At 43.2% G+C, this 71,587-nt stretch overlaps 3 protein-coding genes, 2 long non-coding RNA genes and 2 pseudogenes across 8 annotated transcripts; 6 read left to right on the forward strand and 1 right to left on the reverse strand.

Moving 5' to 3' along the window:
* Window positions 1–10,210: 10,210 nt before the first annotated feature.
* Window positions 10,211–13,879, reverse strand: LOC129649936 (uncharacterized). Its single transcript, XR_008713438.1, has 3 exons — window positions 13,804–13,879; window positions 13,249–13,320; window positions 10,211–10,401 (listed from the first exon to the last, which is right to left on the reverse strand). It is a non-coding gene; the product is annotated as an uncharacterized LOC129649936 (long non-coding RNA).
* An 851-nt stretch (window positions 13,880–14,730) lies between these two features.
* LOC129651505 (uncharacterized) lies at window positions 14,731–16,846 on the forward strand. Of its 4 annotated transcripts, none has more exons than XR_008714183.1 (3): window positions 14,731–14,745; window positions 15,206–15,930; window positions 16,613–16,846. It is a non-coding gene; the product is annotated as an uncharacterized LOC129651505 (long non-coding RNA). The 4 variants fall into 4 exon arrangements; XR_008714181.1 differs by lacking the exon at window positions 14,731–14,745 and adding an exon at window positions 16,162–16,361 and having other exon boundaries at window positions 15,651–15,930; XR_008714182.1 differs by lacking the exon at window positions 14,731–14,745 and adding an exon at window positions 16,188–16,361 and having other exon boundaries at window positions 15,654–15,930.
* Window positions 16,847–19,864: 3,018 nt separating this feature from the next.
* LOC129651506 (interferon alpha-B-like) lies at window positions 19,865–20,434 on the forward strand (annotated as a pseudogene).
* A 9,703-nt stretch (window positions 20,435–30,137) lies between these two features.
* Window positions 30,138–30,725, forward strand: LOC129651507 (interferon omega-1). Its single transcript, XM_055580200.1, has one exon. It carries the CDS (start codon window positions 30,138–30,140, stop codon window positions 30,723–30,725), a length of 588 nt encoding a protein of 195 aa, XP_055436175.1.
* A 10,873-nt stretch (window positions 30,726–41,598) lies between these two features.
* On the forward strand, window positions 41,599–42,219 carry LOC129651508 (interferon omega-1-like; annotated as a pseudogene).
* A 9,040-nt stretch (window positions 42,220–51,259) lies between these two features.
* On the forward strand, window positions 51,260–51,847 carry LOC129651509 (interferon omega-1-like). Its single transcript, XM_055580201.1, has one exon. It carries the CDS (start codon window positions 51,260–51,262, stop codon window positions 51,845–51,847), a length of 588 nt encoding a protein of 195 aa, XP_055436176.1.
* A 13,905-nt stretch (window positions 51,848–65,752) lies between these two features.
* On the forward strand, window positions 65,753–66,322 carry LOC129651510 (interferon alpha-H). The gene has a single exon (XM_055580202.1). It carries the CDS (start codon window positions 65,753–65,755, stop codon window positions 66,320–66,322), a length of 570 nt encoding a protein of 189 aa, XP_055436177.1.
* Window positions 66,323–71,587: the final 5,265 nt, after the last annotated feature.

A 71,587-nucleotide genomic window follows, 5' to 3' on the forward strand; every position in this document is an offset into this window, starting at 1 on the left:
TTTATACATTTAGGTCTTTAATCCACTTTGAGTTTATTTTTGTATATGATGTTAGAGAATGTTCTAATTTTGTTTTTTTATGCATAGCTGTCCAGTTTTTCCCACTCCGCTTATTGAAAAGACTGTCTTTTGCTAATGTATATTCTTGCCTCTTTTATCAGATTAATTGACTGTAAGTACTTCAGTTTATTTCTGGGCTCTCAATACTTTTCCATTGATCCATGTGTCTTGTTTTTGTGCCAGTACTATTCTATTTTGATTACCGGAGGTTTATAATACACTGTGAAGTCAGGGAACATAATTCCTCTAACTCCATTCTTCTTTCTCAAGATTGTTTTGGCTGTTTGGGGTCTTTTGTTTCCATACAAGTTTTAAAATTATTTGTTGTAGGTCTGAAAAATGCCCTTGGTATTTTGATAGCGATCACACTGAATTGTAGATTCCCTTGGATAGTTTGGTCATTCCAACAGTATGAAATCATCCAGTCCAAGAACACGGTACCATCTTTCCATCTGTGGGTCTTCAGTTTCTTTCACCAGTGTCTTACTAATAAGTTTCTGAGTACAAATCTTTTACCTCCTTAGATAGGTTTCAGTTCAGTTCAGTCGCTCAGTTGTGTCCGACTCTTTGCAACCCCATGAATCGCAGCACGCCAGGCCTCCCTGTCCATCACCAACTCCTGGAGTTCACTCAGACTCACGTCCATCGAGGCAGTGATGCCATCCAGCCATCTCATCCTCTGTCGTCCCCTTCTCCTCCTGCCCCCAATCCCTCCCAGCATCAGAGTCTTTTCCAATGAGTCAACTCTTCGCATGAGGTGGCCAAAGTACTGGAGTTTCAGCTTTAGCATCATTCCTTCCAAAGAACAGCCAGGGCTGATCTCCTTCAGAATGGACTGGTTGGATCTCCTTGCAGTCCAAGGGACTCTCAAGAGTCTTCTCCAACACCACAGCTCAAAAGCATCAATTCTTCGGCACTCAGCTTTCTTCACAGTCCAACTCTCACATCCATACATGACCACTGGAAAAACCATAGCCTTGACTACACGGACCTTTGTTGGCAAAGTAATGTCTCTGCTTTTCAATATGCTATCTAGGTTGGTCATAACTTTTCTTCCAAGGAGTAAGCGTCTTTTAATTTCATGGCTGCAGTCACCACCTGCACTATTTTGGAGCCCCCCCCAAAAAAAGTCTGACACTGTTTCCACCGTTTCCCCATCTATTTCCCATGAAGTGATGGGACCAGATGCCATGATCTTAGTTTTCTGAATGTTGAGTTTTAAGCCAACTTTTTCACTCTTCTCTTTCAGCTTCATCAAGAGGCGTTTTAGTTCCTCTTCACTTTCTGCCATAAGAGTGGTGTCATCTGCATATCTGAGGTTATTGATATTTCTCCCGGCAATCTTGATTCCAGCTTGTGCTTCTTCCAGCCCAGCGTTTCTCATGATGTACTCTGCATAGATAGGTTTATTCCTAGGTATTTTATTTGTTTTGATATGGTAAATGGGATTGTTCCCTAAGTTTCTTGTTCTGATAGTTCATTGTTAGTATACAGAAATGCAAGAGGTTTCTGTATATTAATTTTGTATCCTGCAGCTTTACCAAATTCATTGATTAGTTCTAATAGTTTTCGGTGGCATCTTTAGGATCTATGAATAGTATTGTGTCATCTGCCAACAGTGACAATTTCAATTCTTTTCCAATTCAGGTTCCTTTTATTTCTTTTTCTTTTGCTGTGGCTAGGACTTGCAAGACTGTTAAATAAAAACGGTAAAAGTGGGCATCCTTGTTTTGTTTCTTCTGATCTTAGAGGAAATTCTTTTAGCTTCTCACCATTGAGTATGATGTTAGGCGTCAGTTTGGCATATATGGCTTGTATTATCTTATGTTCCCTCTGTGCATTTTCTGGAGAGTTTTGTTTTTTTTTTCATAAATGGATGTGAATTTTGTCAAAAGATTTTACTGTCTCTACTAAGATGATCATATGGTTTTAATTCTTCAGTTTTTTTTAATGTGGTATATCACATTGATTGATTTGTGGGTATCGGAAAGTCCTTGCATCTCTGAGATAAAATCCTACTTGATCATAGTGAATGATCCTTTTACTATATTGGATTCAGTTCGTTAATATTTTTTGAATATTTTTGCAACTATGTTCATCAGTCATACTGGCCTGTAATTTTATTTTTTTGTGGTGTCTTTGTTTGGTTTTGGTATCAGGGTAATGCTGGCTCCATAGAATGAATATGGAAGTGTTCCTCTGAAGTTTTTGAGAATACTTTGAGAAGGATAGGTGTTAACTCTTCAAATTTTTGGTAGAATTCACCTGTGAAGCCACCTGGTCCTGGACTTTTGTTTGTTGTGAATTTTTAAAATTATTAGCTTAATTTCACTACTGGTAATTGGTCTGTTCATATTTTCTCTTTCTCCCTGATTTGGTGTTGGGATATGGTACTGTTATAAGAATTTGTCCATTTCTTCTAGGTTGTCCATTTTACTGGCATATAGTTTGTAGCTGTCTCTTAGGATCCTTTGTATTTCTGTGGTCTGGGTTGTAACATCTCGTTTTTCATTTCTCAGTTTATTGATTTAACTGCCGTGCACCGCCCCCCCCCTTTTTCTTAATGAGACTGGCTAAAGTTTTTCAGTCTTGTTTATTCAAAGAACCAACTCAGTTTCATTGGTCTTTCCTTTGTTTTTTAGTCTTTATTTCTACTCTGATCTTTTGCTTCTACTAACATTGGGTTTTTGTTCTTCCTCTAGTTCCTTTAGGTGTCAAGTTAGGTTGTTAAGATTTTTCTAGTTTCCTGAGGTAAGTTTGTATTGCTGTAAATTTCCCTGTTAAAACTGCTTTTACTTCATCTCATAGGTTTTGGATTATCATGTTTTCATTTTCATTTACCTTTAAATATATATATTTTTAATTTTGTCTTTGATTTCTTCAATGATCCACTGGTTGTTTAGAGTGTCCTGTTTAGCTTCCACAAGCTTTGTGTGTTTGTACCTTTTGCAGTTGACCTCTAGTCTCATTTTGTCTAATAAGTATTGCTACTCTAGCTTTCTTCTGACTTCCACTTGCATGGAATAACTTTATCCATCCCCCCCACTTTCACTGTGTGTCTGTAGATCTGAATGAAGTCTCTTATAGGCAGCATATATGTACAGGTCTTATTGTGTCCATTCAGCCACTGTATGTCTTTTGATTGGAGCGTTTAGTCCATTTGCATTTAAGATTATTATCAACATGATATCCTTATTGCCATTTTGTTAATTGTTGGGGAGTTTTGTATGTCTTTTTTTCCCTTTTGTTTTCATGATTTGATGATCTTAAATGTTGTTTGGTTTTCCTTTTTGTGTGTGCATTATGGATGTTTAATTTTGTGGTTCCCATGAGGTTTTTATATAGCAATTTATATATTATAGCAGTCCCCAAGTGACTCAGCAGTAAAGAGCCTGCCTGCCAAGGCCAGAGACACAAGAGACCCAGGTTTGATCCCTGGGTCAGAAAGACCCCCTGGAGAAGGAAATGGCAACCCCCTCCAGTATTCTTGCCTGGAGAATCCCATGGACAGAGGAGCCTGGTGGGCTACAGTTCATGGGATCCCAAAGAGTCAGACATGACTCTTTTATATAGCGATCTATTTATTATATACGTACATGATTGTTTTGAGTTGCTGGTCTCTTTATTTCAAATGCATTGTACTTTCCTCCCCTCAGTTACTGTTTTTGGTATGTTTTATATAGTTATTTTGTGTATCCCTTAACTGCTTATTTGTAGATATAGATGATTTGACTACTTTTGTCTTTTAACATTCCTACTAGCTTTGTGCTTGGATGATTTTCTACATTTACTGCATGCTTGCCTTTACTAGTGAGCTTTTTCATTGCATAATTTTGTTTCTAGTTGTGGCATTTATTGTGTTTTTTTTTGGCATAGAAAAGTTCCTTTATTGTTTGTAAAGCTGGTTTGATGGTGCTGTATTCTTTCAGCTTTTGCTCATCCATGATGCTTCACCAAATCTGAAGGAGAGCCTTGCTGTGTATTCTTGGTTGGAGGTTGTTCCCTTTCATCACTTTAAATATATTGTGCCCCTCCCTTCTGGCCTGCAGAATTTCTGCTGAAAAATTACCTGATAGTCTTAGGGGATTCCCTTGTATGTTTATTGTTTGTCTCTTGCTGCTTTTAATATTCTCTTTAATTTTTCTCATTTAAATTATCATGTCTTGGTGTTAATCCTCTCTGGGACTCTGCTTCCTGAACTTACATGACTGTTTCCATTCCCAGGTTAGGGAAGTTTTCAATTAGGATATCTTCAAATATGTTCTCAGCTCCTTTTTCCCCTCTCCTCATTCTGGGACCCCTATAATGCAAATAATTAGTGTGCTTATTGTAGTCCCAGAGGTTTCCAGCTCACTGGTTCATTTCTCTGTGTCGCTTAGTCTGCTTTTGATTCCTTCATGTATATTTTCCATTTCAGTTATTGTGTTCTTTATATTTATTCTTACTGTTAAAAAATTTCTAACTTCTCTGTGCATTCATTCTTCTCCCAAATTCTTTGATCATCTTTACCATCATTACCCTGAACTCTTCTTGGTTAAGCTGTATATCTACTTCATTCTTCCTTCGTCTGGAACATGTTTCTCATTTTGTCTGTTCCTTGCAGAAGTGGCCTTCTCTAGGAGACATCTCATGCATTCTAGCAGTGTAGTCCCCTCTCATTTCCTATGCTATATGCTCTAGGCATTCCCCTCCACCCCCCGCAAGGGTGGCGTGGGTCCTTGATTCTGGCAGGCAGGCTATGTGGGGAGTCTGGTAAGCTTAGTTAGCTCCTGTTATGGTTGGTTGCCATGCCTTGCCTGGTTCACAGGCTGCCAGCTGCTGGTTGCTGGGGCCTTGTCTCTCTTCAGGACCCCAGGGGCTGCAGGGCTAGTGCTGGCTCACTGGTAAGCAGAGCCAAGGTCCAGAAGACTGGGGCTGGTGCCTGCCCACTGGTGATGGGCTTCATGCCAGGTCCCAGGGTAGGTCCTCAAATTAGTTCCAGACTACTGGCAGGCAAAGCCAGATCCTGGAGTCAGGCTGCAGGGCCCAGAGATCCCAGAGCTGGTGTCAGTGGGGGATGGGGGTGTGGTTCCTGACACAGTTGGGTATGCGGTGTCCCTAAGCTTGTTTTGACATGCTGGTGGGCAGGGCCAGGGCCCAGCTTGTCCCAGGGCATGGTGTGGCTAGCTGTGGGTAGGCTGGGCCCACTGGCTGCAAGATTGTGGTTTTGAGTCTGAGGTCTGGTACCCCTCTCCCCCACCTCCCCTTATACAACCTGTCCACTGTAATCCTACCTAGTAAGTTGTGTGGCCTGAGGTGTCCCAGCACTGGCCCCTAACAGCTGTTGGGTGGGGCCAGGTCTTGGCACTGATGAGCTGGAGAGAGGATCCCACAACAGTGCCTGCCCATCCAGTGTCCATGTGGTAGAAGGAACTCCCAAGTATGGCTGCTGCTGATGCCCAGGGCATCAGCTGTGTCCCCAGGGTCAGCTGCAGCCACCCACTCCGCTACCTCTCTGAGAGACTCCCCAAGACCAGCAGGTAGGTCTGGCCCAAGGTCCTGTCAATTTTCTGCGTTTACCCTGGGTCTCATTGCAGAGAGATTGTGTGCCCTTTAAAAGGGGAGTCAATTTTGTGAGTCCCAAAGGACTGGGAGAAATAAGCCCTACTGACCTTCAAAGCCAAATGCTCTGGGGACTCAGCTTCTTAGTGCAGGACCCTCAGGCTGAGGAGCCCAAACTACAGCTCAAAACTTACTCCTATGAGAGAACCTCTGGAATAGAACTATACCAGTTTGTGGGTCTCCCATCCCAGGAGGGGCGGTATGGAACATGACTATATCCAAGTCTGCCCCTCCTTCCCAGTCACACTGTAGTTTCTTTTTTATGTCTTTAGTTGTAGAAGATCTCTTCTGGTTGGTTCTGGTCTTTTTCATTGACCAGGTTGTTCTGCAGGTAGCTGATTTTGGCATGCTCGTAAGACAAGGTCTGTCTACTCCACCTTCTTGGCTGTAGCACAAAAATACAGATTTAAATTGCCTTGGCTTTTATCTTATTGATAAACTCATATAATTTGAGTTTGATACAATTCTGAAACATATCATCTGGATTTTGAGTATTCACACCCATTACTATGTGGCTTTTTTTTTTAAAAATGAAGCTTCAGCTTATAAAGTATCACACTAAGAGTAAATCTTTTAATTGCAGAAAGGATTTAATGTGCAAATATCCAGGTATAAGTAAACTTGGTAAACTTATACTATCATAAGGGCTTTTTATATTGCTTTGCCCATGCAGATACTAGGATCAGGTCACTGCTCTAGCCACAAAGCTTTCATCCAGCCCAGACAGCAACATGTACATAAGTACTCATGTGTGATAGAGAGTGGCTTCTGGACCAACTGATCCAAATTCTTTTTGGTACCATCCCTGGGCTCCAAGGGAGAAGGCAATGGCACCCCACTCCAGTACTCTTGCCTGGAGAATCCCATGGATGGAGGAGCCTGGTAGGCTGGAGTCCACGGGGTCGCTAAGAGTCGGACACGACTGAGCGACTTCCCTTTCACTTTCGTGCATTGGAGAAGGAAATAGCAACCCACTCCAGTATTCTTGCCTGGAGAATCCCAGGGACGGCGGAGCCTGGTGGGTTGCTGTCTATGGGGTCGCAGAGAGTCGGACACGACTGAGCGACTTAGCAGCAGCAGCTGGGCTCCAAGAAAGCCTATTTTTTGGCTAGGGAACTACCCACTTCCCAAGTGGCACTAGTGGTAAAGAACTCACCTGCCAATGCAGGAGAGGAGTGTTTGATCTTCCTGAGTCAGGAAGATTCCCTGGAGGAGGGTGTGCCAGTCCACTCCAGAACTCTTGCCTGGGGAATCCCATGGACAGAGGAGTCTGGCGGGCTACAGTCCATAGGGTCCCAAAGAGTTGGATATGGAACAACAGACTGGTTCCAAATCAGGAAAGCAGTACATCAAGCCTGTATATTGTCACTCTGCTTATTTAAACTATGCAGAGTACATCATGTGAAATGCTGGGCTAGATGAAGCACAAGCTGGAATCAAGATTGCCAGAAGAAATATCAATAACCTCAGATAAGCAGATGACACCACCCTTATGGCAGAAAGTGAAAAGGAACCAAAGAGCCTCTTGATGAAAGAGGGGAGTGAAAAAGTTGGCTTAAAACTCAACATTCAGAAACTAAGATCATGGCATCTGGCCCCATCACTTCATGGCAAAGAGATGGGGAAACAGTGGCAGACTTTATTTGGGGGGGCTCCAAAATCACTGCAGATGGTGAATGCAGCCATGAAATTGAAAGACACTTGCTCCTTGGAAGAAAAGCTATGACCAACCTAGACAGCATATTAAAAAGCAGAGGCATTACTTTGCCAACAAAGGTCCATATGGTCAAAGCTGTGGTTTTTCCCAGTAGTCATTTATGAATGTGAGAATTGGACTATAAAGAAAGCTGAGCACCAAAGAATTGATGCTTTTGAACTGCGGTGTTGGAGAAGACTCTTGAAAGTCCCTTGGACTGCAAGGAGATCCAACCAGTCCATCCTAAAGGAAATCAGTTCTGAATATTCATTGGAGGGACTGATTCTGAAGCTGAAACTCCAATACTTTGGCCACCTGATGCAAAGAACTGACTCATTGGAAAAGACACTGGTGCAGGGAAAGATTGAAGGTGGGAGGAAAAGGGGGACAACAGAGGATGGTTGGCATGGCATCACTGACTCAATGGACATGAGTTTGAGTAGGCTCCAGGAATTGGTGATGGACAGGGAAGCCTGGCATGCTGCAGTCCATGGGGTCTCAGAGTCGGACATGACTGAATGACTGAAGTGACTTAGCACACACGCAGGGAACTACCCATTTCATTTGTCTCCAAAACATTGTCTCAGAGCAAAATGTTCTAGTACTGAGCATTTTCTCCCTCAGGTGACCTCTTAATTGTGCCTCCTGAAGGCTGTCAAGAATGCACTTAGCTCATAGATCTTTGCGGGAGATAAGCTTGTCCTGTTCTATTTAATACAGTATTAGAACAAGATGAATATAAAGCTGCTGGTGGCAGTTAAGGTCTGTTATCTGAGCTCAGTTGTTTGACTGTATATACAGGCCCTTCTCAGTTTTAAGTTCACGTAGTATTTCTAGCTCTTTACTAGTCCGTCTTCCAGAAGGCTCTGACTATAGCGGTAGAGGTTTCTCATTCTTTGCCTCATTTCACCCAACAGCCTATCAGCAGACTCTATATGTGTGAGTGAGGGACAGGTCTAATTTCTACTGACTGAACTTTTATTTGAGAAGGACAGTTTATCACTTAGAAGCCAACACATTCCAGTCAGGGATTACTGATCAATAAAACACATTTCTTCATACTAAGCAGAGTGTTTGGTTATTGAGCTCTCCATCCTTCTCCTGATAACACTGTTCACAAACCTTCCATGTATGCTGTGTACCCAGACACACTCAAAGGCATCACTTACATTCGGAGAATGGAAAAAAGGGTTTTCTGACCTTCCAGGCTGACTTTCCATTAGTGAAATAACCTATGCCCTCAACTTTTCCTACTTTACCTGTAAGGGGAGAGGGTTATGGATTCCACTTAAATTGTCCACTTGGTTTACTTCTCTGGTATTGGTATCTGCACCTCTCATTCACCCTCACCACTTACCTCGTAGTACAATCACTTACCAGCCATGTGCAACAGCTTCTTTATGTATAGACTGAGCTGAGAAGTGTCTCCTCTTGGCCCCCAAACTGAGTTCCAGAAATGTGTTTTTACATATCCTCCTGGGCACTTGCATCTGGTCAGAGCTCCCAGTAGACAACCTGCCTGTTTGGAGTATCTACTGGGACACCATAGAGAATCCCTATCAAGACCTAAGCAGCAATCAGGATTGTAACTTTTGAGAATGACATAAGTCTGCTGATGCCTTGGTCCTGTGCAGAGGTGTTAGCAGCAAGGGGACTTTGTTCAGGACAGTGACAGAGCTAGAATCATCTTACTGTTGTTTAGTCGCTAAGTCATGTCTGACTCTTGTGACCCCCATGGACTGTAGCCCAGCACGCTTCTCTGTCCATGGGATTTCCCAGGCAAGAATACTGGAGTGGCTTGCTATTTCCTTCTCCAGGGCATTACTGCACTAACCAGTCTTGAACTACAAACAAGTCACCAGCTGGATGTTTTCTTTTTAAAAGTCAGTAAAACTGACCATTCTGTCCATAATCTCACTTCCCTGGGGTAGTTAGTACTTCACAGATGTTGCTGGACCAAAACCGTTCTGTTTGGAGAGATGTGCAGATGACTGCAGAAGGTGGTGGTATCAGGCACAAGAAAAATGCACAATCTGCTACTCCTATGCACCATCCCTGCCAAAAGTGATTAGTTTTCCTCTAGTATCCTTTACTGTCAGGGCTTCCCTGGTGGCTCAGCGAGAAAGAATCTGCCTGTGAAGTAAGAGATGCAGATTCGATTCCTGGGTTGGAAAGACCCCTGGAGAAAGAAATGGCAACCCACTCCAGTATTCTTTGCCTAGGAAACCCCATAGACAGAGGAGCCTGGCAAGCTATAGACCCCAGGGTCACAAAAGAGTTGGACATAACTTAGTGACTAAACGACAGCAGCAATCTTACTGTTTCACCATCCGACTTCTGTCTTTCAGAAGAGCAGGGTCAAAAGAAAAATCTTCACACTATTCCTGTTTAACTCTTAGGAGTAGCCTTCATCCATCCCCGAGGAATGACTACACCCCAGACCTTATCTCTACTACACTGTCCACAGTTCTCTTCTACTCAAGCTGACTTATAAAAACTGCTTTTATTAATACCAAGAATATAATGCTGAGAAACATGTTCTCTCACATCATAGATTTATTATGTTTGTCCCATACATCTCTAATCATCTTGAAGGATCTGAGCCACTTTGGTACAACAGAGAAACATCCTGATTCCCAAACCAGATGCAAAGCTTCATATAGTGAGTGGGTTTTCATACACTGCCTTCCTTATCTATCCATTATATTTTCCAGCGAAAAACAGAAACAGGATTCTCTTTAATCCCCTTGCATGGGGGGACAAAATGTGATCTTCCTAACATTTCTAAAGAAATGTGGCAAACAACACAACCCTCTCAGCTTTAGAGTGATCGTAAGAAAGCAGCAAGGACTACCTAAGCTCCACTGTGTTCCTAGGACCTCCAGAAAAATAGCTCATGTGAGCTCAAACATTTTAACCCTGAACTGACACCCTCCTCCCTGACTTCCTTAGAATCATGTCATCCAAACTCAAAGCCTGGACAGATCCCCTTCCCACTTCTTCCTCTTGAGCCTCCTCACGCTTCTTCACGGAGAGGACTCTCACTGCAAAACAAACAAAAAAAAAGAAACCCTGACTTGGTTTAACTATAGAGCTGTTTCTAGGGGTCTGTAGCTGCTGGGCTTCATACCACCACCAGGAAAGGAGAGCGTGCAGAACTAGCAGTCTTCCAGCCCCATCTGTTCCCTGAGTGGTCAGAGACAAGAAAATGTGGTGCTAATTTTTTCTGGGGAGGGGGGTGGTGTGAGGGTGGAACGTGGCCTCTTCTATTTTATGCATATAAGTAACATTTTATGCGTGTTAGTAACATTTTTAACCATGCAAAAAAATATCTGAAGAATTTGAGAAAAGCTCTATTTCCTTCAACTGATAGGTTAAGAAAAAAGGACTGGAGGTTTAGATGTGTCCTTAACATTCTCATAGCCACAGTGTAGATCATTAAACGTTCAGCATTGTGAACACATCTTTACCCAAGTCCCTTGAAAGAATATCATCAAAAGCACTGGTTTTGAAACTTTCAGAAGATAAAAGATTTCATAGTCTCCACTTCAAAGAGCATAAGTCGTAAAATCACAGAGCAAAAGACTGACAGATTTAATCTTCCAAGGATACCAACAATGCTAATTGCCATCCCACAGGCGCCTTGGACACTTTGCCATTTCTCACCAAATTGAATCTACTTCAGTCTTTAAATGTGAGAATGCTTCTGTTGCATTGTACCTCCTGCTTGCTCAGTTGCTTCTATCGTGTTCAACTCTTACTGACCACCAATTCTTGTATGTGCACAAACACAGAATGATCAATGGCTAAATGGAAAGCGAATCTTAAGCAAAATACTGCAGCAACACCCAGTGGAATGCAGGCAATCTCACCTATTTGAGGGAGGAAGATACTATTATTCTGAGAATTTCCATCAGATTGGCTCATCAGTTACTAAGGAAACCAGCAGCATGGGGCCCTTCCTTTAAACCTTTTAGGAACTAGCAGATGGGGAGCCCTTTTGGCCTAAGTATCAGAACAGCCACTAGGTGGGGCAAGGGGAAACACATTCCTGTGGTTGGAGTGTAAGTCCGCAGGGACCTGTCTAGTCGGAGATGTAGGAAAAGCAAGAGAAGTCATTCTGAAGGGCCTGACCATACACCTCACCTCCCTACATACCTTCAGAGCCCTTACAATCCTGGTCTGCCCATATTCCAAGACATCCTCTGGGTCAGTTCAGTATGTAGCGGTTCAGTTCAGTTGCTCAGTCGTGTCCGACTCTGTGACCCCATGGACTGCAGCACACCAGGCTTCCCTGTCTGTCACCAACTCCCAGAGTTTATTCAAACTCATGTCCATTAAGTTGGTGATGCCATCCAACCTTCTCATCCTCTGTCATCCCCTTTTCCTCCCACCTTCAATCTTTCCCAGCATCAGGGTCTTTTCCAGTGAGTCAGCTCTTCTTATCAGGTGGCCAAAGTATTGGAGTTTCAGCTTCAGCATCAGTTCTTTCAATGACTATTCAGGACTGATTTCCTTCAGGATGGACTGGTTGGATCTCCTTGCAGTCCAAGGGACTCTCAAGAGTCTTCTCCAACACCACAGTTCAAAAGCATCAATTCTTTGGTGCTCAGCTTTCTTTATAGTCCAACTTTCACATCCATACATGACTACTGGAAAAACCACAGCCTTGACTAGATGGATCTTTGTTGACAAAGTAATGTATCTGCTTTTTAATATGCTGTCTAGGTTGGTCATAACTTTTCTTCCAAGGATCAAGCATCTTTTAACTTCATGGCTGCAGTCACCATCTGCAGTGATTTTTGGAGCCCCCCAAAATAAAAGTTTGTCACTGTTTCCACTGTTTCCCCATCTATTTGCCATGAAGTGATGAGACCAGATACCATGATCCAAGTTTTCTGAATGTTGAGTTTTAAGCCAACTTTTTTCAGTCTCAAGAGTATGTAGCAGCGTCTACAACCAAATATCATAAATGCATTAAATACAAAGGACAGCAGCTGAGAAGTGTCAAGAGTAAGCAAGGCCCTTGGCAATCAGGACAGGAAGAAGGCAAGAGTCTTCAGTGGCCCCACATGGCTGCGTTAGCCAGGTTGATTTCCCTCGGCGTCCTGCTGCACACCAGCCAGCAGATTCACTTTGCAGAGAGACCACCACTGTCACCCAGTCCTCCAGCTGATTCCCTGCCCTCAAGCTAAGGAGGAAATCTAGCAGGACAATACCGAGAGGTCCTGACCAGTAAGAAAAAGATAAGCCTTAAGAGCATTCTCAGATAATGCCACCCAGGCCTGTGTTTTCTGTCCTGGCTACAGTACACACGGTCTGTCCACCCCCAGTCCCCACAGCTGGTGCCACAACTAGCCTGCAGCAGCAGGGCTATAAGGTAAGTGGAAACACCAGATCTTGGCCAGTAAACTGGGATTCCCTGGTCACTATCAATGTCTATGGTGAGATAGGATGACAAGAGTACAACCATTGTGAAAAAAGATCAGACAGTAGTCTGAGGTCCAATCCACAAACCTGTCCTCAGTTAATATCCCTAAAACCGGTAACTTTTAATAGTTTAGGGGTGGTGGGTACAATCAATTACCCAACCAAGTCACTCCCAAAGCATTTGATAAAGGAAGAAACCAGGTCATTGCATTTTGCCTGCATGCACCAGCCATCCCTGTGCAGTCAGATCGACCAGGAGCACAGGATGTCTACTTTATAACTGGAAAGAGACTCTGAGGTTAACAGGATATCATCAATGTAAGGATCTAGAAAGACATGCCTCACAGTAGACAGCAGCCATAGGGTCTTTAGTGGAGGGCCACTTTGGAATTAGCAACCCCACCCTTTCTCCCCACCCTAGTCTGTTTCCCATTTTTATTTCCCTACACCTCAGCACTCACCAGAGCTTGTTTGCTGGCTCACCAGTGATTGAACTGCACCCGGCAGGCCTGCAAGTTTTAGAGTTGCCCAGCCTAGAGGTTGAGGAAAGAGCCCAGAGTAAGTGGCAGAGACATTAGCAGTTTATTGAACTAGGGATCTTACATGTCTGAAGCCAAAGGTCTCCCAAGAACATCCAACTGGGAACAGCAAACAAGACAGATCCGTCATCTTTGCTACTCTAGTTGGGGGTGCAGGGCTGGGCGGGGGGGCAGATACAGACTAGTATTTCACTAGGCAAAACTGACCTGAGGTTGGTTCATTGGTTACTAAAGAAACCAGCAGCTGGGGCCAGTCCCTCACAACCCCTTAGGTTAATGTCCATCACCAGGGCTGATATTTCTCCTTAATGAACTAGCTGTGGAGCCCTTTTGGCCTAAGCACGAGAACAACCATTAGGTAGGGCAGGGGCAAGCATGGTCCTTGAGTGGGGTATACCTGTAGCAGGGACAGGCCTAGCAGGGGATGGAGAAGAGCCATCTTCAGCGACCTGACCATACATTCTACTCTGTACATACCCTGCACAACTCATTATCCTGGTGTCCCTCTTCAGAGACGTCCGTGGGGTCAGTCTAGTGTGTAGAGGTGCCCTGCAACCAAATACAACAAATAATACAAAGGAGAGCAGCTAAGAAGTGTCATAGTAAACTAGGCCCAGGACAGGAAGAAGGCAAGGGTCTTCGCTGGCCTCACATGGCTGCATTAGCCAGACTGATTTCCCATCCAGTCCTGCTGCACACCCAGCCAGAACAGTCACTTTGCAGTGAGGCCACCATGGTCACCCAGTCCTCCAGCTGATTCCCCACCTTCAGTCAGGGAGAAAATCCTGAAGAACAATACAGGGAGGTTCTGACCAGTAAGAAAAAGACAACCTTGACACCATCTCAGATAATGTCACCTCTGCCCGTGTTTCCTGCCTTGGCCTGCAGTACCACACAGTCTGTTCACCCCCAGGCCCCACAACAAATGCCACATAATAAGACTTCCAATTAGCCTGCCAGCAGCAAGGTTGTAAGTCAGGTAGAAATAACCAGTGCTTACCATCCTTATCAGCTCATGAGACAGTCTCTTTTCTTAAACAGGCAACTCACTGTTCTACTCGTGGATCCTGCTTTGGTTTTCTTTTTTCTTTTTTTTTTTGCCCCTTCTCCCTTGGGCACAAGTCCTCTGTTGTAATAAAAGGCTTTGCTTGCCTAAGAGTCTTCTGGAAGTGGTATCATTTCTATGATTTTGCTGCCCAAGCATCTAGAAAGGGCTTGGGAACAACAGCAGTCCTGTTTATTGCTCACAGCTGTTCTAGATTCCCCAGAAGTGATTTTTGCCATTGCTTGATGACTGATGGAAGCCTGTGGTTATGGTTTCCACTGATTCTAAGACACTGTAGACAGCAGAGAGCTGTGGTTTCATCACACTGCGTCCTTGCTCCATCCTTTTCCAGAGCTGGGCCCAGAAGCTCCATGGTATTCTTAATATGTTGGGTTCACAACAGGTTCCAGTGAAACCCTTGAAGGGAACTGGTCACACCCAATTCACAAGCCTGTCTTCAGTTAATTATCCCCAAAGCCTGTGGCTCTGTTTAGGGGTGGTAGGTTGCTGGTACAATCGATTACCTGATCAGGTTACTCCCAAAGTATCTGACAGGACACCCTAGCCCTTGCATTTTGCCTGCGTTCACCAGCCATCCCAACACAAATTGGCCTTGAGCACAGGGCTGCTACTTTTAAACTGGAAAGAAACTGAGGTTAGCAGGGTATCACCAGTAAAAAGATTGAGAAAGACATGCCTCATGGTGGACAGCAGCCACAGGGTCCCTCATGCTAGCAGAAGGCCACCTTGAGATTAGTGCCCCTGCCCATTCCCCACCACTTTCCCTACCCCCGACCCCAGTCTGTTCCCCATTTTTATTTCCCTACATCTCAGCACTCAAAACTTCTTTGGCTTCTTGGCTGGTTCACTTGTGGTTGAGCTGTACCCGGCATACCTGCAAGCCTTAGTGTAGCCTAATCTGTAAACTGAGGAAAGAGCCCAAGGTTGGTGGCAGAGACATCAGTGGTTTATTGGACTGAGGATGCTGCATAGCCAAAGGTCCTCAAAGAACACCCAACTGTCAACAGCAAACAGCAGGTAAGAAAGGCCAGGCATCCTTGTTACTTGGTGCCCAGGGGTAGATGGAGATTAGCATTTCTATGGGAAACAGACTTCAGGTTGGCTCATCATTTACTAAGGAAACCAACAGCAGGTTCCACTCCCTCAAACACCTCAGGTTCATGACCATCATGAGGATTGGTATTTCCCTTTCAGGAACTAGCAGGTGGAGCTACTTCTCCCTAAGCATTGGAACAACCACTAGGTGGGGCAGGGGCAAGCAGGTTCCTATAAGTGGGGTGTAAGTGCAGCAGAAATGCTCTAGCAGGGGACAGAGAAAGGGCAGGAGAACAGCCATCATGAGGGCATGACCATGCACCCCGACCCCCTACATAACCTTGCACAACCCTTACAATGATGCCCCATCCTAGACATCCTTAGGCTCAGTCAGTACGTTGCTGGGTCAGCCCAGCAACCAAATACCACAAATGTAATACAAGGGAAAGCAGCTGAGAAGTGTCATTGTAAGCGAGGCTCTGCGCACCCAGGACAGGAAGAAGGTAAGACTTCATTGGCCCCATGTGGCTGCATTAGCCAGGCTGATTTCCCACAGCGTCCTGCTGCACACCAGCCAGCAGACTCACTTTGCAGAGAGGCCACCCCTGTCACCTGCGCTCCAGCTGATCCCCTGCCCTCAGGCCAGGGAGGAAATCCAGCAGGACAATACAGGGAGATCCTGACCAGTAAGCAAAAGACAAGCCTTAAGAGCATTCTCAGATAATGCCACCCAGGCCTGTGTTTTTTGTCCTGGCTGCAGAACCACACGGTCTGTCCACCCCCAGTCCCCACAGCAGGTGCCATGTGATAAGCCTTCCAATGAGCCCTGTAGCAGCATGGTTGTAAGGAAAAGTAGAAATACCAGTGCTTACCAGCCTCATCAGCCATTCCTGAAATCCATGGTCAGTAAAGTGGGATTCCTCGTTGCTCCATGGTGAGTAAAGTGGGATTCCTTGTCGCTATCAATGTCCATGGTGAGATAGGAAGACAAGAGTACATCCATTTCAAAAAAAGACCAATGTTTTGGGGTCCTGGGGTCCTGAGTCTGGGTACCTGGGTGGCAGCGGTCTCCCAGAAATAAAAGAACTTTCTCTCTGCTACACGAAAGTGTATACATAGTTTGCAAGGCAAGAAGGTCCATCCACTGTAACCTTTAACCATGCCTGTTTTTGTGCTTTCTTTCAGAAAATTCTCACACACTCCTTTCCCCACACCGAAACTCGCCATTCCTGATAGCCACCATGGGCCTCCTGCTGCTGAACCAAGAAGTGTGATGATTTCTGGACGTTATCAGTCACCAGAGACAAACCCTCCCATTTATTAGAAATGCAACTCGCCCCCCTCTACTCAGGGAGCTGGCTTTTTCTTGCCCCTTCTCCTTTGTGCACATGCTCTTTGAATAAAAAACTGCTTCCCCAAGAGTCTTGTGGAAATGATATCATTCCTATGCTGTTGCAGCCAAAGGATCTGGAAAGTGCCCGGGAACTTTGGGAATCCCATTTATCCCACACAGCTGTTCCAGATTCCCCATCAGTGGTTTTTCACATTGCTCTATGCCTCATTGAAGCCTGTAGTTATGGCTTCCACTGCTTCTAAGACATTGCAGATGGCAGAGAGCTGTTGTTCCATCACACTGAATCATTGCTCTGCCCCCTTCCAATGCCCCAAAGCTCCAGGGTATCCTTAGTATACTACCTTCTCCAGAGGCCTGGACAAAACCTTTCTGGGGAACTGGCCATGCCCAATTTACACCCTCTCCTCAGTTAAATATCCCTACAGCTTGTGGCTGTTAAATGTTTAGCGGTGTTGGATTGGGGGTCTGCTTGATTACCCAACCAGGTTAACTCCCAAAGTATCTGATAGGAAACCCAGGTCCTTGCATTTTGCCTGCATTCACCAGCCTTCCCTGTCCAGTCAAATAGACCATGAGCTCAGGGCTGCTGCTTTTTACCTGGAAACAGACACTGAGGTTAAGAGGATATCAGCAGTAGAAGGATCTAGAAAGACAAACACAGTGGACAGTGGCCTCAGGGTCCCCCTTGCTAGTGGAGGGCTACCTTGGGATTAGCACCCTTCCAGTCTGTTACCCATTTTTATTTCCCTACATCTCAGCACTCACCAGAGTTTCCTTGGTCTCTTGGCTGGCTCACCAGTGGTTGAGTGGCATCCCCCACGTCTTCAAGCCTTAGAGCTGCCCACTCCGGAGACTGAGGAAAGAGCCCAGAGTTGGTGGCAGAGACATGAGTGGTTTATTGGACTGGGGAATCTTACTGGTCTTAGCAGAAGGTCCTCAAAGAACACCCCACTGTGAACAGCAAATGGCAGGCAGGATGGGCCAGTCATCCTTGCTACTCAGTGCCTGGGGAGGACTGAGATGATCCTTTCCAGCAGGAACTGACCTCAGGTTGGCTCATCAGTTACCAAGGAAACCAGGAGCCAAGCCATCCCTCACAACCCCTCAGGTTAATGACCAACACCAGGGCTGATATTAGCCTTTAGTGAAGTAGCAGGTATAGCTGCTTTAGCCCAAGCAGTAGAACGCCCCCCAAAACTGGGTGGGGCACTCATGTTCCTGTGAGTGGGGTCTAAGTGACCGGTCTAGCAGGGGATGTAGAAAGAAGAGAACATCCAAGTTGAATTGCCTAAGCATACAGCATGTGCACTGTTTACAGAGTAATTTGTTGGAAACATATTCTATGACTTCCAATGGTAGGCTAGGGTTTATCAACCTCGGCACTGCAGACATTGAGGGCAGATCACTCTTTGCTGTGCTGTCTATCCTGTGTGGACTGTAGGGCATTGAACAGCATCCCTCACTTCTATCCATTAGATGCCAGTGTCAGCCCTCATCACCAGTTTTAGTGACTGGAAATGTCTCCAGACATCGCCAACATCCCCTCGGGGACAAAATTCCCCTCACTGAGAATCAATGGATTATGTCATAATAGCTTGCTCACTGGACCACTCACTTTTGAGCTCAAGCTCCCCATGTAAAAAGTACAACTACACTGAGTACACCATGCTCACAGGAAAACCAGGCCACAGGAGAGGTCATGGAGAGCTGTGTCACTGCCCACGACCAGTTGAGGTCCCAGCTGAGGCTTATTAGCATCAGATCTATAAGTGAAAGCGCCCACCAACTGCCAGGTCACCCCCAGTTACCCAGTGATCTGTGCATCTGAGGCCCTAAAAAATTGTGAAACAGGGGCAAGCCATTCCTTCTGTGCCCTGTGGAAATAAACCCCTGACTTACAGAATCTGTGAGCTGAGACAATTATTATTTAGGGTGATTGATCTTGGAGTAAGTTATAGTGACAAAGCTATAGTGACAGGGACATTGTTTGTATTGTGTGCAGAAAATGTTTTACGCTACTAAATTTTATGATAACTTGCAATGCAGCAATATTTACCATAAGATGCTCTATGCTCGGAGTCGACTAATACAGGGAGCACAAACAAATTATAATAATTACTTCTGCAATTTCACTTGGAGTACCGGGGCAAATTGCTTCCTTTCCTCTCCCCGCAGTCAGAAGGGGAAATGGGAGAGGCTGTGGCCTCAAAATAAAGCTGCAGGACTCCTATCTTTTTATTTTTATTATTATTGTTTATTTATTTCTGGCTGTGCTGGATCTTCTTTGCCACATTCAGGCTTTCTATAGTTACAGAAGGCAGGGCTACTCTCTAGGGGTGGTGCACGGGCTTCTCCTGTTGCAGAGTATGGGCCCTAGAGCTCAGGAGTTATGGGCCCAGGAGTTGTGGCTCTAGGGGTTAGTTGCCCTGCAGCATGTGGAATCTTCCTGGATGATGGATCGAACCTGTGTCCCTTGCATTGGCAGGTGGATTCTTAGCCACTATACCAACAGGGAAGTGCCGATGTCATTCTTTTTTTAAAAGAAAAATATTAATTTATTAGGCTGTGCCAGGTGTTAGCTGCAGCATGTGGGATCTAGTTTCCTGACTAGGGATCAAATCTGGGCCCCCTGCACTGGGAGCCTGGAGTCTTACTAGACCACCAGAGAAGTCCCCTATGTCATACTTAACCATGTATTCAATACAAAGAAAAAGTGGAGTACTTCCATTCTCTATGTATAAGGATATACATGGAGTATAAAATAGATCCACAGTACATCTGTGATATCAAAACTTCATAGTGCGGGCAAATTAGAAAAAATATCTCAAAAGACTGTGGATGGGGGGAAAAGGAGGCAATTATGAAAAAAAAATTAACAGTTGAGAAATGCTGTCAGAACCCATTTGGAGAGTGCAAAATGAAAAGCAAAAACAAAAGTAGAAAGTAAGAAGGAACTTGCAGAAAATGGAAACCATGGGCTCGTATTTAAGATACAGGCCTGAAGGAAGGTCTTAAGAGAATAAAGAGAGCAGGTTCACAGAGTCACCCACCTCCCCAGGCCACAAGCATCTGCAAGGTCCCCAATGGCCCCAGCCTGGTCCTTCCTCCTGGCCCTGCTGCTGGTCAGCTGCAATGCCATCTGCTCTCTGGGCTGCCACCTGCCTCACACCCACAGCCTGGCCAACAGGAGGGTCCTGATGCTCCTGCAACAACTGAGGAGGGTCGCCCCTTCCTCCTGCCTGCAGGACAGAAATGACTTCGCATTCCCCTAGGAGGCGCTGGGTGGCAGCCAGTTGCAGAAGGCTCAGGCCATCTCTGTGCTCCACGAGGTGACCCAGCACACCTTCCAGCTCTTCAGCACAGAGGGCTCGGCCGCCACGTGAGACCAGAGCCTCCTGGACAAGCTCCACGCGGCACTGGATCAGCAGCTCACTGACCTGCAAGCCTGTCTGAGGCAGGAGGAGGGGCTGCGAGGGGCTCCCCTGCTCAAGGAGGACTCCAGCCTGGCTGTGAGGAAATACTTCCACAGACTCACTCTCTATCTGCAAGAGAAGAGACACAGCCCTTGTGCCTGGGAGGTTGTCAGAGCACAAGTCATGAGAGCCTTCTCTTCCTCAACAGACTTGCAGGAGAGATTCAGGAGAAAGGACTGACACACACCTGGTTCAACACGGAAATGATTCTCACAGACCAACAGACCACACTTCCTCCTGCGCTGCCATGTGGAAGACTCTCATTTCTGCTGTCATCAGGCACTGAACCGAATCAATTTGTCACATGATTTCAGGAATATTAAAGGATATCATGTTCTACTCTATAGGCACTAGTCCCTCACAGATGCCCTAGCTGATGTATCCATTTATTTATCTACTTGGACATTTATTTATTTACTTATTTATAAAGATTTACATTATTCTTGTCCATATATATTTATGTATATATATATATATATGTTGTCATTAAGAGAAAAATATATATACTCTGTATGCAGTTTATTATTTTTCTTCACTCATTAAATTCTTCCTATAAAAACTTCCTTTGTTTGCAGTTTATTTAAAAAAGAAACACCAAACCTGAATGTGCAACTTGATTAAAGAATACATTTTACAATTCCTTGACCCTTTTTTACAACTTGCATGTTAGAAGTAAAAATACACTTCTTTTAGCCAGGGTATTTGTTGCCTTCAGGACATATAGGTGAACATAACTAGTCCAATCTTTTTTGTAATTCTGATTTTTTTTAAGGAAAATAACCTAGAAACAATAATCAGTTAATTCATAATAATGTGTTAATTATTTTAAAAAATAGTATTAATTAGTTGTAAAAAATATCAGTTAGGTTGAATGCAAAAACAAAAGGGAGAAAAATGGAATTCCCTCAGTAGAAGGTGGATCAAGCTATGTGAGGACATAAAAATAAAAGTTAACTACTAAACTAGTGGGCTTCCCCCACCGCTTAGCAGTAAATACTCTGCCTGCAATGCAGGAATCACAGGAGGCATGGATTCAATCCCTTGGTCCGGAAGATCCCTGGAGAAGGAAATGGCAACCCACACCAGTATTCTTGCCTGGGGAATTCCATGGACAGAGGAGCCTGGTGGGTGACAGTCCATAGAGTCTCAAACAGTCAGATGCAACTGAAGCGAGTTAGCACAGCACAGCACTAGACAAAGAGACATTTCAGTGCAAATGTCCATTAGATTTGGAGATGGCAACTGACAAGCAAATTTATGAAGTGTAAAGCATGGAACAGAAGAAGTGATCAAATAGGAGAGTACAGAATGAGAAAAGGACTTAAATTAAGTTCCATGACCTTAACCTTAAAAAGGAGGGAATGTCACAAAGGAAGCAGAGATAGAGTAGACGTAAGTTAACAGGACAAGACAGAATGGTGAGAAGACAGATGCAAAGGCTGCAACCACTTAAAAGGCAATGCATTCATGAACATGTAGATGGAAAATGCCTCCTACTTGGGAAAAGAGATGACATTGACCTTTTAGTGAGAGCTTGCTTGGTAGAATTAATCAGCAGAAACCATAGTGGACAAGATCAAAGGATGAAGAAGAGAAGGTAATGATAATATATAGAACATGGCTTTCAGATATTTGCTGTCTGAACTGGAGGAGACAATAGGGTTGGACCTAAAGTAGAAGGTGGATTTTTTTTTCTTTTCTTTTTTTTTTTTGCTCTGCAGTGTTTTCCCTTTTTGAAATACTTTGCTTATGAAGGGATTTCATGGATTTGATATATAGACAACTCATATCAGTGTTCAAGATCGGATTTACTTTAAATCATGAGATTCAGTCACATACAATGGTAATGTATCATTATTTTGATTAATTGGATGTTGAAAGTCCCTGATGCTGGGAAAGATTGAAGGCAGGAGGAGAAAGGGAAGACAGAGGATGAGATGGTTGGATGGCATCACCGACTCAATGGATATGAGTTTGAGTAGGCTCTGGGAGTTGGTGATGGACAGGGAGGCCTGGCGTCCTGTAGACCGTGGGGTCACAAAGAGCTGGACATGACTGAGCGACTGAACTGAACTGAATGTCAGGAAGCTGCTCCATGGTTGAAAGCATTCACTACATGGGAAATAGATGGAACTGACCTTACTGAGAGCTGTTGTGGTGGAATCAATCAGCAGGAACCATACTGGAGTAGGTGGAAGATTATAACAAACGAAGTCCCATGGACTTATACTCACCTGGGGATTCACTTCACTTCTTTTACTCTTGTCAAGTCAGATTTGCATTAGTTTTTCTTTGGCCTCAGTGTATCCGATACAATGATGGCTTTCCAAGAAAGCTGAATGGAGAAGAAAATCGATGTGTTGAACATTACAGAAAATTATGGTACAGACCCTTTATGTTCCCATTTTTACTTTCCTACTAGGCTACTAACCTCAAGGTGATACAGAAAGCAATTCAGAAGTAGCAAGAAAACCCCTGCCCAGAAAAATATGAAATGAAAAAGAACGTAAAATCACATCGACTCTGAAATCAGGAAAGCATGAGGCTGATTACCTAGCATCACAGACCCTACAGCTCCACTGTGAGATGAAAATGATGATCCAAGAGGCTCAACTGAAATGTACTCAGTCAGCTGATGATGCTTATTAACAACTTCTATTACAGCTCTGATGTAAGGTGAATAGAAGCCTATGATGGGAGGTATGATGGAAAAATCTAAGAATACTCATTGTGAATAATTTTTTGGATTAATTATGAACTCTCTGCTAACAATAGAATGGTGAACAAGAGATATACCTTTCTCCTTTGGTGGTTACTTGTTAAATGTGTCTAATAAATCTATTTTCAAGAAGACCAATGCAGAAGGATAAGTCAGAGGGACTGGTATTAAAAAAAAAAAAAAAAAAAACAAGGCAGAAACAGAAACAAGACTAGAAGTAAACGCAGCCAAACTCCTTGCAAGATAAATGTAACTCCTTATCCTACATTTACTTCTTTTCCTTTATCCCATCCGTCATATTCAATGCATGACAGAAACTTGCTATGCTAAAAGGGGAGAAACACAGTTTGAAGAGACAGAGAAAATATCAGAACTAGACTCAGATACAGTAGATATTTAGAAATTATCAGACCAGCAGTCAATTAACAGTGACTAAAGCACTAAGGCTCTAATGTATTCACCTACTTATCCCTACACTTTATCTCAGTCATATTATGTATGGTATTTAAAAATTTTGTTAATATAATATCATGTTCAACTTTATAATGTATTCAAATATAATAAAGGATGCTTACCTTTATCATCTCTCGAATTATTTTCTTTTTTAATTTATGAAGCTCTTCCTCAGGAGACATCTTGGAGCTGTTATTCTTACAAAAAGAAATAGCCTAAATTTGCAAAACAAACTAAAAAATGGATAATAGTTTCTACTCATTATTCACTTCTTTAGTAGGTTATATTTTAAAACCTTATATTTCTATATTACTTCTCTGGTGGCTCAGTGGTAGAGAATCCTCCTGCTAATGCAAGAGATGCAGAAGATGTGAGTCAGATCCCTAGGTTGGGAAGATCCCCTGGAGAGTGAAATGGCAACCCACTCCAGTATTCTTGCCTGGAAAGCCCCATGGACAGAGGAGCCTGGTGGGCTACAGTCCATGGGGTCACAGAGTCAGACACGAGTTAATGACTACACAACATTTCTATATCAGATATATGATAGCTCTGATAATACAGAGGTGAAAAAAGCAAACGTAAAATCTCTTCTTCTGAAGACTTCTGTTTGGAAAAGAAAGATTTAAAAACTGTAATCATGCTTAAGTATTTCATTTAAACGTCCTGTTACAATGAGAGCTAGACAAAACGAGATTCTCTCACGGGAATCTGGCTGAGAACTCTCAAGAATGAGAGAAAGCAGATGTAGTCTATAAAGTGCCCAAGAAACACCTAAAGACAGATTTCCCATTGGTAGAAGCTTATGTGGATATTGTGCCTTAGGAGAAGAGTGTAGAAGGAGAAGATGACCTAACGCTTACAAGGACCTTTCATTTTGAAGCCTGAGAAAGTTAAGGAGAGTCTACAAAGGGCCCAGAGGTGGAACAACCAGGGCACTTGGGAGCCACCCAGGAGAAATGATCTTCCCAAAGCGTCAAAGAAGAAAGCAAAGGATTGAGAATCACACAGGCTGAAAGTTAAGGAATGATTTCTATGTTATATGAGGTCCTGCACTGAGTCTAGACTCTGTAAGGACATACACGTAATCACAGGAAATCATTGAACTTCCCTGCACGTCAGTCTCCTCAAATATAGAGTAAGTGAAAATGTTTATAGAGTTGTTTTGAGTACCAGATAAACCAGAACATTCAAGAACACTTAGCAGAGTATCACCCACTGAGTGAGGGCTAAACAAGTAGTGCCTATTTTATTGTTTTTTTACATATAAATCTAAATGGCAATAATGAACTCTCCTACCATCTCTCTGTAACTGCAAACAAATATAAGAAAAAAATTGGGGGAAAGTGTTCCATCAATTATTATGTAATTATATACATAATAATATACATATACACCATATGAAAACATATTATAAAGTATACTCAGTTCAGTTCAGTCTCTCAGTCATGTCCAACTCTTTGCGGCCCCATGGATTGCAGCACGCCAGGCTTCCCTGTCCATCACCAACTCCCGGAGCTTGCTCACACTCATGTCCATCGAGTCGGTGATGCCATCCAACCATCTCATCCTCTGTCATTCCCTTCTCCTCCTGCTTTCAATCTTTCCCAGCAGCAGGGTCTTTTCCAATAAGTCAGTTCTTCACATCAGGTGGCCAATGTTTTGGAGTTTCAGCTTCAGCATCAGTCCTTCCAATGAATATTCAGGACTGATCTCCTTTAGGATGGACTGGTTGGATCTCCTTGCAGTCCAAGGGACTCTCAAGAGTCTTCTCCAACACCAGTTCAAGAGCATCAGTTCTTCAGTGCTCAGCTTTCTTTATAGTCCAACTCTCACATCCATACCTGACTACTGGAAAAACCATATCCTTGACTAGACAGACCTTTGTTGGCAAAGTAATGTCTCTGCTTTTTAATATGCTGTCTAGGTTGGTCATAGCTTTTCTTCCAAGGAGCAAGTGTCTTTTAATTTCATGGCTGCACTCAACATCTGCAGTGATTTTGGAGCCCCCCAAAATAAAGTCTCTCACTATTTCCATTGTTTCCCCATCTATTTGCCAGGAAGCAATGGGACCATATGTCATAATCTTAGTTTTCTGAGGTTTAAGCCAACTTTTTCACTCTCCTTTTTCACTTTCATCAAGAGGATCTTTAGTTCTTCTTAGCTTTCTGCCATAAGGCTAGTGTCATCTGTGTATCTGAGGTTATTGATTAAAGTATACTACGTACATAATATACCATACACCTGCTGATTCTGATACATGGTATAATTCTGCCTTCCTCTCTGCACTATCCTTGATCTCATTGTTTCAATCAAATATCACAATCATTCACTCCTCTCAGTGTAGAAATCCCCAGCGTGCTCTCCTCATTCACTCTGCATGAAGGCGTCCTTTCCATTCATATAGCTGTGTCCTTCTCCATTACGGTTTCTAGTTGTCAATTTCCCCTTATGGCTGCAAACCACCAACTAAAAGCAGAAGCTGAGTAAAAGTTCTAGGTTTGTCAGACACTCTCCTACGACTTCACCCACTCAGCCGGCCAATCACTGCAGGTCTAGACTGTCCAGCCTCTCAGAGAAACACAGAAAATAGAGGGAACCCTGCCCCACAGTGAACAATGGTGGAGACACCAGGGGCTCCTCTGAGGCTCTACATGGGCTCTTCCTGTGCTGACTGCACTAGGAGGAGCTCACCTGGTTCAGGAATCTCATTTGCTCAAAAAGCCCAAAGCGCAGGCAACATGGAGCTGAAACTTGGAAGCTTGAGAACTTGGAAGGAGAACAGAGATGTTTAAAGTGTTCATGGAGCAGCGGCAGGTCCTCAGGACATGGAACCACATAGATGAGCTGCACTGAGGCCAGCGTTTCTCCAGAACATTCCTTTTCAGAGACTGAGAAGACTGAAGTGGATGCTGAGAGCACAGAGACAGAGCACAAGGGCCTGGCCACCAGCTGTGTCCCCAGCACAGGTGACATTCATACCACAGTAGCCTGCAGAGTCCTGGAAGGGGCAATGGTCACTCCCGTCACAGCTTCAGACTTGTTTCTTCCTTAGGAATGATAGCTTACAGTGAATGATGTCAGATTCATCATCTCCGAAGAAGATTTAGCTTCAGGACCAGGGACCAGGCTTGATCACTCAAGAGCTTTTGTATAGCAAAGTTTTACTACAGTATGAAAAAGAGACAGGGAAAGCTTCTGACATAGATATCAAAAGGGGTATGGAGAGTGCCCCCCTTGCTAGTGTTAGCAAGGGAGTTATACACTTTTTAAATTGATTATTACAGTAAATCAAAAGAATGTCCCAAGGTTGTAAAGATCTTACTAGACCCACTCCCACAATATACATTTTAAGATAACAGGATTAGTTAGAAGGTTTTCAAGAAGGAGAAACATGTCCTCAAGTAGGATCCATTATTGTTGTATAATCCTTACTAAGGAACATAGAAAAAAAGTTTGTACTTTCCTCCTTGAGAATTCCAGACCCCTACCTCCTCCTTGAGAGTCCCAGACACCTTTCTCCTCCTTGGGGACCCCAGACTTCTTATCAACCTGCCTAGGAATTGACTCTCTCAGGACCCAGCAAGTTATCACAGAGCAGGACAAGGTGTTCCTGGGGATAATGCAATCCAAGGAAGTTCTTAAAATTCCATCATGATGTCTTTGCCTCTTTGAAAGACAAAAAACAATAAAAACAAGTTTGATAGAAGAGACAAGGGCTGGGCTTTTAATACATTTAGTGCAGATGGTGATTGTAACCATGAAATTAGAAAATGTTTGCTTCTTGGAAGAAAAGCTATGACCAACCTAGACAGCATATTAAAAAGTAGAGACATTACTTTGCCAACAAAGGTCCATATGGTCAAAGCTGTGGTTTTTCCAGTAGTCATGTATGGATGTGACTATAAAGAAAGCTGAGCACCAAAGAATTGATGCTTTTGAACTGTGGTGTTGGAGAAGACTCTTGAGAGTCCCTTGGAGATCCAACCAGTCCATTCTAAAGGAGATCAGTCCTGGGTGTTCATTGGAAGGAGTGATGCTGAAGCTGAAACTCCAGTACTTTGGCCACCTCATGCGAAGAGTTGACTCATTGGAAAACACTCTGATGCTGGGAGGGATTAGGGGCAGGAGGAGAAGGGGACGACAGAGTATGAGATGGCTGGATGGACATGAGTTTGAGTAGGCTCCGGGAGGTGGTGATGGACAGGGAAGCCTGGCGTGCTGCAGTTTGTGGGGTCGTGAAGAGTCAGACACGATTGAGTCACTTTCACTTTCAGACCTGAAGAGGTCCTCTGGGAAATCAGTGAGGTCATTCTCAACTGAAAACAAAACAAAACAAACAATGTGAGAGCTGAGAGTTCAGTTTTGGGGAGGACTTGCTGCAGGTTATACCTAGGAGGACAGCATCTCATCAGCTCCCAGGAACTGCTCCAAGGAGGTCAGGGGAGGTCTGTATATGTGATTGCAGTGAAGAGGTTACATGAAGACACCTCACATCTTGGTAGAAGATGGCTGAGAGTCAGGATAACAAATGTTTCTATGAATAAGTTTAGTGCTTTTCTATGTATGTGTTGCAAAAAGTTAAGCTTCATAAAACTTTCTCCAGAAATGATCTAAAGTATCTTAAGGCCTGTTTTGCTAATTTTCCCAGAGCACAGAGTGTCTCATTCCTGATTTCCAACCTGAATCTCTATCAGGGAGAATTGGAGATCAGGGACTACAGTGGCTAGTGACTTCATTCATGTAGAACAAGATGGTGAATGACATTTTAGTCGTCATCCTGAAGGAGAAATGTCGGAGCTCATGTGGCAAGAAATTGTTAGGTACTTTTTCTCTGTTCATAAGCTGATGAGAAAAGTTAAGGGTGTAAAATATATAGATTATAGGGCTCACCTCTCCTACAGTTAATAAGTTAATTTACTATATTTCACTGAAGTAATCAGTCATAAAATCTCAGACTTTGTGCCTCAAGGGTTGTGGGATCTTGGTTTCCTACCAGGAGTTGAACTCAGACCTCAGAAGTGAAAGTGCTGGATCCTGACCACTAGACCACCAGATTAGAAAACTAATGCTTTTTTTTTTCTTTCAATTGGCAGAAAAATCTATAGTCTTCTAAGTATTTATTAATCTATTTTTGATTAAAACTTAATGTCAATTCTGTTGACTCAGATCCCATTCCGAATTGCCTTAACAAAACCATAGAATGTAACCCTTTGGCATCTGAAATGGATTACAGGTCCTTCATCATCTCACTCTCCTCTGTCTACATATTTCATTGGTTCCTAAATATCATGTTCATCTACACTCTTCACTTTTTTAAACAGGCTTGTTCAGACAAATCATTGTAAAGCTCCTAAAATGTGCCTTTGTACCTTTGGTACACTGGGAATAGTTCAGTGGTTCAGATTTATATTTCTTTCCAGCTGGATAAGTGGGTATGGTCCCAGCAGGATTAATGACAGGATTGATTTAATATTTTAAAGACCTTAGAAAGTGCCTAGTCTGCTAGTAGCAAGCAATAAAATTCAGTTACTTTTTAACATCATGATTACTACTACCTGGGGATTAACATAAGTATCTTTGGAATCATTTGATTCCCTTCTTTTTAATTCTAGTTTTTGCAAAGCATCTTCTCATTGTCTAAGTGGATTTATCATCTGAGACAGATGCTCAGCAAGGCTGGTGTCCAAGATCCTGCCAGAGAGGGTTAATGTTGCAGCAACTGGGGCTCTAGTTGCCCATCTCTTGTGAGCTGGTGGGTGTGACTTCTTCCTTCTCTCCTGAAACTGATACTACATGGATTAAAAGAAAGAAAAATGATGTATCTGATCTTGAAAAGCAAAGAGCAGTCAACTGAGCCAGGACTTGACCTTCACTGAACTTCTGTCAGAAGCAGCCATGTCCCAGCCTCTCTGTTCATCATACTGACCTCATCCTTCCCCTCTGCCACAGCCTCGTCCCCAGATTTGCTGCACTGACATTTGCTAACTCAGAATATGTCATTGTGTCAGAATACTTCCTTTCTATAATATTCATGACATTGAGACTTACACTTGTTTACTTTTTGCCCACAAAAAACATCTCAAATTTTACTTTCTAGGAAAAACTGCAAAGGGAAACAAGCAATCTAAAGTCTTGAAGGTGATAGAGATACAGCCCCTCTGCCTGTCTTTACTTCCCTTTATTGTTCTTATCTCATCATGAATTAGAACTAGAGCAGGAGCAGCAGGACAAATCTAGTCCAGTAAGTCAGTAAATGAAAATGCATATATAAAGTTTAAATGAAAAATTGTACTCAAGTAAAAGAAAGAAGGCTGTTTCTCCTAATCTAGTAGCCTGATCCTCAGACCCTGCATTCTCAGAGACGAGACAGAGGGACAGAAATGCCCAGTGAAACTTAGAAACCCACATCAAATCAGACGTAAGACAAAGATCTTTCTCATTTAATTGGTAAATATCCATTTGGATGGGTACATTTGAAGCTTTTGGGAGATAGATAAACAGTTTAGATTGATGACATTTTCTTTGACCATATTCAGAATACATAAATGAAAATCAAAAAAGGAAGTAAAAGTGTAGAGAAATGACTAGAAAATGAAAATTACCGTGTTCCCTATTTAATGGCCTTGCTTAGAAAGAGTGGCATCAGAGAACCTACCTCAAGGTTCCAGCAGACACCGTCCCAGCCAGCCCAGCAGCAGCCTCATCTTCCCCATGGCCTTCGTGCTCTCTCTACTGATGGCCCTGGTTCTGGTCAGCTACAGCCCAGGAGGATCCCTGGGCTGTGACCTGTCTCAGAACCACGTGCTGGTTGGCAGGAAGAACCTCAGGCTTCTGGGCCAAATGAGGAGACTCTCCCCTCGCTTCTGCCTGCAGGACAGAAAAGACTTTGCTTTCCCCCAGGAGATGGTGGAGGGTGGCCAGCTCCAGGAGGCCCAGGCCTTCTCTGTGCTCCACGAGATGCTCCAGCAGACCTTCAACCTCTTCCACACAGAGCGCTCCTCTGCTGCCTGGGACACCACCCTTTTGGAGCAGCTCCGCACTGGACTCCATCAGCAGCTGGACGACCTGGACGCCTGCCTGGGCCTGTTGACGGGAGAGGAAGACTCTGCCCTGGGAAGGAAGGGCCCCACGCTGACCGTGAAGAGGTACTTTCAGGGCATCCATGTCTACCTACAAGAGAAGGAATACAGCGACTGCGCCTGGGAAATCGTCAGAGTGGAAATCATGAGATCCTTGTCTTCATCAACCAGCTTGCAAGAAAGGTTAAGAATGATGGATGGAGACCTGAACTCACCTTGACATGACTCTCACTGACTAAGATGCCCCATCATCTTTGCACACTCACCTCACACTGTGGTCATTTCAGAGACTCTGATTTCTGCTTTAGCCACAAAATTTATTGAATTACTTCAGCCAATACTTTGTCAGTAGTAAATGAATATATGTAAATTATTTTTTTGGCTGCTGGTGCATCAGTCCTGAAGTGTAGACTGCTCTGATGTTATTGTTTGTTTGCTTATTTATTTTGTTATATTTATTCTTTTATTTCATCATATTTATTTTTCTATATAAAATATTTTTGTTTACATTATATTAAAATTTAGCAAATACATTGTTTATTTCATTAAATTTGTAATTTGTTTTATTTATTAAATATTATCAAGGTTAACTTCTTGAGTTTTTTGTTATTTTTTGTTTAGTTGCTAAGTAAAGTGCGACCCTTTTGTGAGCCCCATAGATTATAGCCCACCAGGCTCCTCTGTCCACAGGCTTCTCCAGGCAAGATTACACTGCTGCTGCTAAGTCACTTCAGTCGTGTCCGACTCTGTGGGACCCCATAGACGGCAGCCCACCAGGCTCCCCCATCCCCGGGACTCTCCAGGCAAGAACACTGGAGTGGGTCGCCAGTATGTTGAATTTCCTTCTCCAGGGGATCTTCCCCAACCAAGGATGGAAGCTGCATTTCAGGCATATTCATTACTGTTTGAGCCACTAGGGAAGACCCTTGGTTGCAAAAATGAGAGAAAAAGGGATTTTTGTAAACTGAAATTAATTATTTACGGTAGTTACTGGGTCATAGGTTAGTCAAATATGGCATTTGTGCAATGAAGTGAGATAAACTAGGAAGCAATTTTCAAAACAGTACTGATGATTTTGCTTCCACTGAAGCCAAGAACTTAAAAAGTTTGGTTTGGTCATAAAATATCTTAACTTGATATTTAAGACTTATACATTTTCAGTTATTTATAATTACTTATAAATTATAAGAATCCACCTGCCATGTAGGAGATCCCTGTTAGATTACTGAGTCAGGAAGATCCCTTGGAGAAGGGACAGGCTACCCACTCCAGTATTCTTGGGCTTCCCTAATGGCTCATCTGACAAAGAATCTGCCTGCAATATGAGAGACCTGGGTTCGATCTCTGAGTTGGGAAGATCCCCTGGAGAAGGGAATGCCTACCCACTCTAGAATTCTGGCCTGGAGAATTCCATGAACTGTATAATCCATGAAATCTCAAAGAGTCAGACATAACTTAATGACTTTCAGTATAAATTCTGAAATATTTTTTAACCAATTAACATTGCAAGAGAAATTAACCATTTATATTAATATTAAATGAAATACTTTTCCCTTTAAGTCTCAGTCTTGTCCCCAAGTCTTCCCACTGGAGGGTATGAATATCTAATAGATTTCTGTCCAGATTTTAGGTGCCTTTCCCTTTTCCCTGAATCCCTGAAAGAATTAGTCTTTCTCCCCAGAAACAATCCTGAATTTGAAAATACTTCACAACTTGCTCTGATTTCCAGCCATCAATCGCAGCATAAACGGCCCGGTGTAAACCGCTCTGGCCAAAATCTCCTCCTAGGAAGCGGAGGGTCGACATGGGGGCAGGTGCAGAAATCTAAGGATCTGAGCAAAGTAGCATTAAAGCTCCCCTGGGCAGTGGGACCAAAAGGAAGCTTCCTCATTGCTCCCACGGCCCCTCGGGCTCCCTGGGCTGTGGAGGCGCCTCGCCGGGTCAGGGCTCTTGCCCACGGGGACTCCTCGGTTCCCCCCTGGATCCTGCGCGGGAGTTCGCTGCGCTGGACCTGGAGGCGCGTCCTGTCCATTACTGAGAGTTCAGGTGCACATCCCGGCCGCTGGGGCGCAGCGAAGGGAGCTTGGAGGACTTAGCTTAGTGCAGGACCTGAGCTGTTTCACTGAGACCCAGATGAAGTGCTGAATTTCTGAAACTCTGGTCTCCCTGCTGATGGCAACGGGGATGTTCTGCTCCATCCCTAACGTTTCACCTGTTACCATATGTCGTCTTCTATTCTTCTAGTCCTTTCCCATATTCATGTAATTTGGTAGCATTAAGTATTTTTAACCTAAATCCACAAGAGCCCTGTCAGCTTGGTGTTTTCTACAGTTGTTCTTATTGTTTAGTTGCTAAGTCTTATTCAACTCTTTGTGACCCCATGGACTGTAGCCTGCCAGGTTTCTCTGTTTGGGATTCCCCAGACAATACGGGAGTATGTTGCCATTTCCTCCTCCAGAGGACCTTCCCAATCCAGGATCTAACACCCCTCTCCTGCATGGACACGTGGATTCTTTAATCCACTGAGATTCTTTCCCACCAGGGAAGCCTGTTTCCTACAGAGACTCACTGAAATGTTTGTAATCCAATCTCTTGCAATGGTGATAATTCTCAAGGGTCTTATCTATAATGCATCTCAAGTTTATGGTGACAGTTAATTGAGCAATGTATATAAATCATCTTGGACAGTTAAATATGATTATTTTATAATTATTAGAATCATTAATTTTGTCAATCACATTTAGACTCTCAGAAAGAATTACCAATTGATAATTTTATTTTGCTTATTATATAAAATAATCAGGATACTTTGTCAATTGCTCAATTCATCTAGAAGTTTGGAGATAGATGATAAACTAATGAAATTATAAAGTACTGTAACAGCATGGTATGGAAAACAAAGGCACAACGTGTGTTAGTGAAATAGGGAAATAAGCGATGGTTCAATACGTACAATTTGCACAGTGTTTATGGTATGGATAGGGAGGTGGAGTTTGGAATTTCACATAATAGGTTTTGAAACCTGGACTTGCTATTTTCTTATTAGATTGTTTTTTCAAATAAAGTCTTAGCAGGTGGCTCCTGGAAATGAGAATATTTACACCTCAGGTTCAACTATGTTGGAAGGATTAAGTGTCCCTTTTAAGGGCTAAGGAATTTGTAGTTGCTGTTAACATCATTTTTTAAGATTGAAAGTCTGTGGAATTTGTTTGGCAAGTTCTTGGTAATCATGTAACCAGTACCATTGTAACATTTAATTATTAATCAATTCAGGATGAATGAGCCATAATAAGGGATGACAGCATAAAGGAATGTGTTCAGTTCAGTTCAGTTCAGTCGCTAAGTCGTGTCCAACTCTTTGAGACCCCATAAATAGCACACCAGGCCTCCCTGTCCATCAGCAACTCCCGGAGTTCACCCAAACTTATGTGCATTGAGTCGGTGCTGCCATCCAGCCATCTCATCCTCTGTCCTCCCCTTCTCCTCCTGCCCCCAATCCCTCCCAGCATCAGAGTCAACTCTTTGAATGAGGTGGCCAAAGTACTGGAGTTTCAGCTTTAGCATCATTCCTTCCAAAGAACACTCAGGGCTGATCTCCTTTAGAATGGACTGGTTGGATCTCCTTGCAGTCCAAGGGACTCTCAAGAGTCTTCTCCAACACCACAGTTCAAAAGCATCAATTCTTTAGCGCTCAGCTTTCTTCACAGTCCAACTCTCACATCCATACATGACCACTGGAAAAACCATAGCTTTGATTAGACAGACCTTTGTTGGCAAAGTAATGTCTCTGCTTTTAATATGCTATCTAGATTGGTCATAACTTTCCTTCCAAGGAGTAAGCGTCTTTTAATCTCATGGCTGCAATCACCATTTGCAGTGATTTTGGAGCCCAGAAAAAGTCTGACCCTGCTTCCACTGTTTCCCCATCTATTTCCCATGAAGTGATGGGACCAGATGCCATGATCTTTGTTTTCTGAATGTTGAGCTTTAAGCCAACTTTTTACTCTCCTCTTTCACTATCATCAAGAGGCTCTTTAGTTCCTCTTCACTTTCTGCCATAAGGGTGGTGTCATCTGCATATCTGAGGTTATTGATATTTTTCCCGGCAATCTTGATTCCAGCTTGTTCTTCTTCCAGCCCACCGTTTCTCATGATGTACTCTGCATAGAAGTTAAATAAGCAGGGTGACAGTATACAGGCTTGATGTACTCCTTTTCCTATTTGGAACCAGTCTGTTGTTCCATGTCCAGTTCTAACTGTTGCTTCCTGACCTGCATATAGGTTTCTCAAGAGCAAGTCAGGTGGTCTGATATCCCCATCTCTGTCAGAATTTTCCACAGTTTATTGTGATCCACACAGTCAAAGGCTTTGGCATAGTCAATAAAGCAGAAATAGATGTTTTTCTGGAACTCTCTTGCTTTTTCGATGATCTAGCAGATGTTGGCAATTTGATCTCTGGTTCCTCTGCCTTTTCTAAAATCAGCTTGAACATCTGGAAGTTCACAGTTCACATATTGCTGAAGCCTGGCTTGGAGAATTTTGAGCATTACTTTACTAGCGTGTGAGATGAGTACAATTGTGCGGTAGTTTGAGCATTCTTTGGCATTGCCTTTCTTTGGGATTGGAATGAAAACTGACCTTTTCCAGTCCTGTGGCCACTGCTGAGTTTTCCAAATTTGCCGGCATATTGAGTGCAGCACTTTCACAGCATCATCTTTCAGGATTTGGAATAGCTCAACTGGAATTCCATCACCTCCACTAGCTTTGTTCATAGTGATGCTTTCTAAGGCCCACTTGACTTCACATTCCAGGATGTCTGGCTCTAGGTGAGTGATCACACCATCATGATTATCTTGGTCATGAAGCTCTTTTTTGTACAGTTCTTCTGGGTATTCTTGCCACCTCTTATTAATATCTCCCACTTCTGTTAGGCCCATACCATTTCTGTCCTTTATTGAGCCGATCTTTGCATGAAATGTTTCCTTGGTATCTCTAATTTTCTTGAAGAGATCTCTAGTCTTTCCCATTCTGTTGTTTTCCTCTATTTCTTTGCATTGATCGCTGAGGAAGGTTTTTTATCTCTTCTTGCTGTCATTTGGAACTCTGCATTCAGATGCTTGCTGCTACTGCTAAGTCACTTCAGTCGTGTCCGACTCTGTGCAACCCCATAGACGGAACCCCACCAGGCTTCCCCATCCCTGGGATTCTCCAGGCAAGAACACTGGAGTGGGGTGCCATTTCCTCCTCCAATGAATGAAAGTGAAAAGTGAAAGTGAAGTCGCTCAGTCGTGTCCGACTCTTAGCGACCCCATGGACTGCAGCCTACCAGACTCCTCCGTCCATGGGATTTTCCAGGCAAGAGTACTGGAGTGGGGTGCCATTGCCTTCTCCATTCAGATGCTTATATCTTTCCTTTTCTCCTTTGCTTTCGCTTCTCTTCTTTTCACAGCTATTTGTAAGGCCTCCCCAGACATCCCTCGTCCAAGGTAAGGAGCAGTGGCTGCGCTTTGCTGGAGTAGCCATGAAGAGATACCCCATGTCCAAGGTAAGAGAAACCCAAGTAAGATGGTAGTGTTGCAAGAGGGCATCAGAGGGCAGACACACTGAAACCATACTCACAGAAAACTAGTCAATCTAATCACACTAGGACCACAGCCTTGTCTAACTCAATGAAATTAAGCCATGCCCTGTGGGGCCACCCAAGATGGGCGGGTCATGGTGGAGAGGTCTGACAGAATGTGGTCCACTGGAGGAGGGAATGGCAAACCACTTCAGTATTCTTGCCTTGAGAACCCCATGAACAGTATGATAAGGCAAAATGATAGGGTACTGAAAGAAGAACTCCCCAGGTCAGTAGGTGCCCAATATGCTACTAGAGATCAGTGGAGAAATAACTCCAGAAAGAATGAAGGGATGGAGCCAAAGCAAACACAATACCCAGTTGTGGATGTGACTGGTGATAGAAGCAAGGTCCGATGCTGTAGAGAGCAATATTGCATAGGAACCTGGAATGTCAGGTCCATGAATCAAGGCAAATTGGAAGTAATCAAACAGGATCACTTGGGCTCTAGGGCACTCGGGCTTCAGTAGTGGCGGTCCCAGGGTCTGGAGCACAGGCTCAATGGCTATGGTGCACGGGCTTCACAGCCTCTAGACCACATGTAGTCCTATGTGTCACCTGCCTTGGCAGGCAGATTCCTTACCACTGAGCCACCAGGGAAGCTCCTCAGAGGACATTTAAACTACATTGAGAGGTGTAGAAAACTTCTTGAAGGTTAGGGTCCTAAAACAAGTAAAAAACAGTCCTTTATTACTGGTAAAAGTATCATTTTATTAACAAATTATTTTCTAAATAACTTTTCAATGTCAATTCTATACTATTACTTAATGATATTTAATAAGTTGATCTAGAAATTTAAAAAAAAAAAACGATAACTACATAAGGCATTGAAGCTTACTTCACAAGTCAAGCCAGTCTCTCCCTGCTAAGGAGAAAAATCTTCACTGCTTCTGTCTAGGAAGCACATATGTTTTTCCCTCTTTGTCACACACAGGCCTCCTCAACAGCCACATCCTGAGCAGAAGCTGGAAAACAAGGAGCAGAGGTTCTTCACTGGACTCGACAGCAGGATGACCCATCTGGACTGGAGGTGAGCAATGCAGGTGTCCTCCGTTAGAATGAAAACAGCAGGCTGTGGGAGTTCATTTTTTCAGGAGGACTTGCTGAGGACTACAGGCTGGAGGTCAGCCTCTCTTCTGCTCTAAGGGACTGCTCCACGGATGTCGGGGAGGTCAGTATGCATGTGATTGTGGTGAAGGGGTGACGTGCAGATAAGCTCACATCTTGGAAGAATGTGGCTGAGAATCAGGAGGAACAGATGTCTCTCTGAAGGATTTTAGAGCTTTTCTACCCATGAGAAGGTGCAAAATTGGGTTCATAAATTTCCTCTGGAAATTATCTAACTCTCTGCTGACCTGCTGTGTCAGTTTTCCCAGAGCACAGAGTGCCTCGTTCCTGATCTCCATCCTGAACTCCTATCAGGGTGGGTTGGAGGTCAGGACTGCAGTGAGTAGTGACTTCATTCTGCAGAACCTGATCATGAAAGATGTTTTCATTGTCATCCTGAAGGAGCAACGTCAGAGCTCATGTGGCGAGAAACTGTTGGATGCTTTTTCTTTGTACTTAAACTCACAACAAAGGTCAAGAGTTTAAAATACATAGAAAAGAAGGCTCACTTCTCGTAGGGACAATAAAGTTATTTCATTATATTTCATTGAAGAAACCGCTCATAAAAGCTTAGACTTCCTTCTGTGCGGCTTATGTGATTGGACTTCCCCAACCAGGGATCCAGGGACTGAAATCAGGTCACAGCAGTGAAAGTGCTGGATCCTAACCACTAGCCAGTGAGCAAACACCTGCTTTTCTTTTTTTTTTTTTAAGCTGGCAGAACAATCTATTCCCTTCTAACTACTGAATAGTGATTTTGTTATTTAAATTAAATCTTAGTTCTGCTGACTTCAGACCACACCCTGTAGCCCTACAAAACAATAGATAGTGGCCCTTTGGCATTTGAAATGGATTAAGGGGTCTTTGTCATCATTCTCCTCCTCGCTTATTTCATTGGTTCCTTAATGTCATGTTGATTTTCACCCTTCCTTTTATTTTTTTAATGGGATCCTTCAGACAAATCAAAGCCCCCAAGGTTTGCCCTTGAATCTTTGCTACTATTGGAATAGTTCATTTGTCCATGTTTATATTGTTCGCCAGGATTATAAGTACGTGTGACCTAAGAGTTAACGAGAGGATTCAGTTAAAATTCTAAAGAACTTGGAAAGTGGCTAGTCCATTAGTAGCATGCAATAAAATTCAGTGATTATTTTAATATCATAATTACTATTTCCCTGACTAAGATCAGGGTCTTTTGGAATCATTTAATACCAATTCCTTTTAGCTTTTCTTAAAGCATCTTCTCATTGCCTGGCAGATTTGTTACCTAGGCAGATGCTTAGGAAGGTTGGGCTCCAAGACACTGCCAAAGAGGATTAGTGTTCTAGCAATTGGCATTCTAGTCATTCACCTCTTGTTAGGTGGTGGGTTTGACTTCTTCCTTCTCTCCTGAAACTAATCCTACATGGATTAATTGAAAGAAAACTGAGATAGCTGATCTTCTGAAGCAAAGGGCAGTCAATTGACCCAGGATTTGGCCTTCGTTGAGCTTCTGTCGGAAGCAGCCATGCCCCAAGCTCCGTGTTGTTCATACTGGCCTCATGCTTCCCCGCTGCCACAGCCTCGTCCCCAGCTATGCTGCATTGAATTTGCTAACTCAGAATAAGTCATTCTATCAGGGGAAACCACTTCCCTTCTTTCAGACATTCAGAATACATTAGTTTTCCCTTTGCCCACAAAACAACTGTGGACTTTTACTTTCCAGGGAAGTGTCAAAGGGAAACAACAACAACAAAAAAAACTAAAGTTTTGAAATGATAGAGCTATAGCCCCTCTTCCTTTCTTTGCTTTATTGTTCTTACCTCAACGTGAATTAGAACCAGAGCAGGAGCAGCAAGACAAATCCTGACCAACAAGTCACTAAAAGAATGCAGAAACTTTAAGTAAAAATTACACTGTGGAAAATTCTGAAAGAGATGGGAATAGCAGACCACCTGACCTGCCTCTTGAGAAACCTGTATGCAGGTCAGGAAGCAACAGTTAGAACTGGACATGGAACAACAGACTGGTTCCAAAAAGGAAAAGGAGTACATCAAGGCTGTATATTTTCACCCTGCTTATTTAACTTCTATGCAGAGTACATTATGAGAAACGCTGGGGTGGAAGAAGCACAAGCTGGAATCAAGATTGCCGGCAGAAATATCAATAACCTCAGATATGCAGATGACACCACCCTTGTGGCAGAAAGTGAAGAGGACCTAAAAAGCCTCTTGATGAAAGTGAAAGAGGAGAGTGAAAAAGTTGGCTTAAAGCTCAACATTCAGAAAACAAAGATCATGGCATCTGGTCCCATCACTTCATGGGAAATAGATGGGGAAACAGTGGAAGCAGTGTCAGACTTTATTTTTCTGGGCTCCAAAATCACTGCAGATGGTGACTGCAGCCATGAGATTAAAAGATGCTTACTCCTTGGAAGGAAAGTTATGACCAACTTAGATAGCATATTCAAAAGAAGAGACATTACTTTGCCAACAAAAGTCCATTTAGTCAAGGCTATGGTTTTTCCAGTGGTCATGTATGGATGTGAGAGTTGGACTGTGAAGAATGCTGAGCACCAAAGAATTGATGCTTTTGAACTGTGGTGTTGGAGAAGAGTCTTGAGAGTCCCTTGGACTGCAAGGAGATCCAACCAGTCCATTCTGAAGGAGATCAGCCCTGGGATTTCTTTGGAAGGAATGATGCTAAAGCTGACAAAGTACAAACTCCAGTACTTTGGCCACCTCATGTGAAGAGTTGACTCATTGGAAAAGACTCTGATGCTGGGAGGGATTGGGGGAAGGAGGAGAAGGGGACAACAGAGGATGAGATGGCTGGATGGCATCACTGCCTCGATGGACGTGAGTCTGAGTGAACTCCAGGAGTTGGTGATGGACAGGGAGGCCTGGCGTGCTGGGATTCATGGGGTCACAAAGAGTCACACAGGACTGAGCGCCTGAACTGAACTGAACTGAAAGGAAGGAAGGCTATTTCTCCCTGAACGTGTAGCCTGCCTCTCACCATCCTGAATTCTCAGAGGGAGAAAGAAACAGAGGAACAGAGATGCCCAGTGGAATCAACTGTCTGAATGAACAACTGTAACTCACTGGATTCTATGATATAAGCTTCCAATGAGAGACAACACCATCACTGAATCTCCGTCTTCCAACTCAGAAACTCTGATCAGAACAAGTCTTGAACAGTTCAAGTAAAAGTATTGAATAATAAAACTATACTCGGCAACACAGATAATATTTATCTATTAAAAGCAAAATAATTGCAGTTGGAAATTCCTCTACCAACTTGCACAAATACATATTTGCTCTCAGTATCTGAGCACTGCTGACACTTTGGACGTCTGGGGACATGGGTCAGGAGAAGAGGAGGTCACCACTGAGAACTAGGGTCCTTCACACAAACACTGCAGGGGAGAGGATGGGGGTTTAGGAAGACGATTTATTCTCCCAACAAATAAGCCCTCCACAGAAAGGAGATTTTTCAAGTCCACAGGATGTGGTGAGCCTGTCCTCAGGGAGGGAGTCCAGAAGGGGAGGAAGGGACTCTGTCACTCTAGAGGACAGCGGGTGGCTCCATGTGATCTCTCCCTTGTGAGTGAGGTGCTGCTGGGAAAATACAATTATCCTGGATTGAGAGCCTCCTCTCCAATGTTCTCTAAGAACCAGGATTCTGGTGGGGGTATTGGCCCAATCTGTGCAGGACGGCAGGTCTCCAGTAAGAAAATGGTGGAAAGAAAGGGTAATGTCTGTAATGGTCCTGCCCTCATGGTTCCCTGAAGGGCAGGGATTTGCAAGAATGTGTTCTAGAAGGAAGAGAAATGTGGGAGAAGTTCAAGGACTGATAATAATCAGCCTCTTCTCTAAATCAAACACTCAAGAAAACTCATCATTTGTTTCGAAGAACTTAATTGACAGAGTGATCTGGTAAATCCCTGAATAAATATGGAAACCACAGAGTTGAGGGAGCCTCTATTCCCATGTAAAGTAAGAGGGAAAAAAGGAGCCTATATCAGGGCTCCCGCTGTGTTCACAGATAAGAGGAGAGCAACATTTGTGCATGAGAGACAAAGAGCAATAATGTATATAATTACAAATGTCCATTAATTCTGACTTAAGACAAAGACCTTTCTCATTTGATTGATAAATATCCATTTGGATGGGTACATTTGAAGTTATTAGGAAGTAGGAGAAATTAATAGTTTAGATTGATGACATTTTCTTTGATCCTACTGTGAATGCATAAATGAAAATCAAAAAAGGAAGTAAAAGTGCACAGAAATGCCTAGAAAATGAAAACTATCATGTTCCCTATTTAATGGCCTTGCTAGAAAGCATGGCATCAGAGAACCTACCTCAACGTTCCACGAGACGCTGTCTCAGCTAGCCCAGCAGCAGCCTTATCTTCCCCATGGCCTTCGTGCTCTCTCTACTGATGGCCCTGGTGCTGGTCAGCTATGGCCCGGGAGGATCCCTGGGCTGTGACCTGTCTCAGAACCACGTGCTGGTTGGCATGAAGAACCTCAGGCTCCTGGGCCAAATGAGGAACTCTCCCCTCGCTTCTGTCTGCAGGACAGAAAAGACTTCGCTTTCCCCCAGAAGATGGTGGAGGGCGGCCAGCTCCAGGAGGCCCAGGCCATCTCTGTGCTCCATGAGATGCTCCAGCAGACCTTCAACCTCTTCCACACAGAGCGCGCCTCTGCTGCCTGGGACACCACCCTCCTGGAGCAGCTCCGCACTGGACTCCATCAGCAGCTGGATGACCTGGACGCCTGCCTGGGGCAGGTGACGGGAGAGGAAGACTCTGACCTGGGAAGGACGGGCCCCACACTGGCCATGAAGAGGTATTTCCAGGGAATCCATGTCTACCTGCAAGAGAAGGAATACAGCGACTGTGCCTGGGAAATCGTCAGAGTGGAAATCATGAGATCCTTGTCTTCATCAACCAGCTTGCAGGAAAGGTTAAGATGATGGATGGAGACCTGAACTCACCTTGACATGACTCATACTGACTAAGATACCACATCACCCTTGTACGCTCACCTGCAGCCATTTAAGAGACTTTGAATTCTGCTTTAGCCACAATATTTATTGAATTAAATCAATAAATACTTTCTCAGTAGTAATAAGAAAGTAGTTATAAAAAGTATTCAGCTGCACAGGAATCAGTGCATAGCGATGACTGCCCTGATGTTATTTATATGTTTCTTTATGTACATATTTTCATTTATTATTTTATCTCATATTTATATTTTCATATAAAATATTTGTTTACATTGTAATAAAATTTAGAAAACGTGTTCATTTTCTTAATCTTCTAATTTGTTTTTATTAAATTCTTATGAAAGTAAACTTGTTTCTTCATTCTGAAGACCTAAATCTTTATTTTGTCTACATAAACCTATTGTGGAATTGCATTTGTCCATGTTTACTATGGAATGGCTCTATTACTTCTCAGGACTTGATTGTCAAAAGGTGGAATTCCTGGAATTCCCTGGCAGTCCAGTGGTTTGGACTCCACGCTTCCAGTATAGGAAGCGCAGGTGCCATGGATATCTGCTCAGGGAACTACAATTCTGCAGGCTACAGAGGGCAGCCCTCCATTCCACCCCTCCAAAAAAAAAAAAAGGTCGAAAGGAGTTCTGAAACTGTGGAAAATGATTAGTCCTGAAGTCACAGATAAACTAATTTATACCCAGTCAGCAAAGAACTGTTGGAGTCAGTATCTGGGGGAAGACTCGTCTCCTCCAGAAAAGGTGCTGGCATGTGGTGCTGAGTGGCTGATCCCGACACCTGTTACTCTTCCTCCCACCTTCCCCTCAGTCCTGCTTTACTGAGCAATCCACTCCCTTACAGAATATCTTCACTGCCTCCAACACAGGAGCTCTGTTCTGTGATGGTTTCTGGTTCCAAGTTTTTCTGAGTGGAAATCACTGGAAGAGAGCACAAGTGAAAGGAGAGTTCTAGAAATTTCAAAACCTTTGAATTGCATCCCTGCTATTTAACATCAGTGTGACCCTGCAAAATATCACAAACCCTAAGGAGAGGGAAATGGCAACCCACTCCAGTATCCTTTCTTGAAAATCCCATGGGCAGAGGAGCCTGGTGGGCTACACTCCATGGGTCACAAGAGTCGGACACGACTGAACCAACTCAGCATGCACTCAGGCACACATGCTGTTTTGATCCTCTTCTTTAATATGGGGAAAATAAGAGTAGTTTTTGACAGGATTACTGTTAGGATCAATGAGCCCATATTACAAGAAGCATAAAAGAGTGCCTGGCAGTAATGATCAGGACAGTGAGTCCCAGAGTAGCTGCCCACAGGAAGCAGACGGGACAGCTGGCCTGAGGCAGTGACTGGAAGGTAACACTGGAAAGATGCTAGGTCCTTGGTAAAAATATTTAACTTGGGTGCTAGTTTCACAGATTAGTTTGTGAACTCTTCTGTGCTCAATGCTGAAGACAATTAACAATTTCGGTATCTCAGACTTCTAGAAGTATTCTTAGGAGGTCATAGAAATTCTTTGAGAAAGAAGGATTAGTAGAAAATGCTTTCATCTACTATAAAAGTGAATAATAGGGAAATCATAGAAATCTCATAGGACTGCAGAATATCACACACATGACTCATTAATAATGTTTCTTGCTTCTTTAGTCTGAGTACAACTGTACTACTTCTTGAAGACATTTCTAAACTTACCTTCTCAACTCGCTGTTGGGTTTCAGTCTTTCAGCAGCAAAGCAGAGGCAGGAAGAAAAGAGCAAGGGCCATGCAGGGTGAGGCTCTGCTCTCCAGCCCTGGGCCGTCCTGGGTTTGATCCCAGTTGTTTTCTGTGAAGACTTCAGTCCCTAAGGGCCGGCAGTGTCACCTCCTAGAGCCGGTCCTTCTCAGAAATCAGTGCCTTTGAGGAGGGACTGCTACAAGTGTACACAGGTGTCATACCCAAGTGACAGTCTTTCTCTGCACAAGGGGCCATGAAGTCAATTTTATTGGTCAAAATACATAAACCTTGTGCATGCATACTGCCAACTGTCCATGATAACAGTGGCTACATGAATCCACATTCAAGACCATATAAGCTCTATATGTTCTCACACATTAACCAAAACAGGATCTTATCATCTTTTTACTTTTTGCCAATCTGACTGGTGACACATAGCATCTAGCAGCAACCATTAGTTTTCCTTTTCCTAATTGATGGCGGTTGTTATCAGTCATACTCGTCAGGAAAACAGAAAATTCCTTCCAGCCTTCTAGTCCACCCTGGGAACTGGTATGGGAAAGGAAACCAATCCGCAGGCAAAGGAGAAATGTACTGGAAGGAACTAGAGCCCCAGCATCACAGAGTAGAGTTGAGGAGAAGAGCTGTGGAGCTGAGACGTTGGTTTTAAGACCGCTGCACTAGGATAGAGGACAGCCTTTCCCCATCACATCCACTGGAAGCACAGGCTTCCCGGTGAATTTCTGATCCACACAGATGCACCCACTGCTCCTGCACTGTGACTTTACTCACGTAAAGAAGGTCGTTATTCATTTTTGTTCAAACTCCGTGATCTCCAGCTAGAAGACACACAGATTGCAAGGCCCTCAACCAGATCCCAGGCTCCACACTCACACTGCACTCCTGCCATCTGGCTGGTATCCAGTCTGAGTTTCATTTGTGACCAAGAAGTTTGTGGTTTTCCTGTGTTCAGGGCCCAGAACTGTCTTCTGTTCAAACTGATGAACTAGGTCATGACTTGCTCTAGTTTTCAGGCCTTTAAAAATCTATCTTGATGGTTATGTCTTCCAAAGATGCATGCTGGAATCATATACCCAACTGCCTATTTCACAGTTGGTGTCTACTGAGCACACATTATGCTGAAATCAAAAGCATTTTAATTGCAATTTTTTAAACAACTTATTCATATGAGAAGACAGTTTGAAAAAGTTAATGAAACTCTCCAATGAAAAACTGACTACAAAAAAAATGCTTAATAGATGACCTTTGGTTAAAAGAAATGAAAGCAAAAAAAGGATTTTGTAAACTGAGATGAGTTATTCAAAGTAGTTACTAGGTCATAAGTTTGTCAAATATGGCTTTCGATCGGATGAAGAGAGATATACAAAGAAGTAATATTGAAAACATTACTGATGATTTTGCTTCCATTAAAGCCAGGAACTTAAAGTACTGTTGTGGCATAAGGAAAATATTTGAATTTGATGTGAGTTGAAGACTTATACATTTTAAAACATTTTCCAACCAATTAATATTACAGGAGAAATTAACCATTTATATTAATATTAAATGAAATAATTTTCCCTTTACCTAGGAGCTTCATTTTAAGTCTCAGTTTTGTCCCCAAGTCTTCCCACTGGAGGGTCCCAATATCTAGTAGATTCCCGTCCAGATTGTAGATACCTTTCCCCTTTCCCTGAATTACTCCTTTGCCCCATAAACAAGGGCTTCCCTTGTGGCTCAGCTGGTAAAGATCTGCCCGCAATGAGGGAGACCTGAGTTCAATCCCTGATTTGGGAAGGTATCCTGGAGAAGAGAAAGGCTACCCACTTCAGTATTCTGGCCTGGAGAATTCCATGGACTATACAGTCCATGGGGTCGCAAAGTGTCAGACACGACTGAACGACTTTTACTCACTCCAGAACAATCCTGAATCTGAAAACATACCACAACATGCTGTGATTTCCAGCCGTCAATCACGGCATAAAAGGGCACCGGTGTGAACCGCTCTGGCTAAAATCTTCTCCCAGGAAGGGGAGGATGGACGCAATGGTAGCTTATCTAGAATTTGGAGGTGCAGAAATCAAAGGCTCTGAGCGACGCGGCCAAAGATCGCCTGGGCAGTGGGGCCCGAAAAGGAAGTTTCCTTTCTGTTCCCGCGGCCCCAAGCTCTCCCTGGGCCCCGGCGGCGCCTCGCTCCGGTCGCGGCTCCTGTCCACCGCGACCCGCGAGTTCTCCCCGTGGATCTGAAGCCCCAGGTGGCAGCGCTGTACCTGGAGGCGGGTCCCGCTGGGTGGGCGGTGCCGGTCTGTCAGTTACTGAGAGATCGGGCGCCCCCTCCCGGCCACTGGGGCGCAGAAAAAGGAGTTTGGAGGGCTCTGAAGATTAATAGTGCAGGACCTGAACTGTTTCACGGAGGCCCAGGTGAAGGGCTGAATTTCTGGACTCCTGGCCTCCCTGCTGATGGTAATAGGGAGGCTCTGCTCCATCCCTCACATTTCACCAGTTAGTTTAGGTCGTCTTCTATTCTTTTTATCATTTCCCAAATTCATATAATTTGGAAGCAAAAGTTTGTTGCTGAACCACGAAAGACACCAGGATTCTTGGTCTCCAGAGAAGAATTCAATCCAGGGCCAGTGACGAGGCTTGATCGCTCAGAACTTTTGTGTAATAAAGTTTTATTAAAGTATAAAAGAGATAGAGAAAGCTTCTGACATAGACATCAGAAAGGGGCAGAAAGAGTGCCCCGTGCTAGTCTTCAGCCAGATGTTATATAGCTACTGCTGCTGCTGCTGCTGCTGCTGCTGCTGCTGCTAAGTCGCTTCAGTCGTGTCCGACTCTGTGCAACCCCAATGACGGCAGCCCACCTGGCTCCCCGTCCCTGGGATTCTCCAGGCAAGAACACTGGAGTGGAGTGCCATCGCAGTCTGCTAATTAGACAAAGGAAATGTCTCAAAACTCAGAGAATGGCACCAGGCCCCTCACCCACAACATGCATGAGATAACATTGGCACCAGGTAAGTCATCCCTGGCCATAAAATGATTGATATGAATCTTGAAGAAAGGCAGATTTCCAAACAAATATACAGTTTCATTAACACAGATTAGGAGAACACTGTATGAGTATAACATACTGGTTTGTCAAGTCGGTTCTGAGCCTTTAGGTGGAACTGACTTGAACACAGAGTCTAGAGTAAATACACAGTACATTAACAGCTTAAGACAAATATTTCCATTAGAAAAATGCATTGGTTAGCTCAAGGTTTGGGAAAAGTTCAGTTCAGGTAGAACCAGGTGTCATTATGGAAACACAGGAGTTTAAGAGAAACCTCTTTTTAAATGTGTATGGAGAAGGGGAACAAATCTAACACTAGTTTGTTTCCTCCTGCCGCTGAAGAGAGAGAAAGAAAGAGTCTGACACTTGCAGCCTGTTTCCTCTGTTTGGAAACCCCTGGCCTTCCTGTCTGTTACCCTCTCAAAAGCATTAAGTAGTTTTTTTACTTACATTCACAAAGCCATCAGCTTGGTGTTTTCTATAGAGGATTCACTGAAATGTTTGTAATCCAATCTCTTGCTGGGGTCACAACTCATAAGGATCTTGTCCATCATGTAGCCCCAATTTATGCTGAGAATTCATTGAACAATCTATATGAATCATCTTGGACAGTTAAATATTATTTTATAATTATTAGAATTATTAATTTTGTCAATCACATTTAGACTTTCAGTAATAACTACCAGTTGATAATTTTATATTGCTTATTATACAAAATAATCAGATGCATTGTAAATCACTTAGCTTATCTAGAATTGGAGGTAGATGTGAACTAATGGAAACAAGAGGTTTGTACCATCGAGGTATGAAACAACAAGGGTGCATCTTGTGTTAGAAATAAAATAGGAAATTAAGTGAGGGCTCAGTACATGCAGTGTGCGCAGGTGTTACGGTCTAGATAAGCAGTTTGGAATCTGACATATTAGGTTTTGAAAACTTCCCATTTCATTATTAGATTATTTTATTCAAATAAAGTCTTAGTGGGAGGCTCTTCGAAACAAAGATATTACCTCGGTTTCAACTCTGTTGGAAGGAGTGCGTGAGCCCCTCACAAAGGCTAAGGAGTTTGTAGTTGTTGTCACTGTCATTTTTGATAAGCACTGATAGTCTGTGGAATTTGTCTGGCAGGTCCTTGGTAATCATGTCCACAGTAGTCTTGTAACATTTAATTAGTAATCAATTCAGGATGGATGTGCCATAAAAAGTGAGGGCAGCATCAGGGAATGTGTTCTTACTCCTCAATAGTATCAAGAATGAAATAGATCCTAATGAATCCTTGCCATAAACACAATACCTTGGTATCTCCTTACTACCATGTTACGGACTGAATGTGTGTGTGTTCCCCAAATTCATATATTGAAACCCTACCCCTTGACTTCCCTGATGGTCCAGTGGCCAGGACTCCATGCTCCCAAAGCAGGGAGCCTGAGCTGAATCTCTGGTCAGGAAACTAGATTCTGCACGGCAAGCAAGACTTCCCATGGCTTAAGTAAAGATCCTGCACGAAGCAACCAAGATCCAAGAACCAGCATACATCGACTAAGACATGCCGCAGCCAAATAAACACATAAATATTTTAAAAATTCTTTAAAAACCCGCAGAAACCCAACCCATCAATGTGATAGTATTAAGAGATGGAATATTAGGGAGATCATTAGGGTTAGTAAGCAATAAAATTCAGTTATTATTTTTAATGTCATAACTACTATTAGCTAGACTAAGATCAGGATCTTTTGGAATCATTTACTTCCCTTTCATTCTAGTTGTTTCAAAGCATATTCTCTTTGCCCAAGTGGATTTATCACCTACGCAGATGCTCACCAAGGCTGGTCTCATAACCCTGCCAGAGAGGATTAGTGTTCGAGCAACTGGGGCTCTGACTGCCTGTCTCTTGTGACCTGGTGAGTGTGACTTCTTCCTTCTCCGCTTATACTGACCACATGCTAATTAAAGAAAAGAAAAATTAGGTGGCTGGTCTTACAAAGCTGACGGCAATCAACAGATCAAGGACTTGTCCTTCTTTGAGCTTCTGTAAGAAGCAGCCCTGTCCTAGCCTTTGTGTTGTTCATATTGGCCTCATCGTGTCCCTCTTCCTCAGACTTGTCCCCAGGCTGTGCTGTACTGCAGTTTGCTAACTCAGAGTACGTCACTGGGTCAGGGGAAAACCACTTCCCTTCTTTCATATTCATGACATTGAGACTTACTCTTGTTTTCTTGTTGCCCACAAAAAAACTGGGCAATTTTACTTTCTAGAAAAGTTGCAAAGAGAAACAAAAAAAATATAATGTCTTGAAAGTGATAGAGATGCAGCCCCTCTGGCTTTCTTTACTTCCCTTTGTTGTTCTCACGTCATCATGAATTGTAGCCACAACAGGAGCAGTGAGACAAATCTTGTCCAATAAGTCAGTCACTTCAGTTCAGTTCAGTCGCTTAGTCGTGTCCGACTCTTTGCAGCCCCATGAACTGCAGCACACCAGGCCTCCCTGTCCATCGCCAACTCCCAGCTGCTGCTAAGTCACTTCAGTCGTGTCCAACTCTGTGCGACCCCATAGACAGCAGCCAGCCCACCAGGCTCCCCTGTCCCTGGGATTCTCCAGGCAAGAACACTGGAGTGGGGTGCCATTGCCTTCTCCAATGCATGAAAGTGAAATGTGAAAGTGAAGTCACTCAGTCGTGTCTGACCCTCAGCGACCCCATGGCCTGCAGCCTTCCAGGCTCCGCCGTCCATGGGATTTTCCAGACAAGAGTACTGGAGTGGGGCGCCATTGCCTTCTCCTGCCAACTCCCAGAGCCTACCCAAAAGAAGTCACTAAGTGAATATAAAAAGTTTAAATGAAAGATTACACTCAAGGAAAGAAGACTATTTCTCCTGATCTAGTAGGCTGGGTCTCATTGCCCTGCATTCTCAGAGGAACAGAGCTGCCTGCTGGAATCAACTGCCTGAATGAACAACTGTAACTCACTAGATTCTGTGACATAAGCTTCCAGTAAGAGACAACACCAATATTGAATCTCCATCCTCCAGCTCAGAAAGTTTGAGCAGAACAAGTGTCAAACAGTTTAAGTAAAAGAGTTGAATAATAAAAACTATACTTAGCAGGGTAGATATTATTTATCTACTAAAAGCAAAATAATTGCAGTTGTAAATTCCTCTACCAACTTGCACAAATGCACTTTTGCTCTCAAGGACTGAGCTTTGCTGACACTTTGGACACCTGGGGAAACAGGTCAGATGAGGAGGAGGTCACCACTGAGAACTAGGGTCCTTCACACAAACACTGCAGGTGAGAGTTGATGGTTCAGGAAGATGATTTATTTTCACAAGTAAATGAGCCTTGAGTCCTCACGATGTGGTGAGCCTGCCCTAAGGGAGGGAGCCCAGCAGGTGAGCAAGGGGACCCTGTCACTCCAGAGGACAGGGGGTGGCTCCATGTGATCTCTCCCGTGTGAGTGAGGTGCTGCTGGGGAAATACAATTATCCTGGAATTAGAGTCTTCCCACCCACATCATCTGAGAAGAACCAGAATTCTTGGTGGGGGTAATGGCCCGGCCACCAAAGGACAATAGGTGTCCAGTATGAAAATGGTGGAAAGAAAGCGTGATGTCTGTAATAGTCCTGACTTCGTGGTTCCCTGAAGCACAACCACATGCACCTGCAGGAACATGTTCTAGAAGGAAAAGAAACATGGGAGGAGCTCATGGACTCACAATAATCAGCCTCTTCTCTAAATCAAACACTAAAGAAAACCCATCCTTTGTTTCAAACAGTTTCTTTGCTAGAGTGACCTGGTAAATCCCTGATAAATACAGAGCCTGCCTTCCAAAGTAAAGTAAGAAACAGAAATTGAGCCTAGGATCAGGGCCAAAACTGTGTTCATGGAACAGAGAAGAGCCACATTTACACATGAAAGAGAAAGAGTGATAATGTTTGTACTTAGAAACCTACATCATTTCTGATGTAAGACAAAGAAAGACCTTTCTCATTTGATTGATAAATATCCACTTGGATGGGTACATTTGAAGTTATTAGGAAGTAGGAGAAATTAATAGTTTAGACTGATGACAATTTCTTAGACCATATTCAGAATACATAAATGAAAATCAAAAAAGGAAGTAAAAGTGTAGAGAAATGACTAGAAAATGAAAATTACCGTGTTCCCTATTTAATGCCCTTGCTTAGAAAGCATGGCATCAGAGAACCTACCTCAAGGTTCCACCAGACGCCACCTCAGCCAGCCCAGCAGCAGCCTCATCTTCCCCATGGCCTTCATGCTCTCTCTACTGATGGCCCTGGTGCTGGTCAACTATAGCCTGGGAGGATCCCTGGGCTGTGACCTGTCTCAGAACTACGTGCTGGTTGGCAGGGAGAACCTCAGGCTCCTGGGCCAAATGAGGAGACTCTCCCCTCGCTTCTGTCTGCAGGACAGAAAAGACTTCGCTTTCCCCCAGGAGATGGTGGAGGGTGGCCAGCTCCAGGAAGCCCAGGCCATCTCTGTGCTCCATGAGATGCTCCAGCAGACCTTCAACCTCTTCCACACAGAGCACTCCTCTGCTGCCTGGGACACCACCCTCCTGGAGCAGCTCCGCACTGGACTCCATCAGCAGCTGGATGACCTGGATGCCTGCCTGGGGCAGGTGACGGGAGAGGAAGACTCTGCCCTGGGAAGGACGGGCCCCACACTGGCCATGAAGAGGTATTTCCAGGGCATCCATGTCTACCTGCAAGAGAAGGAATACAGCGACTGTGCCTGGGAAATCGTCAGAGTGGAAATCATGAGATCCTTGTCTTCATTAACCAGCTTGCAAGAAAGGTTAAGAATGATGGATGGAGACCTGAACTCACCTTGACATGACTCTCACTGACTAAGATGCCCCATCATCTTTGCACACTCATCTTCGGCCATTTCAGAAGACTCTGATTTCTGCTTTAGCCACAAAATTTATTGAATTACTTCATCCAATACTTTGTCAGTAGTAAATGAATATATATAAATTTTTTTGACTGCAGGTACATCAGTCCCGAAGTGAAGACTGCCCTTATTTTATTGTTTGTTTGCTTATTTGTTATATTTATTGTTTTGTCTCCTCATATTTATTTTTCCATATAAAATATTTTTGTTTACATTGTATTAAAATTTAACAAATACATTCACATTTTTATTTCATTATATTTGTAATTTGTTTTCTTTATTAAATATTATCAAGGTGAACTTCTTGAATTTTTTACTGTTTTATGTTTAGTTGCCAGGTAAAGTCCGACTCTTTTGTGACCCTATAGACTGTAGCCCACCAGGCTCCTCTGTCCATGGGATGATCCAGGCAAGATTAGTGGAGTATGTTGCCATTTACAGGGGATCTTCCCAACCAAGGATGGAATCTGAAATCTGCATTTTAGGCAGATTCTTTACCGTCTGAGCCACAAGGGAAGACCCTTGGTTGAAAGAAATGAGAGAAAAAGAGATTTTGTAAACTGAAATTAATAATTTACGATAGGTACTAGGTCATCAGTTCAGTTCAGTCACTCAGTCGTTTCCGACTCTTTGCGACCCCACGAACTGCAGAACGCCAGGCCTCCCTGTCCATCACCAACTCCCAGAGTCCATTCAAACTAATGTCCATTGAGTTGGTGATGCCATCCAGCCATCTCATCCTCTGTCGTCCCCTTCTCCTTCTGCCCTCAATCTTTCCCAGCATCAGGGTCTTTTCAAATGAGTCAGCTTTTCCCATCAGGTAGCCAAAATATTGGAGTTTCAGCTTTAGCATCAGTCCCTTCAATGAACACCCAGGACTGATCTCCTTTAGGATGGACTGGGTGGATCTCCCTGTAGTCCAAGGGACTCTCAAGAGTCTTCTCTAACACCACAATTCAAAAGCATCAATTCTTCAGTGCTCAGCTTTCTTTATAGTCTCACATCCATACATGACCACTGGAAAAACCATAGTCTTGTCTAGATGGACCTCTGTTGACAAAGTAACATCTCTACTTTTTAATATGCTGTCTAGGTTCATCATAACTTTCCTTCCAAGGAGGATGCTTCTTTCAATTTCATGGCTGCAATCACCATCTGCAGTGATTTTGGAGCCCAGAAAAATAAAGTCTGCCACTGTTTCCACTGTTTGCCCATCTATTTGCCATGAAGTGATGAGAACAGATGCCATGGTCTTAGTTTTCTGAAAGTTGATCTTTAAGCCACCTTTTTCACTCTCCTCTTTCACTTTCATCAAGAGGCTCTTTAGTTCTTCTTCACTTTCTGCCATAAGGGTGGTGTCATCTGCATATCTGAGGGCATTGATATTTCTCCCCACAATCTTGATTCCAGCTTGTGCTTCCTCCAGCCCAGTGTTTCTCATGATGTACTCTGCATAAAAGTTAAATAAGCAGGGTGACAATATACAGCCTTGACAGACTCCTTTTCCTTTTTGGAACCATTCTGTTGTTCCATGTCCAGTTCTAACTGTTGCTTCCTGACCTGCATACAGATTTCTCAAAGGCAGGTAGGTGGTCTGGTGGCCCATCTCTTGAAGAATTTTCCACAGTTTATTGTGATTCACGCAGTCAAAGGCTTTGGCATAGTCAATAAAGCAGAAACAAATGTTTTTCTGGAACTCTCTTCTTTTTCGATGATCTAGCAGATGTTGGCAATTTGATCTCTGGTTCCTCTGCCTTTTCTAAAACCAGCTTGAACATCTGGAAGTTCACAGTTCACGTATTGCTAAAGCCTGTTTTGGACAATTTTGAGCATTACTTTACTAGCCTGTGAGGTGAGTGCAATTGTGAGGTAGTTTTAGCATTCTTTGGCATTGTTAGTCAAATGCGGCATTCATGCAATGAAGTGAGATAAACTGGGAAGCAATTTTGCAAACATTACTGATGATTTTGTTTCCACTGAAGCCAAGAACTTAAAATTTTGTTTGGTCTTAGAGAAAATATCTTAACTTGATATTAAGACTTATAAGGTTTAAGTTATTTATATTATATATTATATATATTTATATTATTTATTTATTTATATTATTGTTATATTTCCACTGAATTATTTATATATTTATATTTATATTTATTTATTATATTTGCACTGAATATTCCACTGAATTATTTCCACTGAATTATTCCACTTAAACCTTAAATAAGGTTTAAGTTATTTATATTATATATATATGTTATATATATAATATATATATTTATATTTGGCATATATATATTATATATGCCAAAGCCTTTGACTGGATCACAATAAACTGTGGAAAATTCTGAAAGAGATGGGAATACCAGACCACCTGATCTGCCTCTTGAGAAATTTGTATGCAGGTCAGGAAGCAACAGTTAGAACTGGACATGGAACAACAGACTGGTTCCAAATAGGAAAAGGAGTTTGTCAAGGCTGTATGTTGTCACCCTGTTTATTTAACTTATATGCAGAAATGCTGGACTGGAAGAAACACAAACTGGAATCAAGATTGCCAGGAGAAATATCAATAACCTCATATATGCAGATGACACCACCCTTATGGCAGAAAGTGAAGAGGAACTCAAAAGCCTCTTGATGAAAGTGAAAGTGGAGAGTGAAAAAGTTGGCTTAAAGCTCAACATTCAACAGTCTTATGGACTCTGTTGGAGAGGGAGAGGGTGGGAAGATTTGGGAGAATGGCATTGAAACATGTGTAATATCATGTATGAAATGAGTTGCCAGTCCAGGTTCAACGCACGATACTGGATGCTTGGGGCTGGTGCACTGGGACAACCCAGAGGGATGGTGTGGGGAGGAGGAGGGAGGAGGGTTCAGGATGGGGAACACATGTATACCTGTGGCGGATTCGTTTTGATGTTTGGCAAAACTAATACAGTGTTTCAGGTTTAAAAATAAAATAAAATTAAATTAAAAAAAAAAAGCTCAACATTCAGAAAATGAAGATCATGGCATCCAGTCCCACCACTTCATGGGAAATAGATGGGGAAACAGTGGAAACAGTGTCAGACTTTATTTTTTTGGGCTCCAAAATCACTACAGATGGTGACTGCAGCCATGAAATTAAAAGACGTTTACTCCTTGAAAGGAAAGTTATGACCAACCTAGATAGCATATTCAAAACCAGAGACACTACTTTGGAACAAAGGTTCGTCTAGTTAAGGCTATGGTTTTTCCTGTGGTCATGTATGGATGTGAGAATTGGACTGTGAAGAAAGCTGAGCACTGAAGAATTGATGCTTTTGAACTGTGGTGTTGGAGAAGACTCTTGAGAGTCCCTTGGACTGCAAGGAGATCCAACCAGTCCATTCTGAAGGAGATCAGCCCTAGGATTTCTTTGGAAGGAATGATGCTAAAGCTGAAACTCCAGTACTTTGGCCACCTCATGAGGAGTTGACTCATTGGAAAAGACTCTGATGCTGGGAGGGATTGGGGGCAGGAGGAGAAGGGGACGACAGAGGATGAGATGGCTGGATGGCATCACTGACTCGATGGACGTGAGTCTCAGTGAACTCCGGGAGTTGGTGATGGACAGGGAGGCCTGGCGTGCTGCGATTCATGGGGTCGCAAAGAGTCGGACACGACTGAGTGACTGATTGGATCTGATCTGATAAATTATAAGAATCCGCCTGCAATGCAGGGGTCCACGGGCCGATGACTGGGTCAGGAAGATTCCCCTGGGGAAGGAATAGGCTACCCACTCCAATATTCTTGGGCTTCCCTAATGGCTCATCTGGTCAAGAATCTGCCTGCAATGTGGGAGACCTGGGTTCGATCCCTGGGTTGAGAAGTTCCCCTGGAGAAGGGAATGTCTACCCACTCTAGTATTGTGGCCTGGAGAATTCCACGGACTGTATAATCCACAGGGTGACAAAGAGTCAGACATGACTGAATGAATTTCACTATCAATTTTGAAATATTTTTTAACCAGTTAACATTGCAAGAGAAATTAACCATTTATATTAATATTAAATGAAATAATTTTCAGTCTCAGTCTTGTCCCCAAGTCTTCCCACTGGAGGGTCCGAGTATCTCGTAGATACCTGTCCAGACTTCAGGTGCCTTTCCCTTTTCCCTGAAACCCTGAAAGAATTAGTCTTTCTCCCCAGAAACAATCCTGAATTTGAAAATACTTCACAACTTGCTCTGATTTCCAGCCATCAATCGCCAGGTGTAAACCGCTCTGGCCGAAATCTTATCTTAGGAAGGGGAGGGTGGACATGGGGGCAGGTGCAGAAATCTAAGGATCTGAGCAAAGTAGCATTAAAGCTCCCCTGGGCAGTGGGACCAAAAGGAAGCTTCCTCATTGCTCCCACGGCCCCTCGGGCTCCCTGGGCTGTGGCGGCGCCTCGCCGGGTCAGGGCTCTTGTCCACGGGGACTCCTCGGTTCCCCCCTGGATCCTGCGCGGGAGTTCGCTGCGCTGGACCTGGAGGCGCGTCCTGTCCATTACTGAGAGTTCAGGTGCACATCCCGGCCGCTGGGGCGCAGCGAAGGGAGCTTGGAGGACTTAGCTTAGTGCAGGACCTGAGCTGTTTCACTGAGACCCAGATGAAGTGCTGAATTTCTGAAACTCTGGTCTCCCTGCTGATGGCAACGGGGATACTCTGCTCCATCCCTAACGTTTCACCTGTTACCATATGTCGTCTTCTATTCTTCCAGTCCTTTCCCATATTCATGTAATTTGGTAGCATTAAGTATTTTTAACCTAAATCCACAAGAGCCCTGTCAGCTTGGTGTTTTCTACAGGTGTTCTCATTGTTTAGTCACCAAGTCTTATTCGACTCATAAACTGTAGCCTCCCAGGGTTCTCTGTATGGGATTTCCCAGACAATACTGGAGTGCCTTGCCATTTCCTCCTCCAGAGGACCTTCCCAATCCAGGATCTAACACCCCTCTCCTGCATGGACACGTGGATTCTTTAATCCACTGAAAGATTCTCTCCCACCAGGGAAGCCTGTTTCCTACAGAGACTCACTGAAATGTTTGTAATCCAATCTCTTGCAATGACTATAATTCTCAAGGGTCTTATCTATCATGCATCTCAAATTTATGGTGACGGTTAATTGAGCAATCTATATGAATCATCTTGAACAGTTAAATATGATTATTTTATAATTAGTAGAAATATTAATTTTGTCAATCACATTAAGACTCTCAGAAAGAATTACCAGTTCATAATTTCGTTTTGCTTATTACATAAAATAATCATAATACTTTGTCAATTGCTCAATTCATCTAGAAATTTGTGGTAGATGATAAACTAATGAAAATATAGAGTACTGTAACAGCAAGGAATGGAAAACAAAGGCACAACGTGTGTTAGTGAAATAGGAAAATAAGTGATGGTTCAATACATACAATTTGCACAGTGTTTATGGTATGGTTAGGGAGGTGGAGTTTGGAATTTGACATAATAGGTTTTGAAACCTGGACTTGCCATTTTCTTATTAGATTGTTTTATTCAAATAAAGTCTTAGCAGGTGGCTCCTGGAAATGAGAATATTTACAACTCAGGTTCAACTATATTGGAAGGATTAAGTGTCCATTTTAAGAGTTAAGGAATTTGTAGTTGCTGTTAACATCATTTTTTAAGATTGAAAGTCTGTGGAATTTGTTTTGCAAGTTCTTGGTAATCATGTTCACAGTAGCATTGTAACATTTAATAAGTAATATATTCAGGATGAATGAGCCATAATAAAGGATGACAGGATCAAGGAATGTTTTCATTTCAGTTCAGTCACTCAGTCGTGTCCGACTTTTTGTGACCCCATGTATCGCAGCACGCCAGGCCTCCCTATCCATCACCAACTCCCAGAGTTCACCCAAACTCATGTGCATCGAGTCAGGGATGCCATTCAGCCATCTCATCCTCTGTCATCCCCTTCTCCTCCTGCCCCTAATCCCTCCCAGCATCAGGGTCTTTTCCAAAGAGTCAACTCTTCCCATGAGGTGGCCAAAGTATTGGAGTTTCAGCCTCAGCATCAGTCCTTTCAATGAACACCCAGGACTGGTCTCCTTTAGGATGGACTGGTTGGATCTCCTTGCAGTCCAAGGGACTCCCAAGAGTATTCTCCAGCAGCACAGTTCAAAAGCATCAATTCTTCCGCGCTTAGCTTTCTTCACAGTCCAACTCTCACATCCATACATGACCACTGGAAAAACCATAGCCTTGATTAGACAGACCTTTGTTAGCAAAGTAATGTCTCTGCTTTTAAATATTCTATCTATCGGTCATAACTTTGCTTCCTCAAATAAATATCAAGAATGAAATATATTCTAATGAATCTGCAATAAACACAATGCCTCAGTGTCTTCTTGTTACCATGTTACAGGTTGAATGTGTGTGTGTTCTCCCACCATGTGATCATATCAGGAGTTGGGATATTAGAGAAATCATTAGGGTTAGAGAGGTTAGGAGGGGATTCCTCATGCACAGCATTACTGTCTTCATGAGGCTCACAAGACACTTTGCATCATCTGTGCTCTCCACCATGTGAGGACATAGAGAGATGCTGGCGGTCTGCAACCCCGAAGAGGGTTCTCACCAGAACTCCACCCTGCTGGCACCCTGAGAGCTCACACTTGCAGCCCCCAGGGCTGTGACAAATAAACTTCTGTCACTGATGAGCCACCAGACTCTGGGACCTTGTTAGAGCAGCCTGAACCAAGACCCAGGGCATGGCACACTTAGCGCCTGCAGTCCACTAGTTGAGGTTGTATGTAAATATTCATGTTCAAGACATTGTCATGTGTAATTGTTCTCAGTCCCCTTCTTCAGAAAGAAAACTGATAATCCGCACTCACAAGTAAAAACCATAGAGTCTGAATCAGAGAGAGGAATGATGACCTATCTAAAGGACATTAAGAGTACTGATTAAAGAAAGGACAGCAAGAAAAATAAGGCAACAGGGAAGAATGCTCTGCCTTCTGGTTCTTGCAGAGGGATAATGGGAAAAATATACCTAAAATAATTTTTATTTTAATATATTTTGAAAAACACTTGGATATTTTAAAAAATCATTTAACCATTTAGCCAATACTGTTCCCCATCCATCGCCTGACCCAAACATTTGCATCAACCATTTCTTTAATCAGTAACCAGTCAGAGAGGGGGCAGTGAAATTAACCAATTTGCTTAACTTCATGTTTTGGTGAAAGTCAATAAATTTCAGTATCTTGAGAATTAAAATATTTCCCCTTAATTCCTGAGTTTTCCTGCCAACTTGTTCAAAAAGAAATCTGTTGGTTCCATGTTCTAAATTATTTTTATTTCCTTATTAGCCATGAATATAGGCCAGGAAATATTGTTTTTAATTTAATCTGTACAGGGACAAATATTCTTCAGTTCAGTTCAGTCACTCAGTTGTGTCCAACTCTTTGAGACCCCATGAATTGCAGCACACCAGGCCTCCCTGTCCATCACCAACTCCCGGAGTTCACTCAAACTCATGTCCATTGAGTCAATGATGCCATCCAGCCATCTCATCCTCTGTCATCCCCTTCTCCTCCTGCCCCCAATCCCTCCCAGCATCAGAATCTTTTCCAATGAGTCAACTCTTCACATGAAGTGGCCAAAGTATTGGAGTTTCAGCTTTAGCATCAGTCCTTCCAATGAACACCCAGGACTGATCTCCTTTAGAATGGACTGGTTGGATCTCCTTGCAGTCCAAGGGACTCTCAAGAGTCTTCTCCAACACCACAGTTCCAAAGCATCAATTCTTCGATGCTCAACTTTCTTCACAGTCCAACTCTCACATCCATACATGACCACTGGAAAAACAATAGCCTTGACTGGACAGACCTTTGTTGGCAAAGTAATGTCTCTGCTTTTATATGCTATCTAGATTGGTCATAACTTTCCTTCCAAGGAGTAAGCATCTTTTAATTTCATGGCTGTAATCACCATCTGCAGTGATTTTCGAGGCCCCAAAAATAAAGTCTGACACTGTTTCCACTGTTTCCCCATCTATTTCCCATGAAGTGATGGGACCAGATGCCATGATCTTCGTTTTCTGAATGTTGAGCTTTAAGCCAACCATTTCACTCTCCTCTTTCACTTTCATCAAGAGGCTTTTTAGTTCCTCTTAAGGCAGGAAATAGGAGAAGGCCCTGGCACCCCACTCCAGTACTCTTGCCTGGAAACTTCCATGGACGGAGGAGCCTGGTAGGCTGCAGTCCATGGGGTCGCTAAGAGTTCTATATGACTGAGCGACTTCACTTTCACTTTTCACTTTCATGCATTGGAGAAGGAAATGGCAACCCATTCCAGTGTTCTTGCCTGGAGAATCCCAGGGACGGTGGAGCCTGGTGGCCTGCCTTCTATGGGGTCGCACAGAGTCGGACACGACTGAAGCAACTTAGCAGCAGCAGCAGCAAGGCAGGAAATAACAGCTCCCCAGTCCTTGGCCCTGGTGGTGGCCATGCTCTGACTCACTCCCAGGACATCTTGGATACCTTCCAGAGGTCCCATCACCACCACCAACTCCCCCTGTCTCTGAACTGTTGCTGGATGGTGCCAGAAGGGACCCGAATCTGTAAAATCGACCCCAACTCACTGACCCCCCCCACCTGAAGCCCCTCAGTAAATGGAATCCTTTCTGGAAAATAAAGCACCAAACTCTAGGGAAGGCTCAGAAAATGCAAGGTTCCAAGCTCCCAACCAGAGAACACTGTTGCTGGCAGGGCTACAAGTCTCCCTCTCCAGCTCTCAGCACTGTGAAAACAAAAAGTGTTTCCCCCCAGTAGTAAATCAGTATCAAAGACTCACTGAGGATGCTGTGCCCTAACGGTCTGCAAGCCCAGAACTGCAAACTCTCCAAAGTGGGCATCCCAAAGGAACCCGAGAAAAAGAGCTCTTTGGCCCTCCTACAGCTGCCTGCAGAAGCGCATTGTCCAGGGCTCAAGGAAAGGATATTTTATTGCTATCTTTGCGTTGCTAAATCCTGTGCTCAATCCTGCCTGACTCTGCGATCTTCTAGATTGCAGCACACCAGGGTTCCCTGTCCTTCGCTATCTCCTGGAGTTTGCTCAAATTCATATCCATTGAGTTGGTAATGCCATCCAACCATTTCCTCCTCTTGCCCTCAATCTTTCCCAGCATCAGGATCTTTTCCAATGAGGTGGCTCTGCACATCAGATGGCCAAACTACAGGGCTTCCCTGGTAGCTCAGATGGTAAAGACTGTACCTGCAGTGCGGGAGATCCAAGATTAACACCTGGGTAGGGAAGATCTCTGGAGAAGGGAATGGCAACCTACTCCAGTATTCTTGCCTAGAGAATTCCATGGACGAAACAGCAACTGGCTGGCTACAGTCCCTGGGGTCACAAAGAACAGACAAGACTGAGCAACTAACATTTACGTACTTATTGGAGCTTCAGCTTCATTAGCAATCCTTCCAGTGATGTTCAGGGTTGATTTCTTGACTGGTTTGATCTCCTTGCTGTCCAAGGGACTCTCAAGAGTCTTCTCCAGCACCATAATTCAAAAGGATCGATTCTACTGCACTCAACCTTCCTTATGGTCCAACTCTCCCATCCATACAAGACTATTGGAAACACCATCAGATCAGATCAGTCACTCAGTCGTGTCCAACTCTTTGCCACCCCATGAATCGCAGCACACCAGGCCTCCCTGTCATCACCAACTCCCGGAGTTCACTCAGACTCACGTCCATCGAGTCAGTGATGCCATCCAGCCATCTCATCCTCTGTCGTCCCCTTCTCCTCTTGCCCTCAATCCCTCCCAGTATCAGAGTCTTTTCCAATGAGTCAACTCTTCGCATGAGGTGGCCAAAGTAGTGGAGCCTCAGCTTTAGCATCATTCCTTCCAAAGAAATCCCAGGGCTGATCTCCTTCAGAATGGACTGGTTGGATCTCCTTGCAGTCCAAGGGACTCTCAAGAGTCTTCTCCAACACCACAGTTCAAAAGCATCAATTCTTTGGTGCTCAGCCTTCTTTACAGTCCAACTCTCACATCCATACATGACCACTGGAAAAACCATAGCCTTGACTAGACGAACCTTTGTTGGCAAAGTAATGTCTCTGCTTTTGAATATGCTATCTAGGTTGGTCATAACTTTCCTTTCAAGGAGTAAGCATCTTTTAATTTCATGACTTCAGTCACCATCTGCAGTGATTTTGGAGCCCAGAAAAATAAAGTCTGACACTGTTTCCAATGTTTCCCCATCTATTTCCCATGAAATGATGGGACCAGATGACATGATCTTCGTTTACTGAATGTTGAGCTTTAAGCCAACTTTTTCACTCTCCTCTTTCACTTTCATCAAAAGGCTTTTGAGTTCCTCTTCACGTTCTGCCATAAAGGCGGTGTCATCTGCATATCTGAGGTGATTGATATTTCTCCCGGCAATCTTGATTCCAGCTTGTGTTTCTTCCAGTCCAGCGTTTCTCATGATGTACTCTGCATATAAGTTAAATAAGCAGGGTGACAATATACAGCCTTGACGAACTCCTTTTCCTATTTGGAACCAGTCTGTTGTTCCATGTCCAGTTCTAACTGTTGCTTCCTGACCTGCATACAAATTTCTCAAGAGGCAGATTAGGTGGTCTGGTATTCCCATCTCTTTCAGAATTTTCCACAGTTTATTGGGATCCACACAGTTAAAGGCTTTGGCATAGTCAATAAAGCAGAAACAGATGCTTTTCTGGAACTCTCTTGCTTTTTAGATGATCCAGCGGATGTTGACAAGTTGATCTCTGGTTCCTCTGCCATTTCTAAAACCAGCTTGAACATCAGGAAGTTCATGGTTCACATATTGCTGAAGCCTGGCTTGGAGAATTTTAAGTATTACTTTACTAGTGTGTGAGATGAGTGCAATTGTGCAGTAGTTTGAGCATTCTTTGGCATTGCCTTTCTTTGGGATGGGAATGAAAACTGACCTTTTCCAGTCCTGTGGCCACTGCTGAGTTTTCCAAATTTGCTGGCATATTGAGTGCAGCACTTTCACAGCATCATCTTTCAGGATTTGAAATAGCTCAACTGGAATTCCATCACCTCCACTAGCTTTGTTCGTAGTGATGCTTTCTAAGGCCCACTCGACGTCACATTCCAGGATGTCTGGCTCTAGGTCAGTGATCACACCATCGTGATTATCTGGGTTGTGAAGATCTTTTTTGTCCAGTTCTTCTGTGTATTCTTGCCATCTCTTCTTAATATCTTCTGCTTCTGTTAAGTCCATACCATTTCTGTCCTTTATCGAGCCCATCTTTGCATGAAATGTTCCCTTGGTATCTCTGATTTTCTTGAAGAGATCCCTAGTCTTTCCCATTCTGTTGTTTTCCTCTATTTCTTTGCATTGATCACTGAAGAAGGCCTTCTTATCTCTCCTTGCTATTCTTTGGAACTCTGCATTCAGATGCTTATATCTTTCCTTTTCTCCTTTGCTCTTCACTTCTCTTCTTTTCACAGCTATTTGTAAGGCCTCCCCAGACAGCCATTTTGCTTTTTTGCATTTCTTTTCCATGGGGATGGTCTTGATCCCTGTCTCCTGTACAGTGTCACGAACCTCATTCCATAGTTCATCAGGCACTCTATCTATCAGATCTAGGCCCTTAAATCTATTTCTCACTTCCACTGTATAATCATAAGGGATTTGATTTAGGTCATACCTGAGTGGTCTAGTGGTTTTGCCTACTTTCTTCGATTTAAGTCTGAATTTGGCAATAAGGAGTTCATGGTCTGAGCCACAGTCAGCTCCTGGTCTTGTTTTTGCTGACTGTTTAGAGCTTCTCCATCTTGGCTGCAAAGAATATAATCAATCTGATTTTGGTGTTGACCATCTGGTGATGTCCATGTATAGAGTCTTCTCTTGTGTTGTTGGAAGAGGGTGTTTGTTATAACCAGTGCATTTTCTTGGCAAAACTCTATTAGTCTTTGCCCTGCTTCATTCCGTATTCCACGGCCAAATTTGCCTGTTACTCCAGGTGTTTCTTGACTTCTTACTTTTGCATTCCAGTCCCCTATAATGAAAAGGACATCTTTTTGGGGTGTTAGTTCTAAAAGGTCTTGTAGGTCTTCATAGAACCATTCAACTTCAGCTTCTTCAGCATTACTGGTTGGGGCATAGACTTGGATTACTGTGATATTGAATGGTTTGCCTTGGAAATGAACAGAATGTGGTCCTTGGAGAAGGGAATGGCAAACCACTTCAGTATTCTTGCCTTGAGAACCCCATAAACAGTATGAAAAGGCAAAATGATAGGATACTGAAAGAGAAACTCCTCAGGTCAGTAGGTGCCCAATATGCTACTGGAGATCAGTGGAGAAATAACTCCAGAAAGAATGAAGGGATGGAGCCAAAGCAAAAACAATACCCAGCTGTGGATGTGACTGGTGATAGAAGCAAGGTCTGATGCTGTAAAGAGCAATACTGCATAGGAACCTGGAATGTCAGGTCCATGAATCAAGGCAAATTGGAAGTGGTCAAACAAGAGGTGGCAAGAGTGAATGTCGACATTCTAGAAATCAGTGAACTCAAATGGACTGGAATGGGTAAATTTAACTCAGATGACCATTATATCTACTACTGTGGGCAGGAATCCCTCAGAAGAAATGGAGTGGCCATCATGGTCAACAAAAGAGTCCGAAATGCAGTACTTGGATGCATTCTCAAAAATGACAGAATGATCTCTGTTCATTTCCAAGGAAACACCATAGCTTTGACTATACAGATGTTTGTTGTCAAAGTGATGTTTACTCTTTTTAACATGCTGTCTAGTTCTGTCATAGCTTTTCTTCCAAGGAGCAAGTGTGTTTTCATTTTGTAGCTGCAGTCAATGTCCACAGTGATTTTGGAGACCAAGAAAAGAAAATCTGTCACTGTTTCCACTCTTTCCCCATCTATTTACCATAGATGTCAGAAGCTTAGGTTTTTAAATGGTGGGTGTTATGCCAGCTTTTTCAGTCTTCTCTTTCACCCTCATCAAGAGACTCTTTAGTTCCTCTTTGCTTTCCTCCATTGGATTGGTATCATGGTATTTTATTATTTATTCCTATCAAAGTTGTTAAGAACATCCAAAAGTATGTGAAGAGCTAAACAGAAATGTTGATAAAATTGAGATGAATATTCAGCAGACAGAGAATTAAAAATTGGTTTCTGATATGAGACAAAGTTAAAAGTGCCTCAAAATAAATATGAGGAAAATAATGTAAGATTTTCAATGATTTTTAGTTTTGAAAGATTTTTAAGTCTACCTATATTGTGGTATTATTATATATTTTTATATGAATTTCATATGAATATTCAATTTGGTACATTACTATTTATATAATCCTCCATCAAAAGTCATTCTTCAAACTCATTCATAAAGTTAAATAAAACTCAACAGCTTTTACATTTAATGTACACCTTTCATTTTATGGCATTGTTAACCCTAGGGTGAATACAACAAGGAAGCTTTGCACTTTCTTTTTCTATGTATAAAGACATGCATGGAGTACAAAGATGGAGCCACAGCATAAATGTGTTGTTAAAATTTCATGGTGGGGGTAATTAGTAAAAAAAAATTTTTTCAGAAGACTCTGTCAATAGGGGAAGGGGGGTCAATAATAAAAACAACGTTTGCGAAATGCTGTCCTAAACCCATTTGAAGAGTGCAAACTGAAAAACAAAAACAAAAGTAGAAAGCAAGAGGGAACTTTCAGAAAATGGAAACCATGGGCTCCTACTTAAGACACAGGCCTGAAGGAAGGTCTTCAGAGAACCTAGAGTGTAGGTTCACAGAGTCACCCACCTCACCAGGCCACAAGCATCTGCAAGGTCCCCAATGGCCCCAGCCTGGTCCTTACTCCTGGCCCTGCTGCTGCTCAGCTGCAACGCCATCTGCTCTCTGGGCTGCCACCTGCCTCACACCCACAGCCTGGCCAACAGGAGGGTCCTGATGCTCCTGCGACAACTGAGGAGGGTCTCCCCTTCCTCCTGCCTGCAGGACAGAAATGACTTCGCATTCCCCCAGGAGGAGCTGGGTGGCAGCCAGTTGCAGAAGGCTCAGGCCATCTCTGTGCTCCACGAGGTGACCCAGCACACCTTCCAGATCTTCAGCACAGAGGGCTCGGCTGCCACGTGGGACCAGAGCCTCCTGGACAAGCTCCGCGCGGCACTGGATCAGCAGCTCACTGACCTGCAAGCCTGTCTGAGGCAGGAGGAGGGGCTGCGAGGGGCTCCCCTGCTCAAGGAGGACTCCAGCCTGGCTGTGAGGAAATATTTCCACAGACTCACTCTCTATCTGCGAGAGAAGAGACACAGCCCTTGTGCCTGGGAGGTTGTCAGAGCAGAAGTCATGAGAGCCTTCTCTTCCTCAACAAACTTGCAGGAGAGATTCAGGAAAAAGGACTGACACACACCTGGGTCAACACGGAAATGATTGTCTTGGACCAACAGACCACACTTCCTCCTGTGCTGCCAAGGACTCTCATTTCTGCTGTCATCAGGCACTGAACTGAATCAATTTGTTAAATGATTTCAGGTATATTAAGTGACATCATGATCTACTCTACAGGCACTACTCTGTCGCAGATACTCAAGCTAATCCATCTACTTATTTATCTATTTGGATATTTATTTATCTATATATAAAGAATTAAATTATTTTGTTCATATAATTATGTATGTATACTTAAGGGAAAAATATATTTTGTATTTAGTCAATTTATGAGTTTTCTTCATTCATTAAACCTTACTATAAAAATCTTCCTTTGTTTTTCTTTAAAAAAGAAACATGAAGACTGAATACGCAACTTGATTAAAGAAAGCATTTTACAATTCCTTCACCCATTTTTGTGATTTGCACATTACAAGTGTTGGGGATTTTCTCCCCGGGTCTTGGAAGCGATAAACCTGAAAGAAAGAAGGACAGTCTCTTGCAAGGACTGACAAGTTTATTTCTGCAGTCAAGCCTTTTTATAGAAGTAGGAACAAAGAGCATAGAGTATACAGCCAGCAGAGTGCGTACAGGGTTAACACCTAATCAGTAAAAATATTTCAAGGACAGCGCGCTCTAAGTGACCCATGAGCTTATCCCATAACCCGTTTTCTCAAGCAACATCCTTAATATTTATTATTAAATCTTGGCACCAGGCATAACCAAAGGCAGGAGATGTTTTTCTGCCCGGGCACATCAAGCCGGGGTATTTCTGGCCCTTTGCCATTTTCCCAAGGACTTCCTCCAACTGGCTATTTTGTCCTGGGCTTCCCAACAACAAGTAAAAATATACTTTCTCTAGCCAGGTGATGTGTTGCTCTCAGGACCTAGACATGAACATCATTAATCCAATCATTTTTGTAACTTTGATTTTTTAAATGGAAAGTAACCTAAAAACAATAATGAGTTAATTTATAATAAAATTTTAACTATTTTTAAAATAGTATAATTAGTAGTAGAAATGACTATCAATTAGCTTGAATGCTACAGTGAGAGGGAGAAAAGTGGGATTCCCCCAGTAGAAGGTGGATCAAGCTGTGAGAGGATGTGAAAATAAAAGTTAACTACTTTTCATTTCAGTGCAAATTTTGTTTCAGTGCAAATGTTCAGTGGATATTGGAGATGGCAATTTACAAGCAATTTCATAAAGTATAAGGTGTAACAGAAGTATTGATCAAATAGGAGGAGAGTGTAGAATGAGAAAAGGAGTTAAAACTGAGTCCCATGACCTCAGTCTTAAAAGGGAGGGAATGCCACAAAGGAAGCAGAGATGGAATGGCCATGTGTTAACTGCACAAGAGAGAATGGTGAGAAGACAGAGATGCAAAGGTGGCAACCACTTAGGACTCAATGCATTCCTGAACATGTAGATGGAAAGTGCTTCCTACTTGGAAAAGAGATGGCATGGGCCACCTTAATGAGAGCTTGCTTGGTAGAATTAATCAACAGACACCATAGTGGACAAAGTGGAAGGATGGAGAAGAGAAGGTAATAGTAATATGTATAGAAAATGGTTTTGAGATATTTGCTGTCTCATTTGAGGAGAGAATAGGGTGGGACTTAGAGTCGAAGGTGGGTTTTTTTTTGTTTTTTTCCTGCTCTGCAGTGTTTTCCCTTTTTGGAATATTTTGCTTATGAAGAGATTTCACGCATTTGATGCATTAAAAACACATATCACTGTTTAAGATCTGATTTACTTTAAACCATGAGATTTAGTGACACAGTGATAAAGTATCATTGATTGCGTTATAGAGTGTTGAATGTCAGGAAGCTGCTCTGTGGTTGAAAGCATTCACTGCACGGGAAACAGATGGAACTGACCTTAGTAAGAGCTGATGGGGTGGAATTAACCACCAGGAACTGTACTGGGTTACGTGGCATTTAATAAGAAACAAAGTCCCCAATGTCACTGTTTCCTCCGGGGATTCTCTTTAGTTCTTTCACTCTCACCATAATTAGAATAGCATTTGTTTTCCTTTTACCTCAATGCTTCCAACACAGTGACAGCTTTCCAAGAAAGCTGAATGGAGAAGAAAATCAATGATGAATTGAACATTATGGAAAATCATGGTACAGGCCCTTTTATGTTTCCATTTTTACTTTCTTATTAAGCTACAACTTCAAAATGATACAGAAAGTAATTCAGAAGTAGCAAGACAACCCCTGCCCAAAAAAATACTAAATGAAATAGAACATATAAAATGTAAGACTCTGAAATCAGGAAAGCATGAGGGCTGATTACCTAGCATCACAGACCCTACAGCTCCACTGTGAGATGAAAATGATGATCCAAGAGGCTCAGTAGAAATGTACTCAGTCAGCTGATGATGCCTATTAACTACTTCTCTTAAGAAGGCCAATAAGTGAAGTCAACAGAAGATTCTGATGGGAGGTCTGATGGAAACTCTAAGAATACTCTTTGTGAATTTGGTGTAATTATTATGAACTCTGTGCTCATGACAGAATGGTGAACAAGACATACGCCTTTCTCCTGTGGTGGTTACTTGTCAAACACGTCTAATAAATCTGTTTTCAAGAAGACCAATCCAGTACCATAAGCCAGTGTAGTTGATATACAAAATCAAGAGGGCAAAAACAAAGGCAGAACTAGAAGTAGACACAGCCCAACTCCTCCCAAAATGAATGCTAATGATCACTGTCAAGGCCAATTTACCTCCGTTCCTTTTGTCCAGTCCATCATCATCAACTTTTAACAGGCATTTACGGTACTAAAAGCTGAAGAACGCAGTTTGAGGACACAGCAAGTATCCCAACTAGTCTCAGATACGCTAGAGGTTTAGGAATGATCAGATCAGGAGTCAAAATAACAGCAATTAGAGTGCAAAGGGCTCTAATGTATTCAGCTTCTTATCCCTGTACTTTACCTCAGTCATACCATGTATGTATTTAGAATAGTTTTGTTTATATAATATCATGTTCAAATTTATAATGTATTCAAATAGAAGAAAAGATACTTACCTTTATTGTTTTTCAAATTATTTTCTCCTTTAATTTACAAAACTCTTCCCCAGAAGACAGCTTGGAATTGTTACTCTTATAAAAAGAAATAGCTTAAATTCACAATGCATACTGAAACGTGGATGAAGAATTCTACTCATTACTCACTTCTTTCAGCAGGTTATAACTTAAAACTGCATATTTCTATATCAGATATCTGATTTAAAATTGTTTATTTATATATCAGATATATATATATATCAGATATATTTTCAGTTCTGAAAACACAGAGGTGGAAAAACCAAATGCGAAACCTCTTCTTTTGGAGGGTTTCGTTTGGAAGAGAAAGGTATAAAAGCAATAATCATGCTTAATTATTTAAGTTTCCTGTTACAATGAGAGCTAGACAAAAGGGGATTCTCCCACCAGAATCTGGTTGAGGCCTCTCAGGAAGGGGAGAAAGCTGATTAGTCTATAAAGTGCCCAAGAAACATCTAAAGACAGATTTCCCATTTCCCATTGGTAGAAGCTTATGTGGATGTCCTACACGCTTTAGGATTAGCATGTAGAATGAGAAGATGACCTAAAGCTCATGAGGACCTGCCACTCTGAAGGTTGAGAAAGTAAAGGAGAGTCTGCAAAGGGCCCAGAGGTGGAGCATCCAGTGCACTTGGGAGCCAACCTGGAGAAACGATCTCCCTAAAGCACCGGAGAAGAAAAAAAAGGGCTGAGATTCAAACAGGCTGAAAGTTAAAAAATGATTTCTATGTGATATGAGATCCTGCATCGAATCTAGACTCTGTCAGGACATACGGGTAATCAAGGAAATCACTAAACTTCCCTGAGCCTCAGTCTCCTCAAATATAAAGTAAGTGAAAATGTTCCTAGTGTTTGGAGTGTCAGAAAAAGCAGAACATTTAAGAGCACTTAGCCAAGTATCACCCACTGAGTGAGGGCTAAACAGGTAGAGCATGTTTTCTTTTCTTTCATATAAATCTAAATGGAAATAATGAATTCTCCTACCCTCCCTCTTTCACTGACTGCAAAACAATAACAACCTAAATAAAAGTATTGGGGGAAAGTGTTTCATCAATTGTATGTAATTATATACATGATAAAATAATAAAATATACATGCGTGAAAACAAAGTAATAAAGCATACTACATATATAACATACCATGCACCTATCTGCTGATTTTGATACATGGCACCATTCTGCTTCATCTCGGCTCCCCTGGGTCTCATTCGTACACTCAAATATCACAATCATTCACCACTCCCAGTGTAGAAATCCCCAGCGTGCTCGCCTCATTCACTCTGCATGAAGGTGTTCTCTCCATTCATACAGCTGTGTCCTTCTCTATTACGCTTGCTGCTGCTGCTTCTAAGTCGCTTCTGTCGTGTCCGACTCTGTGTGACCCCATAGACAGTAGCCAGCCTACCAGGCTCCCCCGTCCCTGGGATTCTCCAGGCAAGAACACTGGAGTGGGGTGCCATTGCCTTCTCCACTCTATTACGCTTTCTGGTTGTCAATTTACCCTTAAGACAGCAAAGCCACCAACCAAAAAGCAGAACCTGAGTTAATGTTCTAGGTCTGTCAGACACTCTCTTATGACTTTACCCACTCTGCCTGAAAAGCACTGCAGGTCCAGACTGTCCAGCCTCCCAAAGAAACACAGTAAATAGAGGGAACTGCACCACAGTGAACAATGGTGGAGGCACCAGAGGCTCCTCTGTGCCTCTACCTGGCACTTCCACGTGCTGATTACACTAGGAGGAGCTTGCCTGGGTCAGGAGTCTCATTTGCTCAAAAAGCCCAAAGGGCAGGAAACATGGAGCTGAAAGTCAGCAGCAGCTTGAAAACTTGGAAGGAGAACAGAGAAGTTTAAAGTGTTTGTGGATCAGCGGCAGGTCCTCAGGACCATGGAACAACACAGATGAGCTGCACTGAGGTAAGTGCTTCTCCACAACATTCCTTTTCAGAGACTGAGAAGACTGAAGTGGATGCTGAGAGCACAGAGACAGAGCACGAATGCCTGGCCACCAGCTGTGTCCCCAGCACGGGAGATGCTCACACCACAGCAGCCTGCAGAGTCCTGGAAGGGGCGACGGTCACTCCCGTCACAGCTGCAGACTTGTTTCTTCCTTAGGACCCAGCAAGTTATCACACAGCAGGACAAGAGGTGCCTGGGGACAATGCAATCCAAGGAAGCTCTTAAATT

This window comes from Bubalus kerabau, chromosome 4, assembly GCF_029407905.1.
Source record: "Bubalus kerabau isolate K-KA32 ecotype Philippines breed swamp buffalo chromosome 4, PCC_UOA_SB_1v2, whole genome shotgun sequence".
In the NCBI taxonomy this organism is placed as follows: domain Eukaryota; kingdom Metazoa; phylum Chordata; class Mammalia; order Artiodactyla; family Bovidae; genus Bubalus; species Bubalus kerabau.

Excerpts from the sequence above, each read along its gene's own strand:
- LOC129651507 (XM_055580200.1), top strand. The coding sequence starts at position 30,138 with ATGGCCTTCGTGCTCTCTCTACTGATGGCCCTGGTTCTGGTCAGCTAC.
- LOC129651509 (XM_055580201.1), top strand. The coding sequence starts at position 51,260 with ATGGCCTTCATGCTCTCTCTACTGATGGCCCTGGTGCTGGTCAACTAT.
- LOC129651510 (XM_055580202.1), top strand. The coding sequence starts at position 65,753 with ATGGCCCCAGCCTGGTCCTTACTCCTGGCCCTGCTGCTGCTCAGCTGC.